Source organism: Oryctolagus cuniculus, chromosome 12 (genome assembly GCF_964237555.1).
Source record: "Oryctolagus cuniculus chromosome 12, mOryCun1.1, whole genome shotgun sequence".
Taxonomy (NCBI): Eukaryota; Metazoa; Chordata; class Mammalia; order Lagomorpha; family Leporidae; genus Oryctolagus; species Oryctolagus cuniculus.
The window spans coordinates 21,388,808-21,449,755 of record NC_091443.1 but is presented as its reverse complement, the minus strand read 5'-3'; the positions used below and the strand labels follow the sequence as shown (position 1 = coordinate 21,449,755).

The 60,948-nt window shown below is 47.1% G+C and overlaps 2 protein-coding genes and 1 long non-coding RNA gene across 4 annotated transcripts in view; 2 read left to right on the top strand and 1 right to left on the bottom strand.

Moving 5' to 3' along the window:
* The first annotated feature begins 9,251 nt into the window (after positions 1-9,251).
* On the top strand, positions 9,252-15,378 carry LOC103351260 (uncharacterized). Its single transcript, XM_017348316.3, has 2 exons — positions 9,252-9,644; positions 13,250-15,378. Exons 1-2 carry the CDS (start codon positions 9,265-9,267, stop codon positions 13,254-13,256), a joined length of 387 nt encoding a protein of 128 aa, XP_017203805.3. The 5' UTR covers positions 9,252-9,264; the 3' UTR covers positions 13,257-15,378.
* Positions 15,379-17,089: 1,711 nt separating this feature from the next.
* Positions 17,090-31,515, top strand: MAPK1IP1L (mitogen-activated protein kinase 1 interacting protein 1 like). The gene is made up of 4 exons (XM_008269683.4): positions 17,090-17,227; positions 24,451-24,472; positions 25,478-26,176; positions 27,168-31,515. Exons 2-4 carry the CDS (start codon positions 24,455-24,457, stop codon positions 27,177-27,179), a joined length of 729 nt encoding a protein of 242 aa, XP_008267905.1. The 5' UTR covers positions 17,090-17,227; positions 24,451-24,454; the 3' UTR covers positions 27,180-31,515.
* Positions 31,516-55,247: 23,732 nt separating this feature from the next.
* LOC138844536 (uncharacterized) overlaps positions 55,248-60,948 on the bottom strand; it is a 6,157-nt gene continuing 456 nt past the window's right edge. Inside the window, exons 1-2 of one of the 2 annotated variants that reach the window (XR_011380447.1) lie at positions 60,025-60,948; positions 55,248-55,468 (exon numbers count right to left, since the gene is read on the bottom strand). The exon at positions 60,025-60,948 is cut by the window's right edge and continues 456 nt beyond it. This is a non-coding gene — a long non-coding RNA (uncharacterized lncRNA). The remainder of the gene's footprint in view (positions 55,469-60,024) is intronic. The other variant, XR_011380448.1, reaches the window with a different exon arrangement.

The following is a 60,948-nucleotide window of genomic DNA, read 5'->3' as shown; positions in this document are numbered from 1 at the left end:
TTTCAAATCAATAAATCGTTTAAAAAAAAAAAAAAAAAAAAAAAGGAGGTGTCAGGGAAGGAACCAGTAGTAGTGTTTTTGATAAGAAGCAAATCAGATTCAACAACAACAACAAAAAAATGTAGTTTCCTTACCAGAGAAATATACACACTGGTACACCTGGTGATCCTCAAAGCCTGTTTAGAAAATGAACCAGCGGGGCTGGTGCTGTAGCTCAACGGGTTAACGCCCTGGCCTGAAGCACTGGCATCCGATATGGGTGCCGGTTCTAGTCCCAGCTGCTCCTCCAGCTCTCCGCTGTAGCCTGAGATAGCAGTAGAAGATGGCCCAAGTCCTTGGGCCCCTGCACCCATGTGGGAGACCCAGAAGAAGCTCCTGGCTCCTGGCTTTTCAGATCGGCACAGCTCCAGCCATTGAGGCCATTTGGGGAGTGAACCATCATCAGATGGAAGACTTCTCTCTCTCTCCTCTCTCTGTATAACTCTGACTTTCAAATAAAATAAATAAATTTTTAAAAAAAGAAAAATAGAAAATGAACCATCGTTACCGGCAACAGCAGCCTTCTGTTAGCAGACACAAGGGAACTATGTCCTTGGGTGTTGCTACAACATCAGCCTCAGACGAGAGTTGCTCAGCGCAAAGCTGTTTACTTGTGGCAAGTAAAGGAGACAGGGGCAAGGCGGAGCTCCTTAAAGAACGTCTCTCTCCAAAGAGCCAGGCTGTCGTATTAAGGATTAGGGGTGTGTCCAGGATTTACAAGTGGGGAGTAGGGCGGTCCTTCCTGCTTGCAGGGTACATCTTCAAATGTGGTATGTTCAAACACCTCATTCACTTTGGTTTCTTGCAGCTTTCTTTGTGATGGGCTGACCGCCCCACCTCCACCCCATAGTATAATGTTGCAAGAAGTGCTTTCCTGGCACATCCTCATGAAATAAGCTCAAGTGAGCGAGTCTCCACTATAATACTCCAATGTCTTCCTTTACCTAAATCCTACACTTCCTGGTTACACTTCCAAAATACTTCAGGAGCGTGCTATTCAGCACTATTCTTTTTTGTTTGTTTGTTTGTTTTGTTTTTTAAAGATTTTGTTTATTTATGGCTGGCGCCGCGGCTCAATAGGCTAATCCTCCACCTAGTGGTGCCGGCACACCGGCTTCTAGTCCCGGTCCGGGCGCCAGATTCTGTCCCGGTTGCCCCTCTTCCAGGCCAGCCCTCTGTTGTGGCCCAGGAGTGCAGTGGAGGATGGCCCAAGTCCTTGGGCCCTGCACCCCATGGGAGACCAGGAGAAGTACCTGGCTCCTGCCATCGGATTAGTGCGGTGCGCCGGCCGCAGCGCGCCAGCCGTGGTGGCCATTGGAGGGTGAACCAACGGCAAAAGGAAGACCTTTCTCTCTGTCTCTCTCTCTCACTGTCCACTCTGCCTGTCAAAAAAAAAAAAAAAAGATTTTGTTTATTTAAAAGTCAGAAAGAGAGAGAGAGAGAGAGAGAGAGTCTTCCATGCCCTGGTTCACTCTCCAGATGGCCACAACAGGAGCCAGGAGCTTCCTTTGGGTCTCCCATGTGGGGGCAGGGGCCCAAATACTGGGGCTGTCTTCTGCTCTTTCCCAGCCACATCAGCAGGGAGCTGGGTTGGAAGTGGAGCATCCAGGACTCATGCAGCGCTGGCCCCTATTCAGCACTATTATTCGGACAAGAAGAAAGGAAATTTTTTTTGCAGCTGGACTCATTGATCCTAATATACAAAACTAATTTGCTCAGAAACTTGAGTTAGATCTATTGGAATACTCTTTTCCTCTCTCCAGAAGGAACTGGTAATACCCATCTCCAGTCTTGTTAGCAAAGCCCTTGGTGCCAGTTATATTTTGGAATTTAGAAATATTTTGATTTTATCTTTTATTTACTTATTCATCTGAGAGGCAAAGAGACAGAAGGAGATAGAGATCCCATCCACTGGTCCACTCCTCCAAAAGTCCACAGTGGCTGGGGCTGGGCCAGGCCAAACCGCGAACCAGGACTCAATCCACATGGGTGGCAGAGACCCAACCACTGGAACCATCGCCTGATGCCTTCCAAGATCCACGTCATCAGGAAGCCAGATTCAAGAATCAAGCTGGGGCCGGCGCCGCGGCTCACTAGGCTAATCCTCCACCTTGCGGCGCCGGCACACCGGTTTCTAGTCCCGGTCGGGGTGCCAGATTCTTTCCCGGTTGCCCCTCTTCCAGGCCAGCTCTCTGCTGTGGCCAGGGAGTGCAGTGGAGGATGGCCCAAGTGCTTGGGCCCTGCACCCCATGGGAGACCAGGAGAAGTACCTGGCTCCTGCCATCGGATCAGCGCGGTACGCCGGCCGCAGCGAACCGGCCACGGCGGCCATTGGAGGGTGAACCAACGGCAAAGGAAGACCTTTCTCTCTGTCTCTCTCTCTCACTGTCCACTCTGCCTGTCAAAAAAAAAAAAAAAAAAAAAAAAAGGAATCAAGCTGGAACTCTAACAGGAAGCTCAATCTGACCCCAGTGCTGAATCCAGATAACAAGAACAAGGTTTGAGGATAAAGTAGAGGGAAAGTTTAATCTACAGACAGATGAGGGTGACGACAGACTGCGATCTCAAGGACTAGCATCCTGCATAGTGGGAACAGTGCGGAGTTTTTAAGGCATGTAAAACAGAGCTTGGGCTGCTGAGCGAGGAGCTGAAGCTGGCTGCAGGTCTGATAACAGAGCGCAGTTCCCTGGGAAACTTGCTTGTCGGTGTGACTTTATCATGAGGAGGAGTTTGTAGATAGTCTGTACAACAGAGTAGCTACAAAATGGTATTTGGCTGTTATTTGAAAAAGGGAAAGTATTGTGCTAAGAGATTTCAGTGTTCTCATTCCTTAGAACAAAGCCCAGTCAGCCTAGAGCCTCTTTGTGTGCTTATTGTGCCCTTAGTTATGCGTACCCCTTTGCATTTTGTTACAAGAAATTGAAACCTCCAGTCATGCTGACGTGGGAAGGCCAGATTACTTTGCAACTGCAGCTAGCTTCTCAAGGCCAGTTTCCGAGATTCACAAGCAAGCATTATTTACCTGATTGAACAGACAGTCTTGCCAGTCACCGGCTTAGTGGTTGACTTTTGTTTATCAGAATATGAAAAGGCAAAGAAAGATATATTTGGTTCCATTGATACAGGATGCAGGATCTTAACCGCTAGACCAAAAGCTTGCCTGTGGACTTTGTCTATATATTTTAGAAAGACAGTGTATTACATGGACAGAGATAACACCCCAGCAATGGAAGCAGTTCCACACCTGTGCAGCAGTGAGTGTGAATAATCTTTCTAAGTGAGTGTTGAGGAACTATAAAAAGCCTCTGGTCAGACTTTGTCACCAAGAAAGTTTCTTTTATTGTCAGAGGTTTGTGAATTGAGGACCAGAAAAGGCTTACACACCTAGGACACTGATCATAAAGCTAACATTTGCCATGTTGGCTCTGTGCCCCGCAGTGATCTCCAGATGTGTGTATCTATCATGTAAGTATCAGAGAAAATCTGCGAGGCGCATGCTACTCCGACCTTCCTCCACCTGCACAGCTTGGCGAGGTGGGCTTGTCCAGAGTCCCGCTGGCCCAACAAGAGCTCCGGTTTTATCCAGACAACTGTACTGCAGCGTTCTCTCTTTGAACCATGTGCTGTCTGTCCGCATACAAAAGAAGGCTAACAATCCCATTTCATCCCTCACATTACTGGCCTTTTCTGCACGCTTGAAGAAACCGAAGCTCATTAAGTGACTGGAGTGAAATGATTCAAACATTTATCTACGGTCTCTCTGCTAAGACTTCCTTGTGCCTGCCTGGGCTTCCCATATTCCAGTCAGTCTCAACTGCTCGTCTTCCCGTGGGTTCTCTGGCCTCCCTCCCAGCTTTTACTCAAACTGCTCTCCTTTCCCTCGGGCCCAGCCCTCCACCCTGTGCATCCAGCTCTTTCCTCATTATAATTCTGGACAGCAAAGATCACTTCTCAGGAATACCCCCGATTTCCACAAAGCCCAGCACAGTCCCTGGCACAATTATTCCAATGAGTTCCTGAATAAATGTAAACGATATATCTGGACATTTAAAACGGTAAAAAAAAAAAAATCTTTCAAAACCCCAATTTCTCAAACTGTCCAAAGGCAAAAAATGGCATAAAATCTCACAAATTATCCCATATTAAATCTAGATATTCTAATTCAGGATTTATAGTTTTAGGGGTAACCATTTGATGTACAGTTAAAATTCCTCTAGGGATACACAAATCCTATGTTGCAATAGGTTCCAGTCCCCAGATCCACCCCTGATTCCAATTTCCTGCTGATGTAAACCCTAGGAGCAGCCATTGATAGTTCAAATAGTGGGGGTCCTGCCACCCGTATAGGAAACCCAGAGAGTTCCTGGCTCCTGGTTTCAGCCTGGCCTGCTGCAGCTCTTGTGGACATTTGGGGAGCGAACCAGCAGATAGGAGACCTTTTGGGGGCCAAAAACTAATATCATTTGCTTATTGTGAGAGTGTTTTGAGGGGCCAGGGCTGTGGTGTAGCAGGTAAAGCCACCGCCTACAGTGCAGGCAAACCATATGGGCGCCAATTCAAGTCCCGGCTGCTCTATTTTCAATCCAGTTCTCTGCTATGGCCTGAGAAAGCAGTAGAAGATGGCCCAGATCTTTGGGCCCCTGCACCCACATAGGAGACCCAGAAGAAACTCCTGACTCCTGGCTTTGGATCAGCACAGCTCCAGCCATTGTGGCCAGTTGGGGAGTGAACCAGCAGATGGAAGACCTCTTTCTCTCTCTCTCTCTCTCTCTCTTTCTCTCTCTGCCTCTCCTTTTCTCTGTGTAACTCTGACTTTCAAATAAATAAATAAATCTTTTTAAAAATAAAATAAAAAGAGTGTCAGGATAATTTAAAAAGAAAAAAAGAGTATTTTGAGAAAGCCAATGCTTTAGCTGGAAAAGTATCCAGAGAGTCCTTCTCTGTCACAACCTTGTTCCTGCTCATTATTCTCGTCAAACAGAGGCAATTTTGTGAGCATTTCGAGGCAAAATCATGAGGCATCCACCATATAGTACTCATTCGACTTCTTTTCTTTCCTAATGCTAAAAAATGCTGAAAGGGCCTACATTTTTCTTCAATTATGTGAAATAGACTTCACTGATGTGATTGATTTCCCAGTTTTTTATGGAGGGATAAAATGGCTGGTATCACCACTAACAAAAATATACTGGACTTGAGCTGACGTGGAAAAATAAAGTTTACTTTTCTCTTCATTCCATTTTCCCACAAACTTTTTGAGGTCTCCTGATTCTTGTCCCTTCCTGAAGGTTCATCCATTGGTAAAAGGCGACCCTTGGAGCATACTTGAAAATAATTGCTTTTAAGTACTGGACTAGTCAGCGTTTTGATGCTACAATTAAAATACCCCAAAGCAGCTACTTCTACTTCCCAAGGAAGGTTTATTTTGGCTTATAGTTTTGGGGTTCACAGTCCAAGACCAGGGAGCCCTATTAATCTGGAATCTGATGAGGGAGGGAGGATCAGAGGGCAAGCAAGCCAGGGAGCAGGGAGAGACATGAGGCATGTTGATCTTCCCTGTCTGTGTGCCCCCCCCGCCTCGTGATTCAATCATGGCACTCTGCCCTAGCAACCTAGTCCCATCCAATCACTCCTCAAGGGCCCCACTTTCCAACACCTGACAGGATCAACTTCCACCTTTATTCCAGCCATTCACATTAATCCACTTTGGATTAATGACTTTGGAGTTTAAATGTCTGCCAATGTTTGGGGGGCCAAATGCTCATACTGGACCTGCAGAATCCCATTCTTGTTTCTCTGTGATAGGCTTTCTGGACCATATTTGACATTAGAGAAGATGAGCAATTTGAATTTATGATTTAAACTCTGTAACCAGATGAACAATTAATACTTCTTCCTACACTTCATAGGATCTATGTAAAACTGATGTGTCAATAACTTTATCTTTTTTTTTTTTTTTTTGACAGGCAGAGTGGACAGTGAGAGAGACAGAGAAAGGTCTTCCTTTGCCGTTGGTTCACCCTCCAATGGCTGCCGCTGCCAGCGCGCTGTGGCCGGCGCACTGCGCTGACCCGATGGCAGGAGCCAGGTACTTATCCTGGTCTCCCATGGGGTGCAGGGCCCAAGCACTTGGGCCATCCTCCACTGCACTCCCTGGCCACAGCAGAGAGCTGGCCTGGAAGAGGGGCAACCGGGACAGAATCCGGCGCCCCGACCGGGACTAGAAGCCAGTGTGCTGGCGCCGCAAGGCGGAGGATTAGCCTATTGAGCCGCGGCGCCAGCCTTCAATAACTTTATGTTAAAAGTTCATTACATTTGCAGGAAATAAGGATTATCACTTTTGCCATGAATATAATTATCTGAGCTTTCAGACTTGAGAGCTAAGATGTGAAACTCAAGAAGATTTTCTCAAATTCTGCTGATTTGCTGGAATTGTATCAATTCTGTATAAGCCAAGTATGAATGACATATACTTGAGTATACAGAGTATAAGTAGTCACTTCACAAAGTTATAGCTTCTCAGTCACACTTTACCCACCCCAAACCCAGAAGTAGACAATTTCCAGTGTTATTTCTAATTCTGAAGTTGAATGTTTCTTCTTGGATATGAGTTCAAATAAGTTAGTTCGAGTAAATTTTCATTTCCTCATAATTAAACTTCATATGTAGGTTCAAAGCTTTGTGTTCTGTTCCGGAAACATTGTATGTATGTACTTCACACAACCAACTTAAACTTTGAAAATTCTATATTCTTACACGATCTCTGATTTACTACAATACACTATTAGTCTTCAGTGCTTCAGTTTGAGTCTTCCAGAAGCAGCTGCCAACATGAGATTAGATAGGGGAGAGCGTTATCTCAGGTAAGACATTTGTGAAGGCTAAAGGGGAAGGAAGCAATAGGAGGTAGGGAAGTCCTTCCACCTTGCAGGACTGACACCTATAAAAGTCTGGAAGAAGGGATTAGGTAGAGTGGACTCCAGACTTTGTGCTTTCTGAAGAAAACCCAAGTGGAAAGAGAGTTTGTTACCAAGTAAATGTTGGCTGTAGATCAGTCCACATGAGACCAGAACAGCAAGGCCCTGGAACCCCCCCATCATGTTCAGTTTAAAGATTTTATTTATTTATTTCAGAGGTAAAGTTACAGACCGAGAGAGGCAGAGACATAGAGAAAGGTTTTCTATCCGCTGGTTTACTCCCCAGATGGCCACAAAGGCCCCATCTGAAGCCAGGAACCAGGAGCTTCTTCCAGGTCTTCCATGAGGGTGCAGGGGCCCAAGCACTTGGGCTATATTCTGCTGCTTTCCCAGACCATAGGCAGAGAGTTAGATCAGAAGAGGAGTAGCAGGAACACCAACAGCACCCACATGGGATGCCGGTGCCGCAGGTGGAGGGTTAGCCTACTAGGCCACAGGGCTGACCCCTTCATGCGATATTTAAACCAGTACAAGAATGATCTATAATTAACAAGATACTGAAATTTTAAACCATGGGCCAACATTGTGGTATAGCAGGTAAAGTTGTTTGCTTGCGTCAGCATGGTCACTGATTCTGTCACGCAGGAAGTCAGATATGAGCTTATGTGTGTGTGTGTGACAAAGGCCTAAAGAGTTGACATCTAGGTCCAGCATATGCATCTCAAAGTCATCCCGATACCCTGCCAGGTGGGGGTCCCACCCCTTCTGCCTGATAACCTTCCAGGTGCAGCCCAGTATCTGCACTTCAAACATCCTATGGATCTTCCAAGGAGTCCTGCCCATCTTTCCTCTAACCAGGGCGATGCCAGCCAGGCTTCCTCCTGTCTGATAACTTCAGGGGGAAAACTCAGATAGGAATTTTTCCTATTTACATCCAAAAAGTCCCTTGTTCCAGGAGGAACAGAGGTGGGGAGGCAAAACCCATCCCCTTAAAAACCGCTAGACTCAACCGGACTGCACGCTCAGCCATCTGCCTCTCTGCTGAGCCGCCCGCCTAGCCTGCCCAGGTGTACTCTCTCCACTCGACCATGTAACCCTGCTCTCCCCTAGTCCGAGTGACTGGGCTCTCTCTCTCAGGTTCTGTCTGGAGAAGTGCCCATCCGTTCTTAGGGATGTCCTTTCCCTAATAAACCTTGCTATTTTACTTTCCACTACTCTCTGTCTCACGCCTGAATTCTTTCTTGCATGAAGACAAGGACCCTGCCATTCTCCAGTAACAGTTCTAGTCCTGGTGGCTGCTCCATTTCTGATCCAGTTCCCTGCTTCTGGCCTGAGAAGAGCAGCAGATGTCCCAGGTGCTTAGGCCCCTGCCACTCACATGTGTGAAATCCCATGGATCCACTAATAGCCCAAAGAAGCAAAACAGAAACTCTAGGGGCTGGTGCTGTGGCGTAGCATCCCATACTGGCACTGGTTCAGGTCCCAGCTGCTCCACTTCCAATCCAGCTCTGGAAGAGGTTCCTGGCTCCTGGCTTCAAGATCAGCCCAGCTCTAGCTGGCCACTTGGGGGAGTGAAACAGCAGATGGAAGATGTGTGTGTGTGTGTGTGTGTGTGTGTGTATCCCTCATTCTGCCTGTAACTCTGCCTCTCAAGTAGATGAATAATATCTTTAAAAAAGATGGTGTTTGGGGCTGCTGCTGTGGTATAGTGGTTAAGGCCACCGCCTGTGGCGCCGGCATCCCATATGGGCACTGGTTCAAGTCCCAGCTACTCCACTTCCAGTCCAGCTCTCTGCTATGGCCCTGGGAGAGCCGTAGAAAATGGCCCGAGTCTTTGGGCCCCTGCATCCGCGTGGGAGACCCAGAAGAAACTCCTGGCTCCTGGCTTCTGATCAGTGCTGCTCCCGCCCTTGTGGCCATCTAGGGAGTGAGCTGGAAGCTCTCAAGATCTCTCTCTCTCTCTCTCTGCCTCTCCTTCTCTTTCTGTGTAACTCTTTCAAGTAAATAAATAAGTCTTTAAAATACATCCTATATATATATGTATATGTATATCTCTGACCCATATAATTATCATGATGTCTTCATTATGAGCTAACGGGTTACTAGATAGCTGGGGCCATCTGTCAATCATCTTGACCTGACAAAGCAGGTACTAAATGTTTATTCCAAAATGAACACGTCAGGAGAAGGGGCACTGTTCAGGAAAAAAAAACAGCAAATTGTCAAGCCATCCTGCAAACGTGTTCCTTTTCCCGTGTGGATCTTTTAGTTCTCCGCAGTTTGGGCCCGAGGCTCTGCGTGGGCCGCGATGTGGATGTGTCGGCGTCCAGGCCTGACCGTAAAGGCCGCCGAGCGTAGGGAAGCGGGGATCCGCACTCAAGGCAGCAGTGTCCGTCCCGCTGACCCGCGCAGCCGCGCCACGAGCAACACCGGGCTCCCCTCCGCGGAACACTGGGCTCCCCTCCGCGCGGCGGCCCCCGAGCGGTCCGGGCCGGCCGGGCGCGTTCGCTGCGGCTCGGCCGGCGGCGGGAGCGCGGGCGGGGGCGGGCGCTCGGCGCTTCCTGCTCGTGCGCGCGGGGAGGCGCGGGCGCGGCGGCCGTCAGTCAGGCTGCGCTCGGCTCCGCGGAGCTCGCTCCTCTCGGGCCCGTCGCCTCCGCTAGGCCCCGCGGGCGGCTCGCATCCGGCCAGGTGAGGCTGCCCCGGCGCCCGAGGGACCCTGGAGAGGGACGGGGGGCAGCTGAGGTGGCGGGGCTGGCTGGCGGGAGTGGCCCCCCGGGAGGCGGGCGCAGGAACCGAGGGGCCTCGAGTCGCCGCCAGCGCTCGGGCCGGAGTCGCCTCCCTGGGGTCGGGGCCCCGCGGTTCTCGGGGTCACCCAAGAGGGCGCCGGCAGACGCTGACCACCTCCGCGTGCGGGGCAAGTCACTCTGGCCCTTAGGCCTGGCCTGCGCGCGGCGCCGTGCACCTCTCGCCCTGCCGGGGCCTTGCTCGCCTGGATCGCCGATCCCCTTTGTTCGCCCCGGGGAGCAGTGGGCCGCGCGCCGCCCGGCCGAGCCCCTCCCGGCTCGGTCACTAATTTTTTAATAAAAGGGAAAAGCTGGAACGCAAGCTGAGACCCTGTCGCCTGTCTGAATCTGCTCCTGTGCTTCCTGAGGACGTTGGGATGCGCGGGCCTCCCTCCGGAAGGAATTGGAAGATACCAGCCCCAGTCTCTGCCAAACCCTTGGGGCCACTGTGGTCTAGCATGGAAGAAATCTTTAGAGCTTTGTGTTCCGAAAGATAACACCAGCTTACAGGAGCGTGGGGGGTGGGGGTGGGGGTGGGGCTGCAACCCGCAGGAATATGTGTGCCGCCGTGGGTCTGAGTATTTTTATTCTAACGGGATTCATAGGAACCGTGTAGCTTCAGGTCAGATTTTGCCGCCTGTCAAATAAGTTTTGTGCCAACCCTGGGAAGGTTTCCTTTTCAGAGGTGTGTGATTGAGAAGGGCAGACTAACAGTACAACACCGATTGTAAAAGCTAGCATCTGATGAGTGTGTGCGCACTACCAGGCAGCGACCTCGGGATTTGTTTATGTCGCAGAGCAGATCTGTGAGATGCATGCTACTCCTGCTTTTCCTCTACCGGTGAAGCTCGCAGAGATGGGCTTGGGCAGATCCAGCCAGCCAGGGGCGGGTGAGCCGCTGTGGTTCTGTCAGCGGCACTGCCGGGTTCGCTCTGACCCACTGCTCACTGCTGTCTGTCCACCTACAAAGGAAGACAGAACAATTCGGTATTTGTTGCCCACATGCTGCTTTGCAAGAACTGTTTTAGGCACTTGATTGGACAGGGTCCCATTTTGGCCCTCATAACACTATACTGGCCCTATCTGCATGCTTGAAGAAACCGAAGCTCATTCCAGCACTGATCTAGCCTGGAGCTGCGTCAATGTGAAGCCAGGAGCCAGGAGCTTCCTCCCGGTCTCCCACGTGGGTGCAGGGGCCCAAGGACTTGGGTCATCTTCTACTGCTCTCCCAGGCCATAGCAGAGAGCTGGATCAGAAGAAGAGCAGCCAGGACACGAGCTGGTGCCAATATGGGATGCCGGCGCTTCAGGCCAGGGCTTTAACCCACTACGCCACAGCGCCAGCCCCCAGAATTTATAATTTCAATGCAATACTCAGCAATGTTCTTCCCACCCCAACCCCAGTAATCAATAAGACAATGCAAAATTTTTGATACCTCTTGGTGTCTTTTAATAAACCTCTTATGTTTGCATAGCATTTTTTACATTATTGTGTTTGCCTTAATCATCCCCGATCTGGCTTAGAATTATAACTGTTTTATAGGGGTAATGGTTTCTTGTTAAAAAGCTTGACTTGGTAGAAAGACTCAGTTAAAGGAATTGATATCTAGGTTTCATAACTATATTCTAAGACTATTTATCACTCTATCACAATTTGATGACCCCCTAAAATACTGTTTGTCAGTAGTCACTAGTTATTTGTGGAGTTCAAGTTTCTTAAACTTTGCAGTAATTGAAATGTCTTTTTACTCTAAACACTGAAGTAGTCACCAAAATATTTTACTTTTCTAGTGTATTTCAATGAAAATTTTTACTCTGATAAAAATTGCAATTCTTGCTCAATTATTATTTTTCAGATGATAGGTAAATTGTTCCATAAAGTGGTAATAGAAAGTTGTGGAAGGAATAGCTTTAGATTATTTTGAAATGAAAACATTTCTGATTATAATCTTTCCTTACACAGAGTTCAAGCTTATATTGACCTCGTCTCAATAGTTAGAATAATTCAGATATTTTATAGAAGTTTTTCATAAAATGAAGATTTTTCTGCATTCTGTAACATTGGTCATATTGAAAAACTGATTTCCAGTGGCCAGTGTTGAGGCACAGTATGTTAAGCCACAGCCTGCAACACTGCAATGCCAGGATCCCACGTGAGCGCTGGTTCAAGTCCTCACTGCTCCACTTCGAACCCAGGTCCCTGCTAATGTGCCTGGGAAAGCAGTGGCAGACGGCCTGAGTACTTGGGCCCCTGTCTCCCAAATGGGAGACCTGGATGGATATCAATTCCTGGCTTTGGCCTGACCTAATCCCAGCTGTTGCAGCCATTTGGGGAATGAACTAGCAGCTGGAAGATTTTTCTCTGTAACTCTGCTTTTCAAATAAGTAAAAGTAAATCTTTAAAAGAAAAGAAAACCTAATATATAGCTCTTATTTTTTAAGAGTATCTCCCAAAGGACAAATTGGAATGTTCCCAATTAACAGGGACACTCACTGTTTATTCTGGGTGTAGAGAGATGGTCACTTTAAAGATTTTATTCATTTACTTGAAAGAGTTACAGAGAGGCAGAGGCAGAGAGAGAGAGAGAAAGAGAGAAGTCTTCCATCTGCTAGTTCACTCCCCAAATGGTTGTAATGTCTGGAGCTGAGCCAATCCAAAGACAGGAGCCAGGAGCTTCTGGGTCTCCCATTCCAGGGCAGGGCCCAAGGAATTGGGCCATCTTCTGCTTTCCCAAGCCATAGCAGAGAGCTGGGTCAGAAATGGAGCAGTGCCATATGGGATGCTGGCACTGTGGGTGGCAGCTTTACCCACTATGCCACAGCGCTGGCTCTGAGAGATGGTCACTTTATTAAGGCAGTGCTTTAGAATAGGTAGAGACCTGCTTATAATTTCTTTGGTTGGACCTTCCTTACTTTATAAGATTCTAATAGCTTCTGTATCTTTCATATGTTGATTTTGAACTCAGAAAATTTGAATCCAGAGTTGTGAGTAGGTTTAATATTAGCTTGTGGGGCCAGTGCTGTGGCGTAGTGGATAAAGTCATCTTCCACAGTGCCGTCATCCCTTATGAGTGCTGGTTCGAGTCCTGGCTGCTTCACTTCCAATCCTGCTCTCTGCTATGGCCTGGGGAAGCAGTGGAAGATGGCCCAAGTCCTTGGGCCCCTGTACTCATGTGGGAGACTTTGGAAGAAACTCCTGGCTCCTGACTTTGGATCAGCCTAGCTCCGGCCATTGCAGCCATTTAGGGAGTGAACCAGCTGATGGAAGACTTCTTTCTCTGCCTTTGCCTCTCTGTAGCTCTACCTTCCAAATAAATAAATAAATCTTTAAAAAAAATTAGCTTGTGGAATAATTTCTGTTTTATGTTGATCTATGACTAGTTTACTGTGTATTATAAGTATGTGAAAAAGCAGTTTATGGATTATGCATATTATAAAAAGCTATATGCATTTTTAAATTTTCTTGCATCAGAATAACCTTGTACTAACTTGTTATCACATGTCTGAACAGGATCTAGTTTGAAGCAGTAAGAAGGGTAAAGCATCAGTCTGAAAGAGTCCCTGTCAGAGCAACATGAATTCTGTTAAAATTGAAATGAGAAGAAACATCAAATTTATGGTGAAGCTTGGGTGGAAGAATGATGAAATCATGGATGCTTTACGGAAAGTTTATGGGGACAACGCCCCAGAGAAATCAGCAGTTTACAAGTGGGTAAATCGTTTTAAGGAGGGACGAGATGATGTTGAAGATGAAATCCGCAGCAGCACACCATCCACATCGATTTGTGAGGAAAAAAAGTAATCTCATTTCTGCACTAATTGAAGGGGACCAGCAGATAACAGCAGAAAGAAGCCAACACCATCAAAATCTGAACTCGGAGTGAACATTTTTAAAGTGGAGCAAAGTTTCCACTGGACATGTGCCAAAACTCTTTTACCCAGATCAACCGCAGACAACACCAGAGCAATCCATGGAAATTTTAAGCAAATAGGATCAAGATCCTGAAGCATTTCTTCAAAGAATTCTAACTGGAGGTAAAACTTGGCTTAACCAATGTGACCCTAACAGCAAAGCACAATCAAAGCAATGGCTGTCAAAAGGTAGAAGTAGGTCCATCCAAACAAAAGTGGATCAGTCGAGAGTATTGAATATGGAAATAGTTTCATGGGAATATTCAAGGTATTTAGCTTGTTGGTTTTCTGGAGGGCCAAAAAACAGTGATATCTGCTTATTAGGAGAGTGCTTTGAGAAAGTTAGCCAACACTTTAGCAGAAAAACTCCAAGAAAGTTTAACAGAGTCTTTCTCCACCACAACACTGTTCCTGCTCCTTCCTCTCTTCCAACATGGGCGATTTCCTGAGAGTTTTGATGAGAAATCATTAGGTACCCACCTTCCGGAAGTATTTTGGCCTCTCTCCTTTACGTTTCTTAAATCTTTAAAGGGAACCCATTTTTCTTCAGTCACTAGTGTGTGAAAGACTATTGATGAGGTTTAATTCCCAAGACCCTTAGTTCTTTAAGCATAGGATAAATAGCTAGTATTGTCGCTTACACATATCTTGAACTTGATGTAGCTTATGTTGAGAAATAAAACATGCACTCTTTATTTTTCTCTCTTCATTTCACTTTGCCACAAGCTTTTTGATATTCTTATTCCTGTCACTTGACTTCCTGAAAGTTAATCCTTTGGTGAGAAGTGACCGTTGGAGTACACTTGGAAATAACTGCCATACAGCCAAAGTACTAATGTGATGATAGGTTTTCAGAATATCCCCTTTAGCAGACCCTGCGTTGTCACATTTACTTGTGTCTCTGTAACGGGCTCTCTCTCTTGGCTTTATTTGATGACAGAGAAAAACTGCAATTTGAATTAATGGTGTAAATTCTATAACTAATGAACAATTGCCATTTCTTCCTGTACTTCATAGGGTCTGTGTAAAATTGATGCTTGCCTAACTTACCTTAAAAATGGCTTTTATTTGAGGGTAGTGTTATGGCACAGCAGGTTAGGCACCACCTGCAATGCTGGCATCCCATATGGGTGCTGGTTCAAGTCCCTGCTGCTCCAGCCAAGTTCATAGGCCCCCCGCCATTCACCTGGAAGACCTGCATGGAGTCATAGGCTTCTGGTTTTGGCCTGGCCTAGCCCTAGCCATTGCAGCCATTGGGGAATGAACCAGCAGACGTAAGATCTCTCTTTTTCTATCTCTCCCTCTCTCTGTAAGTCTGCCTTTCAAATAAATCTTTTTTAAAAAAAATTACTTCCATTTGCAGGAAATAAAGATAATCACTTTTGCTGTGGTTATAGTCAAATATAAACTTTCAGACTTGAGAACCATGGTGAAAGTGAAGGAGATCTACTCAAATTATGCTGCCTTTGCTAGAATTGGAAAAATACTGTGTACGCCAAATATGAGTGATATATGCTTGAATAAATAGAGGTTAAGTAGTAGCTTTTACACAGAGGTATGACTCTTTATCAGTCTTGTATGACCCGCTCCTTATCCAAAACAAGTAGACTATTTCAACTGTTATTTCTTATCCTGAAGTTGAATGTTTCTTCTTGGATATGAATTAAATAAGTTGATCTGAATAAATTTTCATTTCCTCTTAATTAAACGCCATATGTAAAAGCCAAAGTTTTTGTGTTGTTTTCAAAACATTGTATATATATATATATATATATATCACACATGCAACTTTGAAAAGGAAAAATTGAAAAACTGATATTCCTAACACATTTTGATGTACTACAATACACTATTAGTCTTTAGTGCATCAGTTTGGGTCTTCCATAAGCAACTGGCAATGTGGGATTAGATATGGGAAAGATTTATATGGGTGAAACACCTATGAAAGCCAAAAGGGGAGCGGGAGAAGGTAAAGAAGTCTTCAGACCCATACTACCTTGCACCTTGCATAGAAGAAAGGATTGGGTAGGATGGGCCTTGGACTGCAGTACATTCTGAAAAGTGCAAATGGGCAGTGACCCAGTCAGGGTTGAGTGTAGACAAGTCCTTCTGGGACCAGAATGGCCTTACCTTTGAAATCACCATGCTCTGTTTCTGGCTTGCTGCAGGCAGGGAATGCCGGAGGCTGTCCCTCCCTTTGATGCACAGAGCCAGGACTAGGGTGAGAAGGGTGAGGTATTCCACTTGGGCACAAAAGGTTTTTTGACTAAAAGACTTCATAAGGAACATAATATTTTCAAGCAATGTATGAGTGTATAGAAAGTCTACAATCAACAAAATACCTAAATTTTAAATCAAGACAGGAATTTAATCACTGATGTTTCCCTCAAACCCCAAAATAGCTCCAGAAGGCACTGCTGACTGTGCCTCCTAAGAGGTCCTGGTAGGTTCTCCACACAAGTAATGCTATTTTCCACAGACCTGTGGTTTTGTGCAAAACTATGCCTCCCCTGGGCTTAAGTACTGAAGCTCCTCTATTGCTCCTTTATCAGTGTGAGAACTGTGTGGTGGAGCATATCCATGGATGTCTGTCTGTAAGAAGTGGGAATGTCACATGTCTTCCCACTGGCCCACTAACTGCTTTCACGTAAAGAAGCAAAAGTGTAAGTACTGCAAACTTTTAGTTTACATACATACATACACATACTATAAGTGTATACATAATATGTGTGTTTGTATAGATACCATGACATAGTGTGACATAGGTTCTTTAATGGCTGGGGCCACGTGTCAGTCATCTGGCCTAAGTATCTGAGTGTGAGAAGAGACATTGTTCAAGAAAAATCTGCAGGGGCTTGTGGTGTAGCTCAGCAAGTTAAGGCACTACCTGCGACGTCGCCATCCCATATGAGCGCTGGTTCCAGCCCCAGCTGTCCTGCCACCCAGCCAGCTCCCTACCAATGTCCCTGGGAAGGCAGCGGACTGCCACCAACGTGGGAGACCCGGGCGGAGTGAACCAGTGGGTGGAAGAGCTCTCTTTCCCTTTATCACTGTCTTTCAAATAAAAAATCTGCTAGGACAGCAAATATCAGTGTGTCAAGCCACTTGGAAACATCTTCCACTTCACGCATTCATCAGAGTTCTCCCCAAGGTTGGTCTTAAGTTCTGGGTCCCGGGTCAGGCTGCGGTTTGCTTCCCTCCAAGGTGAGTGCCAGGCCTGACTGAAACCCGCTGAACTGAGGGAATGGAGACTGCATTGTGGGAGCGATTCCCGCCGCGCTGCCTGGAAAATCCCAGGCGGCGGCGCCTGCTTTCCCGCGGTGCGCTCCCGCTCAGTGCCATCGGCGGCCTGCAGGGGGCGCGCCCCGCCGGACGCCGGACGCTGGACGCCGGGGGCGGGGGACGCGGGCGGGGGCGGCGCGCGCGCTTCCTCTTCCGGCGCCAGGAGGAGCCTCGCGCTCTGCTGGTGCCGCCGCCGTCGCTGCCGTCAGTCGGGCTGACCTCGGTTCCTCAGCGCTCAGGTCCCTCGGCTCCATCGTCGTTTCCAGACCCTGCTGGGGGCTCAGATCTTGCCAAGGTGAGGCTGCTTCGGAGCGGGAGGGCTCGTGGAGACGGGCGACGGGGAGCTGAGGTGGCGGGCCCAGGCAGCGGGAGGCGGGCGCGGTAGCGGGGCTGCCTGCCGTCTCCGTCGGCGCGCGGGCCGTGGCCTCCCGCCGGCGGCCGAGACGGAGCGCGCGCCTCGGCCACCTCCGCCTGCGCCGCGGGGTGTGCGACCCCCGGCGGAGACGGGGTCGGGGGACACGGACGCCGCGCCCGACGGGATTTTCTCCGTTTGACGTCAGGCTGGGCCGGGGGCGGGGCGGGAGCGGGCCCGCCCCTCCCCCACCGTCCCTGGCGGGCGAGACCCGCTCGGAGGCCGGTTCGCTCCGGTTGATCCCGCACTCCCTTTGTTCGTTCGGCCCCGAGGGTCTGTTAGCCTGCTCCTCCCCGGCCTGACCCCCACCCCCATGCATTCACGTTCGGTGAAGAAGGGAGCGCGAGGCCTGCGTCGGTCGTGAGGAGGACCCGCGCGGGGCCGGGGCCCGCGGCTTCCACTCTCGAGGCGCTGCGGTGCGGGACACTCGTGGAGGAGCGCGAGTTATGCGTGGGGGTTTCCACGGACTAAACCGATTTCCTCTGTACAGTGCACAGCGCTGGTGGTGCTTTTCCTAGACACAGAGTCCAGGCCGGGCACGATACCGTCGCCTCTCGTCCCCCGAGCCCTCATCGCAGGCGGAGGTGGCCGTCCCGAGTCGCTCGGGGGTTCTTTGTTCAGTCGCGTTCTGGTCGCAGGAGGAATAGAAATTTCTTGCCTTGGGTGTCTCTGAAACCCCGCCGTGTAAACCTGACTTGCCTCGGAGACTTGTGCGCTGAGCTGTGTGCGGGGGGGAATGTTCTTTCTCTTTCTCCAGAAGCAGTGGGTAACGCCCAGCCCGCCTTTTTGGAACAGATGTTTTGCAGAATTCAGAATCTTTGGATTTCATCGATTTCAGAAAGACCGTGTCATTACACGCACAGACATAACGGCGTGGGGAAAATTTGTGCGGCCGTGGGGGGGAATGCTCATCTGAATGAATAGAAACCATAAATAGCCTCCGGTCAGATGTGGCCGCCAAAAAAGTTTTGTGCCAAACCTGGGAGTTTCATTTTCAGAGGTTTGTGATTTGAAAAAGACGGACAGGCTTATGCACCTGTGGGGCTGGTTGTAAAAGCGCGCTTGTGTTGAGTGTTTGCTGTATACCAGGGAGTGACTACAGGATTTGTTTATCCCTCCGAGCAAAACGGTGAGGCTCCTGCTATGTCTGCCTTGGAGAGATTGGCCTGTCGAGAGTCCAGCCAGCCAGTGAGGAGCTGTGGTTCTGTCCAGAGAATCCACAACTCATTCAGGTGACTGATCAAGGTGAAACGACTCAAACACACTGGTCCAAGGCTGGCTCGATCCTGCCCACTGATTCTGTCGCCTCCCAGCTTCTCACACACTGCCCTCCTCTCCCTAAAACCAGTCCTCCACCCGCCTCTCCCAGCCGTTTTCCTCATTCTTCTGGACGGCAGAGACCACTTCTCAGGAATTGATTGTCACGCGACTCCACTGACTTTCACAAAGCCAACAGTGCCTGGTACAGTTGTGCCAATAAGTTTCTGAATCCAAGTGAAATATATTTCCAATGTTCAAACTTTCAAAACTCTAATTTTTGGAACTGCCCCAAAATTTAAAAAATGGCACATAATCTGATAAATGATCCTTTACTAAAAAGTATATATCCTTATTCAGAATGTATAGTATTTTTTAAAGATTTATTTATTTGAGAGGCAGAGTTACAGAGAGGGAGAGACAGAGATCTGTTGTATCTTTTAATAAACATCTTAGGTATAGCATCTTACAGATAATTGTTACTTTTAATTACCTGTAAGGTAGCTAAGTATTCTAACTTTTTTAAAAAGATTTATTTATTTATTATTTGAAAGGCAGAGTTTGAGAGAGGGAGGTCTTCCTTGTTTTAGTCCCCAAAAGGCTACAATGGCCAGAGCTGGGCCGATCCAAAGTCAAGAGCCAGGAGCTTCTTCCTGGTCTCCCTCACGGGTACAGGGGCCCAAGGACTTGGGCCATCTGCTTTCACAGGCCATAGCAGAGAGCTGGATCGGAAGTGGAGCAGCCAGGACTTGAACCGGTGCCCATATGGGATGCCGGCACTGTAGGCAATGGCTTTACCCACTACAGCCCAGCACCAGCCCCAGTGTTACAACTTTTAAAGGTGTGGAAATGATTTCTTGTCAACAACCTTGCCTTTTCAAAAGACTCAGTTAATATGATTGATGTCCATGTTTCATAATTGTATTCTAATACAGTTTTTCTTTCTATCATAATTTGATGACATTCTGAAGTACTGCTTGTCATTAGTCACTAGTAATTTATGGAGTTCAAGTTGCTTAAACTCCCTGATTGAAGTATCATTTTTACTCTAAGTGCCTTAGGATTACTAGTTATGTTTCACTTTTTTATGGTATGTCAGAAGAAATTTTTACTGTTTTGAAATTGCTCTTCTTGCTGTTCAGAAAATAATAAATTTTTCAGATGATGGGTAGATTTTGCAATAAAATGGTAATGGAAATTTTGGAAGTAGTAGGTTTATGAAAAAAATAAAACCATTTCTTGATTAAAATCCATTTTTTAAGTTCAGGATTACGTTGGGCTCATCGTAATAACTAGCATAATTCAGGTGTTTTGGAATAGCTTTTTAAAAATGTCATTGATTTTATATTCTGCAGTGTTGCTGATATTGAAACACGGATGTCCAACTCTTTATTTTGCCTTCTTCAGATGAAGAATTCCCCACATAGCAAACTGGAATGTTTCCAGTTACCATGAACACTATTTATTCCAGGCATGAAGAGAAAGTCAGTTTATTCAGGCAGTGCTGTAGAATAGGAGGTGATCTCTTTTTTTAGGGCTTCGTTATTTCATGAGACTAGTACCTTCTCTGTGTTCCACGCTTTGATTTTTTTTTTTTTATTTTTGACAGGCAGAGTGGACAGTGAGAGAGAGAGACAGAGAGAAAGGTCTTCCTTTGCCGTTGGTTCACCCTCCAATGGCCGCTGCGGCCAGCGCGCTGCGGCCGGCACACTGCGCTGCTCCGATGGCAGGAGCCAGGTGCTCCTCCTGGTCTTCCATGGGATACAGGGCCCAAGGACTTGGACCATCCTCCACTGCACTCCCTGGCCACAGCAGAGAGCTGGGCTGGAAGAGGGGCAACCGGGACAGAATCTGGTGCCCCGACTGGGACTAGAACCCGGTGTGCCGGCGCCGCAAGGTGGAGGATTAGCCTAGTGAGCCGCGGCGCCGGCCCACGCTTTGATTTTGAACTTCAAGTATATTAGGCCGGCGCCGCGGCTCACTAGGCTAATCCTCCACCTGGGGTGCTGGCACACCAGGTTCTAGTCCCGGTCGGGGCGCCGGATTCTGTCCCGTTTGCCCCTCTTCCAGTCCAGCTCTCTGCTGTGGCCCGGGAGTGCAGTGGAGGATGGCCCAAGTCCTTGGGCCCTGCACCTGCATGGGAGACCAGGAGAAGCACCTGGCTCCTGGCTTCGGATCAGCGCGGTGTGCTGGCTGCAGCGCGCCGGCCGTGGCGGCCACTGGAGGGTGAACCAACGGCAAAGGAAGACCTTTCTGTCTCTCTGTCTCTCTCACTGTCCACTCTGCCTGTCAAAAAAATAAATAAAATTAAAAAATAAAAAAAAGTATATTAAAGCCAGAGTTACGCATAAGTTTAATATTCACTTGTGAAATAGTTTATATTTTATATAATTGTATGTGTAATATATTTGTGTGTATGTATATATGTATATATTTTTTTAAGAATTAAGAGGGAAAAGAGTAATTCTGAAACCCTAAACAGCAAGACCTTCTGAAACAGTTTACTTAAGATTGTTTGCTCCAGAATTAATGTGAACCTTGATACAGAAATGCTTACCTTGTTTGAAAAGTTTGTCTGTCTTCTGTAGATTTTATACCTATCATTGGTAGTTTTTTCTAGCATTAGTCCTGAGAATATTGCTTGCTGTATCACATGATGCTTGAGTGAAACAATTTTTTAAGATTTATTTATTGGGGTATGGCATAGTGGGTAAAAGCCACTGCCTGCAATGTATGCATCTCATATGGGTGCCAGTTGGTGTCCTGCTGCTGCACTTCTGATCCAGCTCTCTGCCATGTCCTGGGAAAGCAGTAGAGGATGGCCCAAGTGCTTGGGTCCCTGTACCCACGTGGGAGACACAGGAGAAGCTCCTGGCTCCTGGCTTCAGATCGGCTCAGTTCCAGCAGTTGAGGCCATTTGGGGAGTGAACCAGCAGATGGTCTCTCTACCTCTGACTCCCTGTAACTCTGCCTTTCCAATAAATAAATAAATCTTTAAAAAACATTTATTGGAAAGGCAGAGTTACAGAAAGAGAGAGGCAGCGAGAGAGAGAGATCTTCCATCCGCTGGTTAGCTCTTCAAATTGCCTCAGCAGCCAGAGCTGGGCCAATCCAAATCTAGGAATCCGGAGCTGCTTCTGGGTTTCCCATGTGGGTGCAGGGGCCCAGCTACTTGGGCCATCATTAGCTGCTTCCCCAGGCACAGTGGCAGGGTGCTGGATTGCAAGTGGAGCAGCCAGGGCTCCAACCCGCACCCATAGGACACCCATAAGCAATTGGTGGCTTAACCCATTAACACTAGGCCAGCAAATGTCCTAATTCTTTACTCAAATCCCCACAGTCAGCTAAAAAACTTTGTTTTTGATTAGAAGCAGAACAGCTGCTCTGATGTGAGATACCCAGTCTCTGTGGCTTGGTCTTAACCACTCACTCTACTATAATGCCAGTCCGTCTACCTAGAATTAAACAACTTCTCTGCTTGTCACTCACAAGCATTGTGACCTTAAACATGTTAATTTGCTAAAATCCTTTCCTTCAGCTATAAATTGGTCGTGATAATAGCTTTTCGATCATAGGGCTCTGGAACTACTAAATAAGGTGGACTACAGTGCCTGCTCCATGGTGTTCATTCAATAAATAGTAGTCAGTAGCAGTAGAGTGTGTCCAAGACATCTTGTCCAGTTACTTGCAACTGGATAGTTTGACTTTTCGGTAATTATTTGAAAGTTAAACCATGAAAACACTAAGAAAATGGGGCAAAATTTTTTAAAATCTCAGGGTAGAGAAGGGTTTTGTAAATATATGTCAAAATTTAGAATGCACATAAAGGGAAAGCCCGATGAATTTGCATGAAATTTAAAAGTTGCATAACAACAAGAACTACAGACAAAATTCAAGAGAATATTTTCTTTAATATTTTACAAAGCAGTGAGAACAAAGGGATGCACTACTGAACAATAAAATGATCAAAGACAAGAACCGAGTTGATAGTATTTTTTTCTTTCTCTTTTCTGTCTAATTATATGAAATCAGAGAACAAGAAAATTTAAGTTAAAAGGCGGTTGCTGTCAGGGCAGTTGATTGGAAAGGACCATAAATGAATTTTCTGGAGTGATGGAAATGTTCTATTTCTTGCTTGAGGTAGCTTTAGATCTGTGTATTTAAATGAGTGTTAATTCTGTTTCAGTTAAAAACAAAAAAAGAAAAATGGCTGTGCACAGCTGACAACAGATTCAGAGAAGTATAAATGGATGTATTAGTCCATTTCCCGTTGCTACAACAAAATACCTGAGGCTGGATAGTGTATAAAGAAAAGAGGCTTGGGGTCGGCGCTGTAGTGCAGTGGGTTAAAGCCCTGGCCTGAAGCGCCGGCATCCCATATGGATGCTGGTTCGAGACCCTACTGCTCCACTTCCCATCCAGCTCTGCTATGGCCTGGGAAAGCAGTAGAGGATGGCCCAAGTCCTTGGGCCCCTGCACCCGCGTGTGAGACCCAGAAGAAGCTCCTGGCTCCTGTCTTTGGATTGGTGCAGCTCTGGCCTTTGCTGCTATCTGGGGAGTGAACCAGCAGATGGAAGACCTCTCTCTTTGTCTCTACCTCTCTCTCTAACTCTCTCTTTCAAATAAATAAAATAAATCTTTAAAAAAATAAAGGCTTAGTGATATCACAGTTTTAGAAGCTGAAAGCAAAATAGCACTGGCTCTGGTAAAGGCCTCCATGGCTGTATCACCTCATGGCAGGGTGCATTGTGAGAAGGATCGCATGGCGAAACAGGGAGCTAAAGAGACCAAGGAGGGGTCAGTCTTGCCCTTTTATAACATTCCTCTCACATGAATTGTTTCTCATGGCAGCATGCTCAAAGACCTAAGGATTTCCTACTACGCTCCGCCTCTTAACATCTTCACACTGGGGACTAAGCATCCAATTCATAAACCCTTGAAGGACAAACCACATCCAAATGATAGCCTTGGGCTATTCGTTTTAAAAGATGTTCTAACTTCCACTTAAAGAAATGAAAGTTGAAACAAGATGCCATTTTTAAAAAAATGATTGATTTCTTTGAGAAGCAGAGTGACAGAGAGGAGATCCTCTATCTGTTGGTTTACTCCCCAATGACCACAACGACAGGGGCTGGGCCAGGCCTAAACCAGGAGCCCGAAACTTTGTTTGAGTCCCCACATGAGTACAGGGGCCTAAGGACTTGGACATTTTCCACTGCTTTGCCAGGCGTACAAGTGGGGAGCTGGGTTGGAAGTGGAGCAACCGTGACCTGAAGCAGCTGCTCATATAGGATGCCCACATAGCAGGTGATGGCTTAACCTGCTGTACCACTATGTTGATCCCAATACACCAATTTTTTAATGATAATTTAAGGTGATTTATAAATATAGTAATATCCAATGGTGAAAGAGGAGTTAGAGAAAAAGGTGACAGTATAAATTGACAGACTTTTCAGATGGATTTTAGCTAAATTTAACTTTTTGACTCTAAATTCGACTTCCGGTGCTTTTTCCTGGTGGCACAGCAGATGTGAGTGTTCAGAGATGTTCCTTGTATCATTCTTTAAGCAGCCTCAGCTGTCAGAGTATCTGTAAACTAAATTATGGATTGTTTTTGTGTGATGTTCAGCCATTAAAGGGGATGAAGTTGATGGTGCTGTAATGAACTGTTATGGGAAATTTTCCTGTGTAAATGAAAATACATAAATGATGAAGATTCCATCATTTATATGTATTCATAGAATATTCCTTATCTATGCATAATGTATGCATAGAAAAGTGCTTGAAAAATACATAAGAAGTGATAAACAGTAATTTTGAAAGTTTCTTTCTTTTTTTTTTTTCTTTAGGAAAATGTCTGATGAGTTTTCGGTAAGTTGGCACATTTATCCTTGATAAGTTTTGTTCTTAAGAAAACAGTATAGTCCTATGAGCCATTTAAAAGAGATGCTTTTTGTGATTCTTGGATTTGTTTTTGTCATATGATATTGATAGGTAATTTGCGTCAGTTTACTTTGATAATACATAGTTGAAAATATCTTGGTATTTATTTGTTTATGAATCCTTAAAAGAAAAATTTTAAGGTATTGCTTCTATTGCTCTTATTTATCATAATATTAATAATATGCAACATTTATTGAAATTATAGCAGGCACTAAGTTAAGTGCAGGTTATTTACTTGAGACTTTTAAAAATATATTTATTTAAATATTTGAAAGAGTTACAGAGTGAGGGGCAGAGAGAGAGAGAGAGGTTTTGACATCTGCTGGTTTGCTCCTCAAATGTTCGCAACAGTCAGGGCTGGGCCAGACCAAAGGAGCCTGGAACTGCATCTGGGTCTCCCACATGGATAGCAAGGGCCCAGGCTCTTGGGTCATCATTTGCTGCTTTCCCAGGCACATTAGCAGGGAACTGGATCAGAAGCAGAGCAGTTGGGACTCCAACTGGCACTCTGATATTGTAATTTGCTTCACTGGCCCTTTGAAACTTTAAAACAAAAAAAATTGAAGCTCAGAGAGCGTATTTGGTTTGTTTGGGATAAAACCAAGATTGAAATATAGATCTTGACCCTAAATTCAATTGTTTTATAAAATTTATTTGTTCTACTAACACATGACAGAAATGCAACACAGCATGTTTAGTTGTATTTAGAAGATTTGAACTTTTCTGAGGAATTTTCACTATAAAGTTGATATTCATGGTAATACCTCAAGTTTTGTATCAAAAGAATTGCTTTTTAAGTGAATAGCTTAGCTTCTGAAGATGCTATTGAGGTTTCTAATCCCTGAGTTTATTGTTCTCTCTGGGTATTTGTATTGTGTTGGTGTGACTTGTCCCTGAATAAGGCAGATAAGACCTGTCTGTTTTGTATTTCAGTTGGCAGATGCACTACCTGAACACTCCCCTGCCAAGACCTCTGTGAGCAATACAAAGCCTGCCCAAGCACAAGGCTGGCCAGGTTCCAACCCTTGGAATAACCCAAGCGCTCCACCTTCAGTGCCATCTGGACTCCCGCCAAGTGCAGCCCCCTCTACCGTGCCTTTTGGACCAGCGCCAACGGGAATGTACCCCTCCGTGCCTCCCACTGGACCGCCTCCAGGACCCCCCGCCCCCTTTCCTCCCTCTGGACCATCGTGCCCCCCACCTGGTGGTCCTTACCCAGCCCCAGCTGTGCCAGGCCCTGGGCCCACAGGGCCATATCCTACACCAAATATGCCCTTTCCAGAGCTACCCAGACCATATGGTGCACCCACAGATCCAGCCACAGCTGGCCCCTTAGGTCCATGGGGATCCATGTCTTCTGGACCTTGGGCACCTGGGATGGGAGGGCAGTATCCTACCCCTAATATGCCATACCCATCTCCAGGGCCATATCCCGCTCCTCCTCCCCAAGCACCAGGGGCGGCACCCCCTGTTCCCTGGGGCACTGTTCCACCAGGAGCCTGGGGACCGCCAGCACCATATCCTGCCCCTGCAGGGTCGTATCCTGCACCAGGACTCTATCCTTCCCCCAGTAATCCTTTCCAAGTGCCTTCAGGACCTGCTGGTGCTCCACCGATGCCGGGTGGCCCCCATGTGAGTATTTGATTTGTTACTTAACATGCACTGATCGTTGTATACACAACTAATAGATTTTGTTTTCCCCAGTTTTGGGTGAAAGATTAGAAAGCTTGTAAGAATTTTTAAAAGGATGTGTGTGTATAAAATTAGTTCCACAACTTCAGGTAAAGCATTTAAAAGGTGGAAAGCACAGCTAAGTATTCCTAGTACTAAAAATAGGAACAAAAATTTCCCAAAGATCCCAAACACTTTGTAATGTAGTAGGTGGTTCCCTCGCCAGCATCCTTGAGGTAAACTCCGAGATACTTACATTTCTTGATGTTTTATAGCATCTTAATGTAGTTTTACCAACAGTTAAATAAAAGCAATTTCTGCCTTTCTGGCTTAGTACTGAGGTAGACTTTAGAGCATCCAAGGTAATTAAGTATGTTATGTTGCCAGCTTTTCAAGCAGTTTTCCGTGGTGTTTCTCAGCCAAAGCTTTGTTAAATTCTTAGCTGCACCGGGCTCAAGACTATAGCACTGTTCTCTGGCGTATCATGTGTGATACTTTGTGCTTTACCTCAGTCAGGCTGAACTAGGGTTCACATCTCGGTTTGGGAGCTTGTCTTGGGCATTTGATTGAATATAAAAGCACCCCACTTTGCTCCTGAGGTAAACTGAGGACCCAGAGGCAACCTCAAGACTCTACTTAGACAAAAAAGATCTGGTAACCCACAAATAACTAATCGCATCTCCAGCTAGATTAATTAGACATGCACCTCAGCTCTAAAGGCAAAAAACTCTTATTAAAATGCCCCCCAAAACTACTTCCTTTCAGTAGTGTAACTACTTGCTATATATATTCTCTAAAATATTTTCTTTGCAAAGTCTTTGCCAAAATAACTAAGTGAGATGTCTTGCTGTTTGAATTTATTAAGCATTAAATTTATTTAAAGCCACAGCAAGGAGTTAATAAACTCCATTTATAAAATCTAGAAGTTGACTTTTTCTTTTTTTTATTGCAGTCGTACCATTAAGTTAACAGTGGATGAAGAGATGACGCTTTGCTTTTTGAAGTACATGTATGTGCACATGAATGCATATATGACATTTGCTGGTTTCACTGTTAGAGGGCATTCATGAAAGAACAACTCTTGCACCTCTCAGAAGATATCTGCCTCCTGTACTTGGACGTGTAGTACATCAGATGAATACAATCAGATAAAAATGGGAAAGCAGATCATTCAGATGTGATTTTGTTTGGTTTTCATGCAAAGTTAAAGTGACTAAGTGTGTTGAATAGATCTTGAATACAATTTGTTTGAATTATAAAGCTATACACATAAAATATCTCAGATGATGTGGATTATTGTTAGAATCTGCAACTTCATTGGCAAATTTCAAGTATTTTTCTATAATCACTTTTCCCCCTAAGTAAACTTTGGAAAACAATCACATTATAATGTAAACAAATGATGCCTCTCAACATTTTGAGCTGCTCTAACTACAGGATAAATAAACTTAGTCCTCTTGAGGTTATGTGTTAGATATACATTATAAGACTGTAAGTGATTATTGTCAAATGTTGAGTTCATAGCCAACCAGTATTCATTTTTATCTTTGAGCTTGTAGCACAAATTTGTGATTTATTTTAAGCCATATGGGCTGTAAAGCACTAAAATCTGGTGTTTGTGAAAATTAACTTTGTCCTTAATCCAGGTCAACATGTATCTAGTTTTTTAAGGAATCAATGATCTCTTTGTATTACTTTCGAATGGATTATGATTCATGAATATTGCTTTGGAAAGAGCTCAAGGACAGAAGTCGTTTTCTCCTTGTGTTGAACCTCAAATTAGATAAACCCTAGGAGTTGCTTCATTGCAAAAAGTAATTTTCATTCCCACAAAAACTGAGGCAGCTTTTCTGTCCAGATCGTTCGATCTTTGTTCCTCCCTGGTCCCTCAGTTCTATGCAAGGGACACATCCCTTGATTCCTCCCTGACATGGAGAACTGGCACACTCTAGATAAAGTCTGTCATAAGAACAGAGCAGTTATGTTTAGAGAATCTGAAGTCATACAGACATGACTGTTGTCTTTGTACGGATGTGCATTGGAAGTGTATCCCTCTCAGAGTCTGGCTAAGCTATGGCATTGTCTCCTGCATAGTTCCCTGAATCTGCTTGTGAAGTGCTTACGGCCAGTCGTTAAGTTCTGTATTTGTTGACTGGTACATAAGTGAAATTGAGTGCCATCTTTGAAAAACAAAATCTAGCTCTAACACTGAAAGTAATAAATTGTAGATCCCTGCAAGTGACTTTAAAGCAGTGTTACTGTGTTGCTTAAATATTAACTATTTAATATTTAAATATCATACAGCATTGGTCACTTTTTGACACCTTACCTTTAAATCAGATTCTTAGTTTTTGGGTAGACCTGACCTTATTAAATAGTGTTTTGAAATTTTGAATGTATCTATTGGGTTTCTAAAGTGTAATGTGAATTTTTCAGACCAATGTAGAAAATATTTATGCTTGAATTCTGCTTTTGCCTAGAAATAAAGTATTCTGCAGCTTAATTCTTTTATAATTAAAATGTCAAGAATGCCAAATGCTGCCAATTTAATGTTTTGAAAGCTACCTCCTTTTAAGAAGTCAAGGTGGTCACTTTTGAGAGGCACATGCATTGTTTAACCCTTCCTTATTTTAAGTAGATGGTAGATCCAGGCTTTTAGAATTGACAAAAAAAATTAATTTGTTCAGCAATTTTCAGACTAGGGAATGTCAGACAACTCTTACGAAGTGGCAAAAGTGATCTTTGTTTCACTTCTTCGTAAGGACAAGTGATAGCTATCTACAGTACTCTTAGACTCTTGTCAAAGTACTTTCCAATAGACAAGGCAGGTGGCCATATCGTATCTTACATCATTAGTCAATACCAAAATGTTAACTCTTGAAGGATAGAATGCTAGGAAAAAAGTGAGATATCAGCAAAGATTTCTTTATTTGTAGTTATTTTGGCTGTCCATCATTGGGATAAGTTGATAACTCTGTCTTCATATGCATTAATGTAATACTAGAGAGGATATATAAAGAAAAGGTGACAGGTGTGTGTCGGGGGGTCCAATTGTGGAGTCCATTTGTGGGGAGAAAACATTTTGCTAAAGGATTTGAAGGACTATAAATACAAGATTTGAGAATAAATTTGCTAGTGACTCATACTGCCCCGTGTGTCCTAGATGTTAACTGCCATTTGAATGAACCCTTTGCTTTCAAAGACTTTAAAACTGGTATTTGGTAGTTTTGTGTTTTCGTTTTGTTTTTAGAGTGGAAATCAAAGGGATGATAGAATTCACTTTGATTCTCTTTTTAGTTTTGTGGGACACACACCATTTCTTCAGTTAGCTGGGGTCTGGGAGTGGAAGCAGGGAATTTCTCAATTGTGGGTGCTGTGAGCCAAAAGTGTTTTTGGGTTCAGTGTGGAATTGAGAGAAGCAGAAGTTTCAGTGGATAAATGAGGGGAAAGCATCTAGGAAGAATCCCCACCCCCACCCCTTTACAAGGTAATTCCGATGCTGAGATCAGTTTATGGAAGGAGCTGCTTGTTACTCTGGAATATGCTGACATAGGGGCGTTAGAGTAAAGATTTCTGTAAAAACCCAGTGGAGGTAGTTGAGAGGTATTCAGAAATAGTATTTCTGAATTGGAATCTTGAGTTTTGAAATACCGTTCCCCCCGAAATGACAATAAACAATTAAAACACAGACTCAGGTCCTCACACACACCTAGTTCTCTAAAGTCAAACGCTCCCTCTAAAGGAGTGTGCCACGTAGTTTAGCTCTGTTCCTTGCTCAGCCACCACCCTTTTGTGCTTTTGAAGACACTATTTACAGCTCTGTCTGCACAGCCCTGTTTTGTACAAAGTAATATATGGATTATTTAGGAATGAATACATTGCTTAGTTATCCAAGGACCTTCTCTTTTTTTCCTTTTTACTATTGATTGTCTTCAGTAGGGAAGACTTTAATAGGACTGAAAAAAGGGTGATTTTTTTTTTTTTTTTTTGTTCTCAGTCACACCACTCTAGTGGACTATTGGAATATTTTCTAGAAAAGTCAACTTGTCAGTGATAACCTCACACACATATAGTGCTACCTTTTGCATTCAAATTATCTAGCCTTTGAAACTTAGTGTAGATAGAAATAGCTCTACCCAAAGCTGTGGAAAGACTGTGCCTGGTTGCATCTCAAGCAGTTGCCTATGCTTCTAAACAGTGCCAGTGTCTTCCTCGCCCTGAGTGACATGAGCAAGCTTTGTTAGATGCCAAGGTTGTACACTCTAGAAATCATTTAAGCTGGCCAATTGAACTTCAGCACAGAACTTGCAAAGTTTTTCAAAAGCATAAGCCTAAAATGACATGAATCACACTGATACACTGTACTATGCATAGAAAGGGGGGGTGGCTTTCAGGGAAGACTAATTTAATTAATAAAGCAATATTTATTGTTTAAGACACGCTGTTCTTTTTTGTTTTTAGAATTCTACCAAGCAAAACAAAAACTGCCAATAAACTAATCAGTATTAAATGCTACGCAAGCTTCTGGCTGTAGAAAACATCCAAGGACCACATTCGTTCAGTAATTACCTAAATGTGATCCAGGTGCTACACCAGATGCCAGAAATACAGATGAAAGAGAATCCTGTCCTTAAGAGGCTCGTAGTCTAGAAATGACATTACAGAAGTCATCAGAACACCCATTATTAGTTTACCTAGATAAACATTTTAGAATTGCTCCTGGAGGAAATTACAGCCCAGCCTTCGGGCATTTTAAAGGGCAAAGTGGGTATACTTTTTTTTTTAACTGCAAAATTAGTGTTTTTCAAGATTGTAGTGTTGATCAGTGCAGCTATTCAAGTGTGCAAAGTAATGGGATGTTTTTCCTCTTCACTTTTCCCCTGATAGAGGTACTTAGACTGCCTCCCACTGATTAGCAGATACTGGTTTGTTGCCATTAAGTAAACTTGACCTTATGTGTATTCTATAAAGGTTTTTGTAATTTTTCTTGAAATTGTGATTTTTCATTGACTTAACAAATTTAATGTATGTAATTGTCTATGCATTTTAAGTTAAATTGCCTAAAATGTGATTTGAGACATATACATTTGTATTATGAAGTGTAAGAATCTGTTTGGAGATGTTAGGTTTATCACCTGCTGCTGTATTTGTAAACAAAGACAAATGTTGCTTTAAGAAATAATTATAATTAGGAATAGGCTATGGATGTGATACTTGATATTTTTTAAGATAAACTTGTTTGCTTTTGTGTATAATACCTGAAAACTTTTTTAAAAAAATGTATTTTCATGGTTTCACGATTTTTCCATGTACTTCATTCTTTAGACTTAGTTCTGGGCTTCCCTGAGCATGTCCAGAGCCTAGACAACTGCAGGTTTGTTGTGGTAAGGAGAGAAGAGAAGACCTAGAGTTTCCTGTGCAAACCCTTTCAGCAATGCAGTGCCCGTCGTGGGGACTCCCTGTCCCGTCAAGGCCAGGCTGTTTTTTGTCACCAGATTATCTGGAACCTTCCGTCTACCCCTACTGCTGCTGCTACTCTGCCTTCTGTTATGAACGGATACTTCTGTTCTTATCATCACTGCCCTGCCTTCAGTGTTGAACCTGGTAGTGGCTACTGTTGCCTTTCACGGGGGGGGGGGGGGGGGGCACTCCCCAGGTGGCCGCAACGGCTGGAGCTACACCGATCTGGAGCCAGGAGCTTCCTCCCGGTCTCCCACGTGGGTGCAGGGGTCCAAGGACTTGGACCATCCTCCACTGCTATCCTAGGCCACAGCAGAGAGCTGGATGGAAAGAGGAGCAGCCAGGACTAGAACCGGTGCCCATATGGGATGCCAGTGCTTCAGGCCAGGGCTTTAACCCACTGTGCCGCAGTGCCGGCCCTAGAAGATCCAAGTTTAAAAGAGTAAATTGCTAAGCTCACAGAGCATGGAGCCAGCTCTAAAGACACCAAAACGTAGTTTGTCATTAGACTGTATTTGGCTTAGTTTTTTGGTTTTTTGTTTGTTTTTTTTTTTTTTTTTTTTTTTTGGTAGATATTTATTTATTTATTTGAAAGAGTTACACAGAGAGAAGGAGAGGCAGAAAGAGAGAGGTCTTCCATCCGCTGGTCACTCCCCAGATGGCAGCAACGGCTGGAGCTGTGCCAATCTGAAGCCAGGAGCCAGGAGCTTCTTCCGTTATCTCCTTTGTGGGTGCAGGGGCCCAAGGAGTTGGGCCATCTTCTGCTTTCCCAGGCCATAGCAGAGAGCTGGATTGGAAGTGGAGCAGCTGGGACTTGAACTAGCGCCCATATGGGATGTCAGTACTATAGGCCACAACTTAACCCTCTGTGCCACAGCACTGTTCTAGGTACCCTTGTATTTGGCTCATTGTTGAACAATCTAGATCTATGCCTTTTCCACAAGACCTCCTGACTTGTCCTGTTAAGACACTACTAAGCAGGTTTTATAAAGTTGTGGGAAGACTTCTAAGATGAACTGTCTATAGATGAAAAGGCCAAAATCAGTTGAACTCCATGTGTTGCCCTTACTTGCTAAGTAGCTTCATTTCCTAGGAGCTAATAATGGTAGCTCTTAGTTTGCTTTTCATACTACTGCTCATTCACCTAAACACTCCACCTGCCTTTGAAGACGTACAGTCTAGGAGACAAATATCTAAGTCCGGATGAGACTGCTACACCATCTATGTGCGCGGTCCCATGCAAGCTGCACAAGAAACTTCTGAGACAAGTGCCATTCCCATTTTCCCGATGGCAGGTAAGGGCTGAGGTGGAGATCACACAGCTCATGTTGTGGAACTGGGCTTGGCATCCCGGGATAAAAGGCTCTTCAGGAACAGCCTGCTGTGGTTTATACAGAATTAGCGGATATTCAGACCCCAAAGCCTTGGGTTGGTGGTGCTGGCATAGTTGGGGTTTGATCCAATTATGTGGTTTAGGAGGTGGGCCTGGTGGGAGGTCCTTTGGACTTCAGAAGATAGTTGTCCTGAGAGGGTGGTTACAGAAGCCAAGTTGGGCCTGGTCTCTCTCTGCTGCCTGGTTCATTTGTTCACATGAACTTCAACATGGCCATCAAATGCTTGAATCAACAGGGCCTGTGAACCTCCAAATCTGAGAGCCAAAATAAAGCTCCTTTCTGCATAAGTAGCTTCTCTTGGGTGTTTGTTACAGAACCAAAAAGCTGAGAAACGTATGTGTTACATGCACCTGTCCTGGTTGCCTTGGTGTTGTAGTTCTGCTTCCAGAACTACCTGGAAAGCCAAATCTATGTAACATTGATTGTTTGCTCGAAGTCCTTTCTGCCATTTAGTGAGTTTCATTGGATATTCACTGGTAAAGAAAAGTTTGAAATGCATAGCTTGGGGAAGATTCCTCAAAGTGCAAATTTAGAACTTAAAACTTTAAAGGCAAACAGTGTTCAAAGGTGTGGAAGTTAAGAATGCGTTTAAGGTACAGATGCGAGGAGCTGGCGATGTGGCATAGGATGTTAAGCCTTAGCCTGTAGTGCTGGCTTCCCAGATGGGCACCAGTTAGAGTCTGAGTCCAGCTGCTCCACTTCCCATCCAGCTCCCTGCTAGTGCACCTGAGAAAGCATTGGAAGATGGCCCAAATATTTGGGTCCCTGTACTCACGTGGGAGACCCAGAAGAAGTTCCTGGCTCTTGGCTTCAGCCTGGCACAGCCCCAGCTGTTGGAACCATTTGGGGAGTAAACCAGCCTTTCAAATAAATAAATCTTTTAAAAAAGATACAGATGTGAAAATTGTTATAAAACGTTCTGGATGCCCATTTACTAGACATGATAAGTAGTCAAGGCCAAGACTTATCACCAGCTGAGACAGAAGAGGTGTGTGTTAGGAGTGGATGGGCAGCCATCAAGTTGCAGGAACCGGACAGAGTGTGGGCAAACCAGAGGGAGGTTGGGCCAAGTATGGCTCCACAGTTCTTTTTTTAAACTTGCCAATACAAGATATGCTGAGTTAAAACAACTCTTGCTTGGCTACTGTGACACACAAAATCCCTAGTACCAAACTTAATGAATACCTGAGTGCATTTGAATGCCCAAAGAAATTTGTACCAAAAACATTTTAAGATGACCAAACTTCTGGGGCCAGTGCTGTGGCGCAGCGGGTTAATGCCCTGGCCTAAAGTGCCAGCATCCCCTATGGGCGCTGGTTCTAGTCCCGGCAGCTCCTCTTCCAATCCAGCTCTCTGCTGTGGCCTGGGAAAGCAGTAGAAGATGGCCCAAATCCTTGGGCCCCTGCACCCAAGCGGGAGACGGAAGACGCTCCTGGCTCCTGGCTTTGGATAGGCGCAGTTCCGGCTGTTGCAGCCAATTGGGGAGTGAACCATTGGATGGAAGATTCTCTCTCTGCCTCTCCTGCTTTCTGTGTGTAACTCTGACTTTCAAATAAATTAATAAATCTTTTTAAAAAATGACCAAACTTCTATGACTTGGAGTCTTACTTTGGCTTCTTAGAGAAGCAAGATGAAGAGGATTACCGTGAACTAGAGAAAGGCACTTTAAAGCTTACCAAGGTAAAATAGTAGAAATCTGATCACATTCTAGAAGATAGCCTCTTATGGTTCCTTTTTTTTTTTTTTTTTTTTTTTCAAAAATTTATTTGACAGAGTTATATAGAGGAAGAAAGAGAGAGAGAGAGGTCTTCCATCTGCTGGTTCACTCCCCAGATGGCCACAGTGGCTGGTGCTGGGCTGATCCAAAGCCAGGAGCCAGGAGTTTTTTTCCGGTCTCCCACATGGGTGCAGGGGCCCAGAGACTTGGGCCATCTTCCACTGCTTTCCCAGGCCACAGCAGAGAGCAGGATCAGAAGAGGAGCAGCCGGGACTAGAACCAGTGCCCATAGAGGATGCCGGCAGTGCAGGCAGTGGCTTTACCTGCTACACCAGTGCTGGCCCCTTTTATGACTCTATGAGTAACACAATTGTTGCAGATTCAGTCTTTATTGACCTTGAGTTCAGCTCTGACATGTAATTCAGGGCAACTAACTTGTTTCCTGTGCTCTTTTATCTGTGAGACAGACAAGGACACTTGAAACTCAAACATTCATCCATGTGCCAGATAGCTGTATTTGGTGTATTAGCATAACCAGAAAAATGCACATCTAACAGAGTCTCTACATTGTTTTTTGTGAAATCGAAATGTCAAGCTTTAGGGTTAGAGGTTACACAGTCTGTTGAGAATCATCCAACACCAAGGTTGCATTAGAGGCGACCATACCTCAGGGTTGCCTAGAACGTCATGATTTCCAGGCATGGAAATCTTGCATACTTTGTCAAAAAATTTTAAGGATAAAATTATATGAGGGGGCCGGCGCCGTGGCTCAATAGGCTAATCCTCCGCCTTGCAGCGCCGGCACCCCGGGTTCTAGTCCCGGTCGGGGCGCCGGATTCTGTCCCGGTTGCCCCTCTTCCAGGCCAGCTCTCTGCTGTGGCCCGGGAAGGCAGTGGAGGATGGCCCAAGTGCTTGGGCCCTGCACCCCATGGGAGACCAGGAGAAGCACCTGGCTCTTGCCTTCGGATCAGCGCGGTGCGCCAGCCGCAGCGTGCCAACCACGGCGGCCATTGGAGGGTGAACCAATGACAAAAGGAAGACCTTTCTCTCTGTCTCTGTCTCTCACTATCCACTCTGCCTGTCAAAAAAAAAGAAAAAATTATATGAGGGTTCTTCAAAATGTCCACAGAAAGTGGAATTAAAAAATATTTTGGTGCAAAAATGTTTTTGAAATTCATGCATATGAGGGGGTCTTCACAATATTCATGGAAAATAGGTGTTATATAAAAACTGCATGGACTTCACAATTTTTTTGTGCCAAAGTAAACATCTTTTAATTCCATTTTTCCATGAACTCCCTGAAGTATTGTATGGTTAGCATAAATGTAGCAGGAAAGAGTACCACAGAAAATTTTCAGAGTTCCCTCCCTGAGAGAAAAACCTTGTCCTAAAAGAACGTTTTAGCATAGATGGTAACCTGTGATCGACATGTATTCTTTAGGATGCTACTCATACTGCATCCTGCAGAAGTGAAGAGAAATCTCCTATTCACTGAGTTGCAGCCACATTATCTCCAGGAAATCGCTATGTCAAGAAGAGAGGATACTCCATGTTGGCGTGTACAAGAACTTCTAAAAGGTTGTGGGAAATAACGTACTATGAAAAATTCGTGCGTGGACTTTCAAACTTTGTAGCACCAAGAAAAACATACCTTTGAACTCCATTTCCCGTGAGCTTTTTCTAGAACCTCATAAAGGATGCCAGACAGAGAAGGAACAATGAGAATAAGGTTTCTTGCTTTCCTGGCATCTCCAAGAGTTTCTGCCTCATGGTCTCAGGCGTCTTTTTTTCTCCCAAATCATGCAATTTCCTTTCAAGCTCCAAGTTTTTTCTCAACTTAGTCTCACAAACTGAGGAGCCTGGAAAATGTCCGATATTGGGGAGTTCTCATTGGCTGTCGCATATAAGCATTATCAAATCTGTGCTAGGGCTGCCTTCTGTTTACTACAGCCTTAGGTGTCGGGCACGTTTCTGATTCACAGTACGCGGGGAGGGTGGTAGTGAAATTGGGATTTCATTGGGCCCTTCAATGGCAGATACTTCAGAAACACCTGTTGGCTGGACAAAGAGTTGTCCACCTTTTGAATACTAGAATTTCTGAATACTAGAATGTGTAGCCTGAGGGACTGTCACCCCAGTCCTGTGTTCATCAGGCTGCCTGAGTTTCTACTATCATGGTCAAGTTCTTGCATGTAGTTTCACTGTGAAGTTCATGCATGTTACAGGCAACAGGACTAGCGAAGAGAATCTGGCTTCGTGCTTGAGCTGCCTCCTCTCCTGCCATTTGCATTCTCCTCTTCACCACACCACCCACTCATCTAACATTGTGTCAGTTATTGCCATCAAAATATATATCCCAGGGCCGGCGCCGTGGCTCACTTGGTTAATCCTCTGCCTGCGGCGCTGACATCCCATATAGGCGCTGGGTTCTAGTCCCGGTTGCTCCTCTTCCAGTCCAGCTCTCTGCTGTGGTCTGGGAGGGCAGTGGGGGATGGCCCAGGTACTTGGGCCCTACACCCGCATGGGAGACCGGGGGAAGCACCTGGCTCTTGGCTTCAGATGGGCACAGTGCGCCGGCTATAGCAGCCATTTTGGGGGAGAACCAATGGAAGGAAGACCTTTCTCTCTGTCTCTCTCACTATCTTTATCTCTACCTGTCAAATAAATAAAAAATTTCAAAATGTATATCCCCCAGAGAGGGCCAGAGTGTGGCTCAGTACATTAGGTTGCCACTTGTGATGCCAGCGCCGGTTCAAGTCCCGGCTGTTCTGCTTCCCATCCAGCTCCTTGCTCGTGCGCCTAGGAAAGCAGCAGATGGTGGGCCAAGTACTTGGGCCCCTGCCGCGCAGGTGAAGTTCCAGCCTCCTGGCTCGGGACTGGCCCAGTCCTGGCTACTGTGGCCATTTGGGGAGTGAACCAGAGAATGGAAGCTCTCTCTCTCTCTCTGCCCTTCATAAAATAAAAAGACATATCCCCAATTCGTGGCAGAAATTCGCTGTGCAAAGTGCCCTCAGTGGTGACCCATCTTCCTCGGCGCACTATTACGCTGCAGCACGATGGTTGTAAAGGCAGGATCAGAAGCAGCTCACCACAACATCAGTTTGCATAGAAAGTGCCGCCTCAAAGGTCCACGTTTGGAAATCCACCTGCTGCCTGATCCTTTCGTAACAGAGTACTTGGGAGTGACATCTGCCTTACCCACTTGGAGAGTTACCATTCACACAACACATAGTCTTGGTGTAACGAAGGGTCAGGGACAGGTGCATGGAGGACTAGATAGCAGACATCCTGTGCCGAGTGGTCAGTCTGTTCTCTCCCCTCCAAAGACAGGTGGTACTCTATGGACCAGTGATGTGAGACCAGAGTACCTCGTATCCAAAGGAAGCCGCAGTTTCACTCCCAACCCTGAGACAGGTGGACAGGCCAGACTTCAGTGATGACTTATTCATTTTTTTGCCAGGCAGAGTGGACAGTGAGAGAGAGAGACAGAGAGAAAGGTCTTCCTTTGCCGTTGGTTCACCCTCCAATGGCCGCTGCAGCCAGCACACCGCGCTGATCCGAAGGCAGGAGCCAGGTGCTTCCTCCTGGTCTCCCATGCGGGTGTAGGGCCCAAGCACTTGGGCCATCCTCCACTTCCTTCCCAGGCCACAGCAGAGAGCTGGCCTGGAAGAGGGGCAACCGGGACTAGAACCCCGGGGTGCTGGCACAGGATTAGCCTATTGAGCTGTGGCACTGGCCAGTGATGACTTATTCTTGAGGCGTGCGAGAGTAGCGTGAGGACACGCGCAGTGGCAGTGTTTGTCCTTGATGCTGATGGCTGAACATCTCTACTACTTTAGGAAACAAAGAGCTGTCATCAGGACCGCAAGAGCAAACGGGGTCTCCCCAGTGGTCCCCCCAGCTGGTGTCCAGTCTGGCAGTGCCATCAAGAGTTGTTTTCATGAAGCTGCAGATTTGGGTCATCGACACAGCGTGCCACGCCCAGCTCTGGACAAGGGAAGAGGTGACTGCCAAGCGCTCCATTGTGCAAGGCATCGCGATAGTGCATAGCGAAGAGAAGCACAGGACAAATGCCACGATATTTTTCATTGTGATATTAGGGTAAGTGGAGAAAAATGAGAATTTGTAATTAGAGGGAGGGTCCCCGTGGTGTGGAACACAACAAAGAAACACAGTGCCTGAACCCAGCCCCTTGCTTCCCGGAGAGCACAGTGGCTGAGGAATGTGGCCTTTTGCTGTCTCCGTTTACTCGGCTATAGAGTGAGTGTAACAGGGAGACCTAACTCCCTAGGATTATGGGAGTTCCGTGTGGTCCAGGTAACGCACCCAGTGCCTGGCATCGTAGGTGAGCTTGCCACGGCCACGAGGAGGCATTTTTCTAGGTGCTGAGCCTCCAGGAGGTTTACAGTCTAGCAGAAGAAGATGGGTCATTTTTTTAAAATATTTTTTTAAATATTTTGATTTATTTATTCAAGAAATAGATGTCCCAGCCACCAATTTACTCCCCAGATGCCTACAATGGCCAGGGCCATACCTGAGAATGAGGAATTCTATCCAGGTTTCCCATGTAAGTGACAAGATCCCAATGATTTGCGCCAACACTGCTGCCCCCTGAGGTCTATCTTAGCAGGAAGCTGGAGTCAGAGCTGAGCCTTGAATCCAAGTACTCTGATGTCTTAACCACCAAGCTGAAAGCCAACACCATAGAGGTCACTTTCCTCCAAGGTGATGTTATTGATGCTAGAGAGACAGATTGCTCGGTGACATCCTAGGGGCACCTAATAGATAAGCAGCTACACTTACAGACCACTAATGATGTCTCAGACACTCCCCAAGGGCTTTAGTCACATTGACATTGAGTCCTCACAACAACCTCAAGTGATTCAAGGTAAAATTCAAGGGCAGTGGAGTGCAGAGAGCGTCCCTTCCCTTGGATGATGTAGGGTGCCATTCCTGCTTCAAAACTCTTCAGGAAAACCTGTCTCAGAGGAGGAGAGAGCAGGAGGGAGTCTGTCCTTGCCTCCCGCTGCTTCGTCCCTCCTGGCCATATTTTCAATCAAATCTATATCTGTTGGAAAAATGTTGGCTTTGGGTTAGATTAGGGAGATTGCAAGCCTCAGGCCTGGATATGCGAGTGAGTTTCAGGGAGGGACAAGGGGCAGGCCAGTGCTGTGTGTGGGAAGGAAGCAAGTCCAGCGAACAGTTCTACCCCTGAGTAACCGTGTGCCCAACATTCCAGAGAACGGCTCCACCCTGGAGCGGCTCTGCACGTGTCAGCCCCAGCGACGTCAGAGCCTCCCTGAGAACAGAGCTGCTTCCCTGGCCGCCCACAGCTGGCCCATCCCTCTTGCCGGGTTCTGGAAGGACACAAGAGCCATTCAGAACAGTCTCAGGCCCACTAGAAACCCCGGAGACCTCACACTTGAAAGGAGAGCACTATTTATTTTCCCCAGGCTTGTTTGCTGCTGGTTACTTGAGAAGACCTTAACCTGTGTACAGTGACGTCAGCTATTATTCTGATCAGTAATAGATAAGAGAGCCTTGGACAAAGAAGACTTTGACCCAGGACAAAGGAAGACAGAGTAGCCCTAAGATAAACGAGCACCTGTCTGTAAGTCACTCGGGAGGAATCAAATTCAGCTGCTAAGTAGGGCCTGGGGTTTCCTTCCTGGATCTGCTGTGAAGGAGAAATTAGAAAAGCCCTCGGTTGAAATATTTGCTCAGCTCACACCATGAGTGACCTCAACTTCCCTGTCTGTCTTCTTCTGATACTTTTTTCCCCTAATTCAGAAAAGCAGAATTTTTTTTTTTTTTTTTTTTTTTTTTTTGCCAGGCAGAGTGGACAGTGAGAGAGAGAGACAGAGAGAAAGGTCTTCCTTTGCCGTTGGTTCATCCTCCAATGGCCGCCGCACCGCGCTGATCCAATGGCAGGAGCCAGGTGCTTCTCCTGGTCTCCCATGGGGTGCAAGGGCCCAAGCACTTGGGCCATCCTCCACTGCACTCCCGGGCCACAGCAGAGAGCTGGCCTGGAAGAGGGGCAACCGGGACAGAATCCAGCGCCCCGACCGGGACTAGAACCCAGTGTGCCTGCGCCGCAAGGCGGACGATTAGCCTAGTGAGCCGCGGTGCTGGCCAGAATTTTTAAACCTTGTGTTAGGGACACAGGGAACTCCAGCTGCTTGGCCCATGGCTGCCTCAGTGAACACCCTCGCTTTCCACCACTTTGTGGCCCTGCACGGAGCAGTCCCCAGGGCAGCGCTCCCCATGGTGTGCTCTGTGGAACGCTAATCCCGAGAGATGCTCTGCAGGTAAAGGATTCCACCGCTCACCAAGTTGCAGGACACTGCGTGTCATCTCCACTTGTGGAGAGAAACCACTCACTAGTCAATTAGGGCACTAAGCAGTCCTTCAGTAAAAACCCCAAGATCTGGGGCCAGTGTTGTGGTGTGGTGGGGTCAGCCACCGTCTGCGGTGCTGGCATCCTATTTGGCAATTCTTTGAGTCCCAGCTGCTCCACTTCTGCTCCAGCTCCCTGCTGATACGCCCGGGAGGGCAGTGGAGGACGGCACAAGGGTTTGGGCCCCTGCACTCATGTGGGAGACCTGGATGAAGCTCCTGGTTTTGGCCTGGCCCAGTCTGGGCTGTTGCAGCCATTTGGGGAGTGAACCAGGGGTTGGAAGATCTCTAATTCTGACTTTCAGACAAACAATCTTAAAAAAAAAAAAAAAAAAAAAAAACTACCAAGATCTCCTAAGTATTTAACCACACAGACCCTTTGTGTGTGTAGTTTTTGTTGTTGTTGTTGTTGTTATTGTTGTTTGTTTTGTTTTTGGACAGGCAGAGAGAGACAGAGAGAGAGGTCTTCCTTCCGTTGGTTCACCCCCCAAATGGCCGCTACGGCCAGTGTGTTGTGCCGATCCGAAGCCAGGAGCCAGGCGCTTCCTCCTGGTCTCCCATGGGGTGCAGGGCCCAAGCACTTGGGCCATCTTCCACTGCACTCCCTGGCCACAGCAGAGAGCTGGACTGGAAGAGGGGCAACCGGGACAGAATCCGGCGCTCCTACCAGGATTAGAACCTGGGGTGCCAGCGCCGCAGGCAGCGGATTAGCCTAGTGAGCCTCGGGCGCCGGCCCAGACCCTTTGTTTTAAGAACATTTCTATGATAAAACTATCTAAGGCTATGTTTTAAAGTTTATTTATTTCATTGAAAGGCAGAGTTATAAGAGAGAGCAAGAGAGAGAGACGAAGCCAGGAGCCAGGAACTCCTTCCAGGTCTCCCGTGTGGGTGGCGAGGTCCAGGCACTTGAGCCATCTTGCACTGCCTTCCCAGGGGCATTAGCGTGGATCTGAGAAGCAGAGCAGGCAGGACTCGAACCAACAGCCATACAGGATGCCAGTGATGCAGGCAGTGGCTCAACCTGCTGCGCCACAACACTGGCCCTCCTAAGGTTGTTATTTATTTATTTTCATTATTATTTCAGGTTTGTTCAGTACTATGTGCAAATTATGGTGTCATGGAGAAGTGAAGGAATAACAGAGGGAGAGGTTTGAATGTGCATTTGGTAAATAGTAGCAAAATACTCAATTCCATAGAAGATAAAGGCAATGCGATGGATGAACACAAAAGGCACATCAGTAACTGGTAGGTAGAGCAGGTGTGGATTAGCGTGGATGGAAAGAGCTGGAAGACTAATGGAACATTTGACAACAAACAGCAGGGCACCTGGGCATTAAATAGCGGCATGCTAAAATGTTGATATTCAAATCTCATCAGTAGATAAGTGGCCAAACTGTATACCGTCCAATGGAATGCTACTTAGTAATTGCTATCTAAACAATATGGATGCATCTCATAATAATATGGAATGAAGGGGGGAAAAAAGTGCATTCTGTATGATTCCATGTATACAAAATTCTAAAAATGTTTGTAAATTCAAGATGAGCCCATATGAATCTGTACACAGTAAATAGTGGTTGCCTGAGAGCAAGAAATGGGTCTGAGAAAGCTTTTGGGGGTGTGGCCTTGTTCATTAACCAGATCATGATGATGGCGTCACAGGTACCCACATGCTAAAACATCTGATATGGGCCGGCACTGTGGCGCAGCAGGTTAACGCCCTGGCCTGAAGCTCCGGTATCCCATATGGGCGCCCGTTCTGGTCCCGGCTGCTCCTCTTCCGATCCAGCTCCCTGCTTATGGCCTGGGAAAAGCAGTGGAAGATGGCCCAAGTCCTTGGGCCACTGCACCCATGTGAGAGACCCGGAAGAAGCTCCTGGCTCCTGCCTTCGGATCGGCACAGCTCCGGCTGTTGCGGCCATCTGGGGAGTGACCCAGAGGATAGAAGACCTCTCTCTCTGTCTCTACCTCTCTCTGTAACTCTCTTTCAAATAAATAAAATAAATCTTTTTTAAAAAATCTGATACTATTCTTTAAACATGCTTAGTTTATATTATATGTCAATTACTTCAAAAAAGCTGCCTAAAAAGACCTAAAGAAGGGTGGGACAGGAAGTCTACCTTGATCAAGGAGATTGGCCTATGCACATTTAGTTCAGGTAATCCCATCATTGAGGGCTCCTCCTTTTTCTGCTCCTACTAGACTTTCAGGAGCTATCTAAGGGACTATGTGGTGTAGCAGGTTGAGCTGTCGGCATCCCACATGAGCGCTAGCTGGCTGCTCCACTTCTGATCCAGCTCCCTGCTAATGTGCCTGGGAAAGCAGTGGAAGATGGCCCAAGTACATGGGCCCCTGGCACCCATGTGGGAGACCTGAATGGAGTTCCAAGCTTCTGGCTTCAGCTTGGCCCAGCCCCAGCCATTGTAGCCATTTGTGAAATGAACCAGTAGATAGAAGCACTGTCCCATTTTCTCTCTCTCTCTCTCTCTCTCTCTCATGTGTGTGTGTATAACTGCCTTTCAAATAACTTTTTTTTAAAAGAAGCTATTTAAAAATTTCAGCAATTCTAAAAGAGGATTCTTTTTCTTTATTTGAGAGACAGAGCGCCCCCATCCTCTGGTTTACTCCCCAGATGCCCACAGTAGCCCAGCAGAAGCCAAGTCTGGTAATAGGAAACTCAGTTCAGGTCTTCCACGTGTGTGCCAGGAACTCAACTACTTGAGCCGTCACTGCTGCCTCCCAGGGTCTGCGTTAGCAGGAAGCTGGAGTCAGGAACGGAGGTGGGACTCAAATCCAGGTTCTCCAACATGATGTCGGCATCTTAGCCCTCATTTTCATCAGTGGGCCAAATGCCAGCACCAGAAGTTTTTTTTTTTTTTTTTTTTTAAGATTTTTAAAATTTATTTATTTGCGAGTAGAGCCGCAGAGAGAGGGAGAGACAGAGAGAAAGGTCTCCAAATGGCCACAACAGCTGGAGCTGGGCCAACTTGAAGCCAGGAACCAGGAGCTTCTTCTGGAACTCCCCCACGAGTGCAGGGGCCCAAGCGCTTGGACCATCTTCTCCTGCTTTCCCAGGCCCATTAGCAGGGAGCTGGATCAGAAGAGGAGCAGCTGGGACTTGAACCAGTGCCCTAAGGGATCCTACAGTGGGAGGCTTAGCCTACTACACCACCCAGAAGTTTTTAATTGGAAAATGTAAGTTTTAGAATCTTGGTGTGCAGTAGCCCACGTGCGCACCTCTGAGAGAGAGCATAGGGTTCCTCCTGGGTCTCACACACTCCATTGTACCTGTCTTCATGGTGTTTCCAAAGGGCACAAGGTGGACGGGCACCTGGGAAGTGACTAGGAGGGGAGACTTAACTCTCTCAGCAGCTCTGCAGGGAAATGCTCCAAGCTTATAAAGCAACACCATCAACTAAAAAAATAAATCAGGGGCTGGTGCTGTGACGAAGCAGGTAAAGCTACCACCTGGATGCTGGCATCCCATATGGGTGCTGGTTCATGTCCCAGCTGCCGCAGTTTTGATCCTGCTCCCTACTAATGGCCTGGAAAAACAGCAGAAGATGGCCCAAGTGTTTGGGCCCCTGAACCCATGCGAGAGACCCGGATGAAACTCCTGGCTCCTGGCTTTGGCCTGGCTCAGTGCTGGCCATTGCGGCCATCTGGGGAGTGAACCAGTGGATGGAATACCTCTCTTTCTGTGTATCTCCTTCTGCCACTCTTCTAAATAAATAAATCTTTTAAAAAATCATGAACTTCGGGTGTCTTTGTATTAATAGCTAACTTTTCTGAGTATAAAGGTAATATGGGTTAGTCATAGACATTTTATAAATCACAGATGGTGTGGAGAGGGATAATACAGCAGGTCAGGTTGCTTACACCTTGCACAGCTCTGTGGGCCCATTATTAACCTTTATCCTACCACTGGGAACGTGGCCTCTACACTACTGACTGATGATCTTATCACAGACATGAGGAGCGATGGCCACCACACTGGTTTGCCAGGGTGCTTTCCACAAACATCAAGGTTGGTGCTGTGCACCTGGCTTCATTGTTGGCGTCTGAGTTTCGGTTGCCATGGCTGGTGCACAGCAAAACACACCATCGTGACCAGCTCCTCATAAAAGCCTTGAACTCTGACTCACACAGGCTTCCTTAGGCAAAGACATTCCACAGCTGTCCTTGTAGCTGACTTCTACAGTCTTCCTGCATGACCTCAGACACGGGAGGGCACTGGAAGCCTTTGTCAAACCTCTCTGGACCCAGTGGTGCTTATCAATTCTCCATCCGCCTTTGCCTAGCACTGAGTATATAGCCTTGTGTGTCCTTCTGATGAATCATGAATTAAACACAAATATCAGAAAATGTAAATAAACCCAAATCTCTCCATGTAGATAACCATTTGAATAGTTTTACAATTTTTGACCAACCAAATCAATTTGCAAAAGTTCTACATTGTTAGAAATAAAATAAAAATCACTAAATTGATAACAACGTGTAGAATAAGGATTAAATTGTATGGAAGTCTGATATTAGAAAAGAATAACTTTTGCTATTTTAACTCATTGTCAAGATTTCCTGAACTTTGCTTTTAGGGCAAAATGACTTATTTAGAAAAAAAAATTTTTTTTTCATTTTATTTGAAAGGCAGAGCAACAGAGAGCAGACAGACAGAAATCTTCCATCCACTGGTTCACTCCCCAAATGCCCACAACAGCGAGGGCTGGATCAGATGGAAGCCAGGAGCCAAGAAGTCAGTTGAGGTCTCCCATGGACCCAACCATTTCAGTGTCTATCTTCTGTCTCTCAGGATGTGCATTAGCAGGAAGCTGAAGTTGGGGAGTGGAGCCAGGATTCAAACCCTGACACCTGCTACAGGAGAAAGGCAACCCAATTGTAGTGTTAACTGCACAACAAATGCCCACCCCAATGCTGCCATTTTAACTACAAAATCTGCAGCCTGGAAACTGAGTACGTTTTTCTATACTGAAGTCTCCAGACAGAACTGCTTCTTCTTCAGGAAACTTGATTTTTTTTGTTGTTGTTAAAAGATTTTTTTTTTACAAAATATTTTATAAGATTTATTGGGGCTGGCGCTGTGGTATGGCAGGTAAAGCTGCCGCCTGCAGTGCAGGCATACCCTATGGGCACAGGTTCGAGTCCCAGCTGCTCTACTTCCCATCTAGTTCTCTGCTATGGCCTGGGAAAGCAGTAGAAGATGGCCCAAGTCCTTGGGTCCCTGCACCCACATGGGACACCCAGAAGAAGCTCCGGGCTCCTGGTTTTGGATTGGTGCAGCTCCGGCCATTGTGGCCATCTGGGGAGTGAACCAGTGATGGAAGACCTCTCTCTCTGCCTCTCCTCTCTCTGTGTAATGCTGACTTTCAAATAAATAAATAAATCTTAAAAAAATAATATTTCTGGGGCTGGCGCTGTGGCTCACTTGGTTAATCCTCCGCTTGCAGTGCCAGCATCCCATATGGGCACCGAGTTCTAGTCCCGGTTGCTCCTTTTCCAGTCCAGCAGCTGCTGTGGCTTGGGAGGGCAGTGGAAGATGGCCCAGGTGCTTGGGCCCCTGCGCCTGCGTGGGAGACCAGGAGGAAGTGCCTGGCTCCTGGCTTCGGATCAGTGCAGCGCTGGCCATAGCGGCCATTTGGGAAGGAAGACCTTTTTCTCTGTCTCTCTGTCTATAACTCTACCTGTCAAAAAAATTAATATTTCTTCAAAACTCTTAATAGAGCTTTATCAATTAAACTTTTTCTTTCTTTCTTCCTTTTTTTTTTTTTTTTTACTTATTCATTTGAAAGGCAGAGTTACAGAGGGAGACACACAGAAATCTTCCATCTGCTGGTTCACTCCCCAAATGGCTGCCATGTCCAGGGTGGGCCAGGCCAAAGCCAGGAGCCAGGAGTTTTGTCTGTGTCTCCCACATGGGTGGCAGGGGCCCAAGCACCTGGGCCATGTTCTGCTGCTTTCCCAGCTACATTAGCAGGGAGCTGGATTAGAAGTGGAGCAGCCAGGACTCAAACCAGAGCTCATGGGATGCCAGCATTGCAGGTGGCAGCTTAATCCGCTCTGCCACAGTGCTGGCCTCCAGCCTGTTCTTAAGGCCTCCAGGCCACTGGAAGGCTCAACCCACATTACTAATCTGCTTTAGTCAAGGTCTACCAATCTAAATGTTAATCACATCTTCACAGCGGCATTCAGCCTAGTGTTTGTACAACTGATCACCACAGCCTAGCCTTGTTAATCCGTAAAACCACCCATCGCGGGTTTGGTTTTTTCTCTTTGGAAGAGGAAAGGGAAATGGAGCCCTAAAGTGATTTAATCAACACGTACAAGAACCTCAACATGAGTCTGCCCCAGATGAAAAACCAGTCCCATGGCCACAGCCGTGCAAGGGTAGCATTGACCAGAAGAGGGCGCTGCCTCCTACTTGTTCGATCGCACGGGCGGGCACCCATGATCTTCAAGCTACTTTAATTTTCTTTCTTTCCTTTTTTTTTTCCCCAGCCCTCAGTTGAGCTCAGCCCAACCCTCTGTGGCATTTATTCCACAAAGTGAAATCAGAGCACTTGACTGACAGTTCTTTTTTATTATGCTTATTTAAAAAAATTATTTGAAAGGCAGAGAGACAGCTCTTCCAAAATCTGCTGGTTCACTTTTCAAAAGCCTGCAACAGCTGGTGCTGGGCCAGAACTCCCTCCAGGTCTGTCACATGGGTGGCAGGGACCCAAGTACTTGAGCCATCACCTGCTGCCTCCTAGGTGTGCATTTGCAGGAAGCTGGAGTCAGGAGTGGAGCCCGAATGCCCACCCAGGCACTCTGAGATGGACTGCAGGGGTCCTAAGTGGTACGTTCACTGCTACACCAAATGCCCGCCTCTCATGAACTCTTACACTTGACACTGCACAAGGAGGCAGACACCAGCAATCTCGTCCCTTGGCGTTGCTGGTGCATTACCACCTGCCCAATCAGGCAGAGCCCAACCAAATGGTTTTTCCAGATCAAACACACTTAGGGTGATTCTGGGCAGAGGGGGAACCCAAGCGTTTGACCACCGGGAGGAAGCCTGGACTTCTAGGAAGTTAAGTAACTTGCAGAGTGGACAGTGAGAGAGAGAGACAGAGAGAAAGGTCTTCCTTTGCCGTTGGTTCACCCTCCAATGGCTGCCGCGGCCGGCGCACCGCGCTGATCCGATGGCAGGAGCCAGGAGCCAGGTGCTTTTCCTGGTCTCCCATGGGGTGCAGGGCCCAAGCACCTGGGCCATCCTCCACTGCACTCCCTGGCCACAGCAGAGGGCTGGCCTGGAAGAGGGGCAACCGGGACAGAATCCGGCGCCCCGACCGGGACTAGAACCCGGTGTGCCGGCGCCGCTAGGCGGAGGATTAGCCTAGTGAGCCGCGGCACCAGCCGGAAGTTAAGTAACTTTCTAATGAAATACAGACGATACGTGGGAGGCTGCTCGTTGTGTCTGGACTCCAGAGAACAGATATGAGGGATCTTCAGAAAGTTTGTGGCAAATGGGACTAAAAAACACAATTTATTTTGGTGCCAAAAATTTTGACATCCCTGCTGATGAGGGGTGTTCAAAACAGGCACAGGAAATGCTGATGATAAAAAAAAAAAAAAAAAAAAAAGCAGTGCATGGATTTCAAAAGTCTTGGCACCAGCTGGCGCTGTGGCTCACTTGGCTAATCCTCCACCTGTGGCGCCGGCACACCGGGTTCTAGTCCCAGTCGGGGCGCCGGATTCTGTCCCGGTTGCCCCTCTTCCAGTCCAGCTCTCTGCTGTGGCCCGGGAAGGCAGTGGAAGATGGCCCAGGTGCTTGGGCCCTGCACCCGCATGGGAGACCAGGAGAAGCACAGCATGCCGGCTGTAGTGGCCACTTGGGGGATGAACCAACGGAAAAGGAAGACCTCTCTCTCTCTCTTTCTCTTTCTCTAACTCTGCCTGTCCAAAAAAAAAAAAAAAAAGTCTTGGCACCAAAATGAATTATACTTTTTAAAATTTTTTTAAAGATTTATTTATTTGAAGGTAGAGGCAGAGAGAAAGGTCTTCCATCTGCTGATTCACTCCCCAGATGGCCACAGTGGCTGGAGCTGTGCCAATCTGAAGCCAGGAGCCAGGAGCTTCTTCCAGGTCTCCCATCTGAGTGCAGGGGCCCAAAGACTTGGGCCATCCTCCACTGCTTTCCCAGGCCATAGCAGAGCTGGATGGGAAGTGAAGCAGTAGTGTCTCGAACCAGCATCCATATGGGATGCCAGCACTTCAGGCCAGGGCTTTAACCTGCTGCACCACATCGCCGGCCCCGAATTTACCTTTTAGTTCCATTCTTCCATGAACATTTTGTAGCCTCCACATACTACCAAGCCCTCAGGCAGTACAACTTGTTATGCGTAGCAGTCCAACCTGTGGGTTCTTGATAGGAAATGGAAACTCCCATAAGTATAGTTATGCTTTAGTCCTCATTAATAATTAAAAAGCTGCCTCCTCTGCTTTCGCACTTTAATGACAGCTTACATCTGTGCAGTGCACAGTAAGTGAAAGAGCAGGTACTAATTACTCCCAGTTTACAGGTGGGGACTACAGCGCTAAGTGGTGGCTTCGGCTCCCTGTAGGCCAAGCCTGGGAAGGACCGGAAGCTTGGGATGTCGGTTTAGCTCTGTGCTCTTTCCCCTGGCAAAATGGCACTCATGTCCCTCCCCACTATTTCCAGTGCCCATCACAGATGCCCGTCTGCGGGCGTTCATACATGCGGCCACACGGAGAGTCCACATTTAGGAATCTGCCCAACCAAACATGCTGTTTGTAGCGGCCTCGTTTGTAACAAACTGAAAACAGCCCAGATCCCATCACACAGGCTGCCTGACTCAATTCTGGGGCCTTTCTATTATGGGGATTTCTTACAATCATCAGAGTGGGTGATCAAGATCTGTATGCAATATAAATACATCTCACAAAAAAAACATACTGCAAGAAAGCTAAAAAGCAGGCAAAATGAATTCCAAGGGTTGGAAGTCAGGTTAGTGGTTCTGCTCCATGGGACTAGTAGCAGTGAGGGGATGGGGGGGCTTCTGGGACATTGCTAATCTTTATTTCTTTTTTAAAAAATTTTTTATTTGGGAGACAAAGAGAACTCCCATGTGCCAGTTCACTCTCCAGATACCCACAACAGCCAAGGCTGGGCCAGGGCCACAGCCAGCAGCTGAGAATTCAATCCGGGTCTCATGCGGGTGGCAGAGCCCAGTCACTTGAGCCGTCACCACAGTCTGCATTAGCAGGAAGCTGGAGTCAGAAGCCAGGGTTGGGCACTCTGAAGTGAGATGTAGCCATCTTCACCAGCATCTTAATTGTTAGGCCAAATGCCCACCTAACCGTCTATGCTGGTGGTCACCTGGGGGTGTTCTCCACCCTGGACACTTAGGGTGCGTGTACCATCTGTATATATGTTATATTTTGATTTTTCAAAAGTTGCTGAAAATCGCAGTTTATCTGGACAAATTCCTCTTGCATGAGCAAACTTCAGTCCTGCCCACACTTAGCTCAGGCTGACTAAAGGAGCAGCAGATTTGCTTATTGTCCTGCTCTGACAGAGGGGCCACCGCCACTCCCACTCCGGGGAGAGGCTCTGCAGGGTTTGGAGAGCAGGACAGCACCTGCCGCGGCGTCTGTGGCCCAGGAACACGTTTCAGGAGCGCTGCCGTACAGGAAGCTCATCCCCGGTCTCCAGTGCTACAAACGTACACTCTTTCTGGGTGTCCAGAGAGCAAGGAACGAGGGAAGCATCCACGCAGGGCAGGGCAAATGCAGCCGCAGCCATGGCAACCGAAAGGCAAAGCTCCCCAGCCTTCCTCATTCTTTACGGCCACCACTGGCGCCACGTAGCAGGAAAAGCAAGGAAGTTAACTCCTTGCCTCTCGGAGGGGCAGATGTTACCTGCAGACAAGATTGTCCTGAGCTGTACAGCGGCAAACTGGGGCTGCTCAGAATTCCAGGGCTGGCCCCCAGTGACGTCACAGACAGACGGTGCTTCCCGTTCCCAGGGAAGACCTGGTCCTCATTAGCCTATTGCTGCCTACAGGCCCAAGGCACTTGAACCTCTGAAAATAGGCCTGGGGTCGTATGAGGCCTCAAAATCTGGCCCTGCCAAGGCAACCTCAGGTGGGACTCAAAATCCACTACAGCTGCAGCAGGCTAATTTCTAAGTTGATGATTTTGTACGGCCCCTGTGAATGATGTTACAAATATCCAAATGGCCCCTGGTAGACAAAAGATTCTGCACCAATGTCTTAAAGGATAAAAACACAACAGCATCTTAGATCTGGGACTGGCTGGCTCTGTCCATGGGTCCAGAGCTACACACACACACACACACACACACACCTTCCCCCCAGGCTGCTTTGGGGAGCTTCTACCACTTTTCTCTCCTTCTTCTTCTTCCTCTTCCTCCTCCTCCTCCTCCTCTTCCTCCTTTTCTTCCTCCTCTTCCTCCTCCTCCTCCTCCTCTTCCTCCTCTTCCTCCTTCTCTTCCTCCTCTTCCTCCTCCTCCTCCTCCTCTTCCTCCTCTTCCTCTTCTTCTTCTCTTTAATTGCTTGTTTATTTGAGAGACAGATAAGCACTCCTATCCACTGGTTCACTCCCTCACTGTCTGCAGCACCCTGGGCCGGGCCAGGATGAAGCCAGGACTCAGGAACCTCACCTGGGTCTCCATGTGGGTGGTCGGAGTCTAAATAGGGAGCTGTCACCTGCTGTCTCCCAGGGTGTGGCCTCAGCAGGTGGCTGGACTTGGGGGTGCGGCTGGGACTCAAACACAGGCATCCTGATGAGCCCTACAGGCAACTGCAAGCAACCTCTTAACCCCCGTGCAAACGCTCGCCCCTATGCATCTCCTGTCAGTGATTCTCTGCTGCCTCAGTGCTGTGCCTCACCCCACAGAGCGCTGCAAATCACCTGAGAGATCCCCACTTTCACACTGTCTCCAGGCTGTGATCACAACCGCAGGCCGTGGAACAGGAGCAGAGGCCAGGAGTGAGCCCGGGTGTCGCTCTGCCTGTGTCTGAGGAAGTGTGGAGGGCAGCTGGACGGCTTGGGGGCTGAGGCCAGAGCTGAAGGCCAAGGCCAGGAGCTTCCAGGCAGTGGTGATGCTCAAAGCCAAGTACAAGGACATGCACAGACGGGTTCATTACGGCACTGTTTTTACAGGGGAACATGGGAAGCAAACAAGGCACCCAGAAACAGGAAAGGTTGAGTTATGTGACGTCATCGTACACCCAGGGGAAAGATGGGAAAAGAAGGCGGCAGCCCAATGTTCACGAACACAGAAGGAAATCCATGTTCTAAATGAGGAAGGCAAGATGGAGCCAGCTCCACACAGCGCGATTCCACTTACGGATCTGAACAACCTGCAGGTACGCAGTCTCACACACAGCAGGTGGCAGACTGGCACGCTAAGCTGACAGCTCTCTCTGGGCAGGAGGGTGGAAGTGGGCAGGGAGGGAGATTTCTCTCATGTCGCCATCTTCATTTCTGTATTATTTACAATTATTTATTCCTGTAGTATTTACATAGTTCTTTCCCGCAAAGGCTATGCGGACAGGAATTGGAGAAGGCACATTAATGGGGTCTACACAGCCGGAGGCTTCTGAGTCAGGACCAACAGCTGGGAGTTGAACCTTCCGGGAGCTGGGGGAGAGGCCCAGGCTCCCCGTGCTGCCCAGCAGGTCAGGGCCTTTTTCCTGGCTTCCCCTCTTTGGGGTCATGTGCTCTTGGGTGACTTCCCATCCCAGACAGCTGGAGAAGGGGAGACTCTTCCTAGGATGGCCTGAGCCAAATCGACCCTGGGACTTAGGAGGAAAACCCCTCGTCCCTTGGTGCCCATTTCCTCGGGGACCTTTGCCTGTGAGAGCAAAAGATCTCCGGGAGCTGAAGAAAGGAGGCCAGAGAACTCGGCCAACTTCCCTTGAAAAATGGTTTCTTTATATTCATTTGTATTTGAAAGGCAGAGAGTGAGCAAGCAAGTGCTTCCACCTGCTGGAAGGCAGGAGCCCAGAACTCTATCTGGGTCTCCCACACGGGGTGCCGGGAACCACTTGAGCCGTCACCTGCTGCTTCCCATGATGCCTGTTAGCAGGAAGATGGACTGGAAGTGGAGGAGCTGGGACTCGAATCAGGCGCTCTGATATGGGATGCAGGCATCCCAAGCCAAGACTCCACTGCTGAGCCAAACGCCAGGCCCTTGGCTGACTTTCAATGCTGCCTACTGTTCTCTACCCAGACTCCCCCTTAGAATTGCCTGGGGAGCTTTTAAAGATATATATATATATATACCTCAACTACAAACATAGACATGGACAGATAGAATATTTTGTTATGTTAGCAAATGTGCAATGTTGGATCAACAGAATTTAGTCAAGGACCTTTTGATAAGCAATTTGAAAAAAATCAAAAGTCTAAAGTATTTTCATACCATCTTGTATGGCAACTAGGAGTTTCATCTAATGAAATTTTAAAAACTCAAATTAGGAAAATGCATACGATGATTCCTTTCCTTATGGTTCCTTTCATAAGAGCTAAAAACTAGAAAGGAACCCGATGCTCAACAAATGGCAGGTGAATGGTTAAATATGTGTGCTGACCCCACAGAGCATTCTGGAACAATTAAGACAGTAATGGAAACCTATAATATGTAACAAATGTCCTGATGGTGAACGCAAGACATTTTTTGGACATAAGTACTTTTGTCCTAATATGAAAGTTCATCTCAGAGGAAGGAATAAACATGCCAAGGCCTCCTCCCTGGCTAATTAAATCAGAAGTTTAGTGGGTAGGGACTGGACACTGATGTTTTAAAGTCCTTCCAGATGATTCTAATTAAAGCCAAAGTTGAAAAAGAACCATCAGCATCGGATTCAAATGAGACTTCCCAGTCCAGCTGGTTTGGATGGAGGTCTACTTAGGTACCTAACGGTTGGCTCCCTGACCTTGTCCCTTGCATGTCTTTCTCATGGACTTTTGGGTTGAGCGGTGGCCCCAGTAGGAGGCTAACCAGGAACACGACAACTAGCTTTACATCTTAGCACAACCAGCAGCCAGTAGACTCATGGGGAGGGGGATGGCTCACACGATCCGGCTAAGAGTCAGTAAGGACAGCAGTGGGCCGCAGGCAGAGACAGAACCACACAGTGAGGCACCTGAGCCAACGAAGGACCTAAGGCGTTGGAACCAAATCCTGCAACGTGTCCAGCTCGTCATGGAGGGCAGCCAGTCCTAAGAGCCCCTGGGGGCAGGGTGCGCGCCTGCTGTCTTGCTAGTGGGGATAAAAGCAGAAAGCCAAGAGACCTTCTTGCCACCAGGAGAGCCTGACAAAGGACGCTGGTGTCGATCAGGCTCTGTTTGCTGGGAGCCACCGGAAAACTGTAAAGGGGGGAGGGTGGGATCAGGAAAGACAGACTGCACGCGAGTCCATCGGAAGAGCCCAGTGGTCCCCATGGCCCCATGCTCTGGGACCGCAGGGCAAGAGCAGCACCCGTGGTGCAGCATGGCTGGGGAGGGGCTCGAAGGAGCCCCCTGCCCATCGATGTCCTTCTCATCTGGTCCCCTGTAATTGCGCTGCTTGGTTAGCTCCTCTTGGCTCACTAAGTTTTCCCATTCATTGTTGTCCTCTTTTAAAACGTGGGCTCCTGAAGGGGATATTCCTTTGACTCAGCAACCATTTGGTGGAATTAGCTTATGATTTATGCAACCAATTTGAGTGGCTCCTCTGTGCTCAGTGTTGTGCTGGGCACTCCCATCCAGTGGAAACAGGACCTCCTGGAGGTGGCTAAGGGGCTGCAATTCAATTCAGAAGCATCTACTGGATACCTGCTGGCCACCCCACGGGGAGGATGAGAAACATACGTGATACCATCACCTCCCTCAGGGGGATTTCCCCTTGTTGGGGGAAATCAACACACACACACAAGACACAGACAGAGCAAGCAACTGCTTCTCCTTCTTCCTTCTTCCTTCTTCCCTCTTCCTCCTCCTCCTCCTCCTCCTCCTCCTCTTCTTCTTCTTCTTCTTCTTTTTTAAGATTTATTTATTTATTTGAAAGTTAGAGTTACACAGAGAGAGAAGAGGCAGAGAGAGAGAGGTCTTCCATCCGCTGGTTCACTCCCCAATTGGCTGCAATGGCCAGAGCTGTGCCGATCCAAAGCCAGGAGCTTCTTCCGGGTTTCCCACACAGGTGCAGGAGTCCAAGGACTTGGGCCATCTTCTACTGCTTTCCCAGGCCATAGCAGAGAGCTCGATCAGAAGTGGAACAGCTGAGTCTCGAATCAGCGCCCATGTTTGATGCTGGCCCTCAGACCAGGGCATTTACCCACTGTGCCACAGCACCGGCCCCACAACTGCTTCTTAAAGTGCTCGGAGCCAACACAGAGGGCAGAGCTAAGACCTCCAGGTCAAAGAGCCTTTCCAGAAATTCCGACCTACACTAACCTCTTCTTTAGGGAGCCTGGAAAATAAGCTAGTACAATCCCGCTGTTTTCTAAATAGTAACAGGGGTGTAACTTCCTGTTTCTATGCTCACCTTAGCTTCTACCCTACACCAAGCCCCATCCCTGCTAGGCCCAGCCCTGTTGAAAGGGAGTTATTCATAAGCATTTGCAGTGTGTTTACATAAGCATTCACACCCACCTTTTTCACTTCTCCCCTCCACCCTTGCCACGTCTTGGGGGTGGGCCGAGGAGTTCCACTTTTACTCAATGCCCACAAGACACATGGTTCCTGTCTGTCACGGCCACGCATCACAAGGTCCCCTTGTGAGAAAACCTCACCAACTCCAGGCTCAGGCTGTCCCTGGGAAGGGAGCACTAGGGCCACCTCCAAACTGCAGTAAAGGAGCAAGATTTTGGGGGGGGGGGGGAGCAGGCCTGGGCTGAATCCAGGCAGCAAGCAAGGAACTCTGCCTTTTCGTCACACTGTCATTGGTAAGTTGTGTTATCCTAGAAGGCTGTTTCAGACCAGAAATCTTCAGCAGCTGGATCGTAAGCGCAGGAGCAGGGCAGGCTGTGGTCAAGACACTGCCTGGGACACTGCGTTCTGTATCTGAGGGCCCGGATTCAAATCCGAGCTCCATCCTCCATTCGGCTTCCTGCGTGTGCACTCTGGGAGAGATCGGGCAGCGGCTCGAGAACTTTGGGTCCCTGCCACCCATGTGAGAGACCCAGATTGAGTTCCTGGTTCAGACTGTGGCCGTAGAGGGGGAGATCAGATCTGGGGAAGCCTGGAAGAGCAAACTAAGAAACTGGAATGCCAGGCATTGAGGCAGACAACACAGATTAGGGCAGCCGATGACGGTGGGGCTCGGAGCGGGGGAAGCTAGTTGACATCTGTGGACTAATCCAAACTCTCGAACAGAGGGTTTGTGCTCCTGGAAAGTAAGGTAGTTGGCATTGTCTGGCTGCACAGAATGAATGTCTTGTGGCTTGGAAGAAGCCTGGGTTACAACAATGTATTTTTTTGGTCAAAAGTAACCAAATTGTATGTTTAGGACCTGTGCATATAAATTTGACTAAAACTATTGTGAACAAATTGAACTCTATTTAGGTTTACTTTTGGCAGTGTTATAGGCTAGCAATTGTGAAACTATGAGGGTGCTTCCAGAAGTTTGTGGAATCATTGAATTAAAAGATAAATTCATTTTGGTGTAAAACATTTTTGAAACCTATGTAGAGTGTTTTCATAATATGCATTTTCCATTTTCCATGAACTTTTTCGAGGATCTATCCTATGCATGCATTTCAATTTTTTGCATCAAAATAAAATTATCCATTAATTCCATTTTTCCATGAACTTTTGGAAATACACCCATGCATTCTGTATTTCTGAGCTTGAGGTTAATAGAAGCCAGATTTCTCATTGTTGGAGAAAGAAATCAGAATACGGAAAGAGTGTGTATTGCATTAGAATTGTAGTATGAATCCATGTGTTTTTTTTTTGTTTTTATTATTTATTTATTTATTTATTTATTGACAGGCAGAGTTAGACAGTGAGAGAGAGAGACAGAGAAAAAGGTCTTCCTTCCATTGGTTCACCCCCCAAATGGCCGCCATGGCTGGCGCATGCGCCGATCTGAAGCCAGGAGCCAGGTGCTTCCTCCTGGTTTCCCATGCGGGTGCAGGGCCCAAGCACTTGGGCCATCCTCCACTGCCTTTCCGGGCCACAGCAGAGAGCTGGACTGGAAGAGGAGCAACCAGGACTAGTACCCGGCGCCCCAACCAGGACTAGAACCCGGGGTGCCGGCGCCACAGGTGGAGGATTAGCCTAGTGAGCTGCGGCGCCAGCCTGAATCCATGTTTTCTAATATGTATTGTATATGGTTACCTATTTCTCTGTGTGTGTGTGTGTGTGTGTGTGTATTATTACCTATCTGCTGAGAGGGTCTGGAAGCAAAGACACATCAAGAGGAAGGAGCGTATTTAGAGACCAGATCTTGATTCCTAATACTGCTCCCCAGTAAAGGAACCAGTAATCTTTCAGAAATGGCTCGTCCCAAGTCAAGGCATAAAGGGGTACATTGAAAGCACTCAAAACCCCACTTAATGCATGACGGTAAACAATGCTTGCGATGTATTATGCTCCAATGACTAAAAGGAGGACCCATGCCAACATAACCCTCCGGGAATGAAGGGAGATACCTGCTACGGTAGAATGTCAACTGATAAACACAGAAGGGACCCTGAAGGTGGACAGCCGGCAGTGGGGGGCAGGCCCTTGGCCCAGCGGTCAACACTGCGATCCCACATCAAAGCGCCCGTGAGTCTGGGCTTGGATCCTGACTCCAGCTTCCTGCTAAAGCAGGTCCTGGGAGGCGGCAGGTGATGGCTTGATTTTGTGGGTCCTTGCCACCCACGTGGGAGACATGGATGGGCTTCTTGGTTCCCAGTGTAGCCCAGCCCAGTGCAGCCCAGGCTTTCAGGGATTTGAGGAGTGAATCAGAGGAGTCTCTCTCTCTCTCTCTCTCTCTCTCTCTCTCTCTCTCAAAATAAGTAAATAAATAAAGTGCTGAATAGATGCTAAGTGGTGGGCAAGAGTTAGATAGGAAGTAGGATAACTAGAGTTCCACTTCCAACATCACGTAACCTCCAGTTAAGAGATACACCATCAATTCTGCAGTAGTCCTGCAGAACCTCTTACTCTGAATCTGATTAGGAAGAGATGACGTGAAAGACATCCTCCACCTAACTGGCCTGTGGTCTACAAATCTGAGGGGGCAGGAGGGAGGCGGGGGCCGGCCTTTGCTTCAGCAGTTACGACACTGCTTGGGATGTCTGTACCCGGAGCGCCTGGGTTTGAGCCCCACCTCTGCTTCAGTCCCGCTTCCTGCTAGTGCACACGGTGTGAGGCAGCCGGTGACGGTCCAAGTACTTAGATCCCTGCCACCCACATAGGGGTCCTGTGTTGAGTTTTGAGCTCCTGGCTTTGGCCTGGCCCAGCCCCTACTATTGTGGGCATTTGGGAAGTGAATAAGCAAATGGAAGATTTCTGTCTTTCTTTTTCTCTGCCTTTCAAATAAATAACACTTGAAAAATTAAAATATGAGGATCTTCCAAAAGCTCATGGAAAATGTATATTATAAAAAAAAGCATGGAATACAATTTTTTGGCATCCAAACTGTCCTTAAAATTTTTTAAAAGGTTTATTTATTTGAAAGAGTTATAGAGATAGAGGGAGAGAAAGAGAGGGATCGATGGTCCAATCTGTTGGTTCACCCCCAAGATGGCAGCAAGAGGCAGGACTGGGCCAGGCCGAAGCCAAGAGCCAGAAGCTTCATCTGGGTCTCCTACATGAGTGGCCCAGGCACTTGGGCCACCTTCCACTGCTTTTCCCAGAGCCTTAGCAGGGAGCTGGATCGGAATTGGAGCAGCCGGGATACAAACCGGCACCCATACAGGGTGCAGGTAGCGGCATAACCCACTGCGTCACGGCGCAGGTCCCCCCAAATTACCTTTCAATTTCATGGTCTGTGAACCTTTTGAAATACTCTCAAATTGGGGTCAAAAACACTAAACAGCTGTTCCAGAATAAAGGAAAATAAATACTCCTGGCAACTGAATGCTGTGTGTGAACTTGGATCTGACCCTGGACTTGGAGGGGAAAATAAGAGGAAGGACCCTGTCAGGCCAATTGATGAACTAGATAGCAGCAGTGTAGTAATGCTTAGCCACCTGGAGCTCACTTGGGGTCGTGTAAGGGGCATCTCTCTTTGTTCTTAGAAAGCACACACTGGGGCCGGCATAGTAGGTTAATCCTCCCTCCACCTGCAGTGCAGGCTTCCCATATGGGCACCAGTTCTAGTCCCGGCTGCTCCTCTACTGATCCAGCCCTCTGTTGTAGCCTGGGAGAGCAGTAGAAGATGGCCCAAGTGCTTGGGCCCCTGCACCTGCATGGGAGACTGGGAGGAAGCACCTGGCTCCTGGCTTTGGACATCTCCAACCATTGTGGCCATTTGGGAGTGAACAAACGGAAGGAAGACCTTTCTTTCTGTCTCTCCCTCTCACTATAACTCTACCTCTCAAATAAATAAATATAACATTTTTTAAAAAAGAAAAAGAAAGCACACACTAACACGCTTAGAGATTAAGATGCACCATGTCTGTGACTTACCCTTACAAGGTTCAGGGAGAGAAAGAGGAAGGGGCAAAGAGCGAGAGAACGATAAAGCAAAAGCAAGGCAAAATCACCAACAGTTAGTTGGGAGTGGGGAGCCTGAGTTCCTTGTACTGTTCTTGCAATGTAACTGGCAGACCGAAATTGTACCAAATTAAGAGAGCCTTCCCCAAACAAAACAAACCAACCTTGGGTGCGGTCAGGAGCCGGAACTCTCTGGCACTGGCATCCAGGAGGCCGGCGCTTCCTGCTGGGCCCAGGGCCAGCCCAGAGTGCGTCAGGCAGGCGTGGAGCCACTCCCCCAGGGTGGGCCCAGCTGGCTGGGGGGCCATCCCAGGTTCTGATGAGGACTTGGCCGAGGCTGGAGCGCAGCTCTGGCAGAGCCCAAGGCCACACAGCTGTTTCGTGTCAGATGATTCAGAGCTGGGGCAGCAGCGAGCTGGGCTCAGATTTAGCCTCTGCATTTACTGTTTAAGTCTGCTTTTGTTCCCAACGATCCCCACACAGAACATGCTTGTAGTTTTGCAAAGAGGCCTGACTTGTAAAAATCTGGTTAGCATGGCCAGAGAGCCAGGGTAAGCTCTCCTGGTTGGTGAGATAGTAACTAAGGCCCACTAGTACATCTCCCTGAGCAGTACTGTTCCAGAGAGGCCGGTGAACCCCTGCATTGCTAATTGTACAGTTGCCTCCATTTGGACCCTAGGAAGTGAGTTTTCCCAGTTTTTTTTTTTTTTTAAGGTTTATTTATTTATGTGAAAGTCAGAGTTACAGAGTGAATGGGGGGAGAGGCGCAGTTTCCATCTTTCCCCAAATGGCAGCCACAATGGTCAGGGCTGGACCAGGTCAAAGCCAGGAGCCTGGAACTCTATTTGGGTCTCCTGTGTGGGTGGCAGGGGCCAAGCACTTGGGCCACCTTCTGCTACCTTCCCAGGCACATTAGCAGGGAGTCGGATCAGAAGTGGAGCAGTCAGGACTTGAACCCAGTGCTCAAATGGGATGCTGGTGTTACAGAGGGTGGCTTAATCTGCTGTATCACAGTGGCCGGCCCAAGATTTTTGTTTTTGGTAATGTCACAAGTCCCACACACCAAGGGCCAAGGCAGGCTTCTTCAC

Excerpts from the sequence above, each read along its gene's own strand:
- LOC103351260 (XM_017348316.3), top strand. The coding sequence starts at position 9,265 with ATGTGGATGTGTCGGCGTCCAGGCCTGACCGTAAAGGCCGCCGAGCGT.